A 72,089-nucleotide genomic window follows, 5' to 3' on the forward strand; every position below is an offset into this window, starting at 1 on the left:
TCAATGAGTGAATATACTTTTTTCTCAGCAGTACATGGATCCTTCTCTAAAACAGACCATATGTTATGCCATATGCCAAAGTCTGACAAATCACATACAAAAACATATTAAAAAGATGCCATAGAACAACTCTTAGCAAATACAAAAAAATAGAGGTACTACCTTGCATTCTATCAGATCATAATGGAATGAAATTAGAAATAAATGATAAAATAAAAAACAGAAACTACTCCAACACCTGAAGACTAAATAATATGCTTTTGAATGATGCATGGATAGTAGAAGACATCAGGGAGGAGATAAAAAATTTTTAGAGGTAAATGAGAACAACCATACAACATATAGAAATCTGTGGGACACTATGAAAGCAGTACTAAGAGGAAAATTCATTGCATTGAACTCATTAAATAAAAGAATAAAAAGTCAACAAATAAAATAACCTAACATTACATCTCAAAGCCCTAGAAAAAGAACAGCTCAAGACCAAGGTAGGAGAAGACAGGAAATAAAATCAGAGCTGAAATCAGTGAAATTGAAACAAAAGAAATAATTGCAAAAATTGACAAAACAAAAAGTTGATTCTCTGAAAAAATAAACAAAATTGATAAACCTTTAGCGACACTAACAAAGAGGAAAGAAAATTCAAAATTACTCAAATTCTTGATGAAAAAGTTAATATCACAACAGACACTATTGAAATACAAAACATAATTCGAAGCTATTTTGAAAATCTGTACTCCAACAAATTAGAAAATCTCCAAGACACTGACAAATTTCTAGAGACATATGATCCACCCACATTGAATCAGGAGGACATACATAATTTTAACAGATCAATTTCAAGCAATGAAATAGAAGAAGCCATCATAGCCTATCAACCAAGAAAAGCCCGGGACCAGAAGGATTCTCAGCTGATTTCTACAAGACCTTCAATGAAGAACCAATACCAATACTCCTCAAAGTATTACATGAAATAGAAAAGGAGTGAACCCTTCCAAACTCATTCTATGAAGCTCATATCACCCTGATACCCAAACCAGACAGACTCATCATGGAAAGAAAACTTCAGAAATATCCCTGATGAACATAGATGCAAAAATTCTTAACAAAAGTCTGGCAAATCACATACAGAAACATATTTAAAAGATACTGCACCATGATCAAGTGGGGTTCGCCCCAGGGATGCAAGGTTTATTCAACATGAGGAAATCAATAAATGTAATTCACCACATCAGTAGACAAAGTGAAGAATCATATGATTATTTCAATAGATGCAGAAAATACCTTTGATAAAATACAGCACACCTTTATGCTCAAAACACTAGAAAAAATAGGGATAGTAGAAACATACCTCAACATTGTAAAGGCTATCTATGCTAAGCCCAAGGTCAGCATCATTCTAAATGGAGAAAAACTGAAAGCATTCCCTCTAAAAACTGGAACAAGCATGGATATCGTCTTTTACCACTTCTACTCAACATCATCCTTAAAACTCTAGTCAGAGCAATTAGACCAAAGAAATTAAAGGGATATGATTAGGTAAAGAAGAACTCAAACTACCATTATTTGCCAATGACAAGATTCTATATTTAGAGGACCCCAAAAATTCCACCAAAAAACTTCTAGAAATAATAAATGAATTCAGCAAAGTAGCAGGATATAAAATTAACACTCATAAATGTAATGCATTTCTATTCCTAAGTAATGAATCCTCTTAAAGAGAAATTAGAAAAATGACCTCATTCACAATAGCCTCAAAAAAAAAAAAAAAAACTTGGGAATCAATCTAACAAGAGGTGAAAGACTTCTACAATGAAAACTACAGAACACTAAAGAAATATATTAAAGAAAACCTTAGAAGATGGAAAGATCTCCCATGTTCTTGGATAGGCAAAATTACTATTAACAAAATGGCCCATACTACCTACCAAAAGTGCTATACAGATTCAGTGCAATTCCAATTAAAATCCCAATGACATACCTCATAGAAATAGTGAAAACAATCATTAAATTCATTTGGAAAAATAAGAGACCAGAATAGCCAAAGCAATCCTTATCAGGAAGAGTGAAGCATGAGGTATCACAATATCAGAACTTAAACTATACTACAGAGCCATAGTAACAAAAAACAGCATGATATTGTCACCAAAATAGGCAGGTAGACCAATGATACAGAATAAAAGACACAGAGACAAACCCACATATAATACAGTTATCCCATACTAGATAAAGGTGCCAAAACAGACAATGGAGTAAAGATAGCCCCTTCAACAAATGGTGCTGGGAAAACTGGAAATCCATATGGAGCAAAATGAAATTAAAACCCTCACTCTCACCCTGCACAAAACTCAACTCAAAATGGATCAAGGACATAGGAATTAGACCCGAGACCCAGCACCAAATAGAAGAAAAAGTAGGCCCACATCTTTATCATGAAGGCTTAGGACTGGACTTCCTTAACAAGAAGTGCAAGAAATAAAAGCAAGAATCAATAAATGGGATGGATTCAAACTCAAAAGCTTTTTCTCAGCAAAGGAAACAATCAATGTGAAGAGAGAGGCCACAGAGTGGGAGAAAATCTTTACCACATGCGCTTCAGCTAGAGCACTAGCCTCCAGAATTTATAAATAACTCAAAAAACTTAACAACAAAAATACAAATAGCCCAGTCAATACATGGGCTAAGGAAATGAGCAGATGATTCACAAAAGAAGATCTTCAAGCAATCAAAAGATGTATGAAAAAATGTTCAATATCTCTAGTAATAAGAGAAATGCAAATCAAAACTACCCTAAGATTTCATCTCACTCCAGTCAGAGTGGCAATTACCAAGAATACAGCAACAATAGGTGTTGATGAGGATGTGGGGGAAAAGGTACACTCATACATTACTGATGGGATTGCAAATTGGTACAGCCACTCTGGAAAGCAATATGGAGATTCCTCAGAAAACTTGGAGGGAGTCAAGGGAAAACATCAAAATCAAAAATATTAAAAATTGCAAACATAAAGCAGGAAACTTTCTGTTCATGCCGTCCGATATGCCTTCGTTAAGTGTACTCTTTCCAGTTAGTGTGAGGAGCCCAGATGGATAGAAAAGAAGCCATGAACTGTAAGGGAGCAGAAACACAAGCCAGGCAGAAGGACCATTCAAATTCACCAGTCACTTTCTCAGGCAGCTCTAGATTCTCATGGAGTAGTTCAATTCCAGCAATGAAACAGCCTCCTGAGTGCAGTATACACAGACCTGCAAGGAGACGGAGAATACCCATGGCAATGGTGGGATACTAACAAAGGGCAAAGGAACTGGCACCTCCAAAGATAGATCCCAAGTAGCTCAATTCCGCTATTATGGTTTCTGGGATCAACAAATTTCTCCATAAACTGCCCACTTAGTGTGAAACTCGTGTATTTTGTCACCATATCAAATGACTCTGTCATTTCTGGTGGAGCATACCAAGTGTGGTTTTGGGTATAGTGATCCACCATCTCCATATTCCTTCTGTGCCATTATATCAGAAAAGTGCATCATTATAAGTCTTTCATCTGCCTCATCACTAGTTAAGTCTTCCCAGATGTTTTTTTTTCAAATCACTTGAATTTTCTTGAACCGGACTTCAGTATTAATACCAAAAGTCTGTGCCAATTGAGGCTGCCAGGTAGATGGTGTAATGAGGCTAAGCACACAAGCAAGTACAAATGCTGTTCTGGCATCAGGCTGCTCACCTATCCTCTTGCTCCACCAGCTTCACCCTCAGCTCACACCACATGATGCACTTTCCTGAAGAGCCCGCCCCTCCATAACTTGAGATGGGAACTTTTGATTCAGAAATGGTAGAAAGAAAACTGAACCAAGTTTTGGAGCATATGCAGGCAGGACTTAATTGTGGAATAAGTAGGGCTTCTGTTGAAGGATAACAGAACTGACAGATGAACCAGACAGCTTCCCTAACAAAGGGAGATGTAAGATTTTAATTGATGGGCTGGGCGGGCTGGGCCTGGTAAGTTCCCACTGACCCAGGGCATGACTCCAGACACTGTCATTTGTATGAGACTCAGCCACCAGGTGGTAACAGTAGAGTCCCCCAGGACCTGCTGTTGGTCCAGAACCTGGCACCAACATCCTGTGCAAATGTCCTGCCTTGTGGCTTGATCTGGGTCTTAGAATAGCACAGAGGACCTTGTGTGCTTGTGCTGCTACAGCTGGTGGAAAAGCCCAAGCATGGGGTGAAGAAAACACAGACCAGCTCCCGCCAGCAATCAGTAAGTCTCCAAGCAGAGCTGAGTGGAATCTGACCCACATGCTAAGGCAGCAGAGGGGACAGAGGTTAATATGAAGACAGAGATGGCAAGCCTTTTCATTCCAGTCCAGTCACGATCAGACATCTGCAGGCCCAGTGAAGTTGGTGTTTTCAACAAAAGTGGCCCTCAAGTCCCCAAAATGTCAGCTAGCAAACTTTATCATTATAACCCACATCAGAGGTGTCATCCAGAGTATAGTAGGGAACCAGTAATGTATGCACCCAGCTGTGTGACCTTCAATTAGTGATTTTTAAGTTGACTAAGAACAAGTTATTCCCCTATTAACAATTCCATCTTGTGCAAATATTTGGCTTCTCTTTTCATCAGAGGCTTGGTGACAGGTGTTGAAAAGGGCACAAGAGTAGAGAAAAATGTGCTGTGCTACATGGATGACAGTTCATTGCACACAGGAGTTCATGTCATTGTCCCAGCCTTTTGTCTCCCCAAGTTCTCAGAATCATCAAGTAAACTGATCATGCCTCATCCTTGAGTCCTTGTTCCGAGTGCCCTTGTCTCAATTCTTCAGAAAATACCCAGAGTGTGATAGAGAGGAGGGTGAAGGATGCTATCCTTTGACATGATTTCTCCCCACAAAGGTTCCTGCTCTCTACAAAGGTCCTCAGTGTGGAGATGTTGAGATGGTGGAACCTTTAAGAAGTGCGGCCTCATGGGAGGCAATCAGGTCATGGGCACCAGCCTTGAAAAAGATTAATGCAGGTCTCATGAAACTGGGTTGGTTCCTGTGAGGATGGGCTGTTGAAAGGGAATCCGGCATCTCTGTACTCCACTTGGCACTCACGCATAGGCTCCGAGTGCTATGATCTCATTCACCATGAGGCCCTAACCAGAGCCAAGCAGAAGCCAGCACCACGCTCTTGGACCTCCATAACTGTGAGCGAGACAAACCTCTTTTTAAAAAATTAAAGTTCCCAGGCTCAGGCATTTTGTTCTGGTAGCAGAAAAACTAAGACAAAGGATGAGTGCCAAACCAGCAAGCCCCTGCAGCCCCCCACTTTCCTTTCCTCTCCTGAGTCCTAATTTCCATGTTCCCAGATGCTTACCAATTCCATTCTGGCACACAGCTTGGGTATCATAGGGAAAGTGGACCAGATGCAGAACGAGCATGTGAGCAGCAGCAGTGAAGTCAGGGGACAGTGGAGGTCCCTCCCACCATGCCTTGAAAAACAGAACCTGGCCCTTCAATTTCTTCCTGTACTGCTGAGAGCTACAATTGCATTTACAGACAGTGACACCAGTGGCTGCAGAAACCTTAGCCACCTTGTTTGGTAGCACTTGCCATGAAGAAAGTCCCCTGGTAGGTACTCACACAGTCGTTGTAAACTACCATACACACCTGAATGGTCAGGTGTATCTCTGAACACTGGGAGCAATCTGACTTTGCACAGCAACGGGGCAGTGTGTGCTGAATAGATCCGTGACCCACCAACCTCAGGAAAGTAGAGATGCCTGTGGAAAAGGGACTGATTCCTCGGTGGCCCAAGTTACCTGATCTGCCATCTCCATGGAGACTTCCAGAGAGCTCACTGAGCTTTTGGAATTTTTGAGCTCCCCACAGAGGGTTCCTGAGTCCTGCCCCCACCCGCTCACCTCTCCTTAGAGCTCTGCATTCTACTCTAGTCTTTCACTAACCATGGGAGGAGATTTCCATGCCTCTGTGGAGAAGAGAAGCACCATTTATCTTCTTATGCCTGGAGTAGGGCCAACTGTGATGGCAGTTGTCTGTCTGCCCATAGTGAAGCCACAGGGCCCTCCCCAGCTGCAAGGGGGTGGGTGACAGCTCATCCCTAGCAGGGATGAGTGAACTCAGATGCCAACATGATCACAGACCCATAGAGAAGGGCAATTTCAGATCCTGGAAAAACATCTCACATGCACACAGAGTTGTGGACATGGGACTCCACAATGGAGCCCTTTATTTCTGAATTGTCACACTGCACTGACAAGGTCACTTGGGTCACAGGCACTTGGGTCATGGTGGAGTGTTGGAAGAACAGTGGGTCAGTGGGTGAAAGCCGAACTATACCCAGTGATGACTGTTTCATGGAGAAGAAACTCGGCCACAGAACAGAATCCCTCTGGTCCTGCTGTGCTGGATGAAGAAGAGGAAGGGGTGGTCTGCGCAGAAGCGTGGAGTGAACCTCAGGCACCGCATCATCAAGACGGCACCTGTGGCAGCCGCAGCCTCTGTGCCCTCCTCATTGACCTCCACAAAGGACTTGTGCACGACCTTGGACAGATACAAGTTTCCCTGGGATGACATTCCAGAAAAGTCTGCCCTGGCCTGCTCGAAGGCATCAGTCATGCCCAGACTGCAAAGGACTTCCTCCAAATCATAATTTTCCTCTAGTTTAAACCGAGGGAGGAAAACCTCCACCTCCTCTTCGTCCATCTTGTCCGGCCTCGTCCACTCTGTGTATTTCTCATAAGTAAGTTCCTTCTCCACCTAGAAGAGAGTTGACAATGTGAAGACCTAGCACATGCTGTCACACAGGGCCATGAGTGATAATGCAGATCCTCCACGTTGTGAGTGGCATCCTCACTTTGGCCGTAGGTGATGCTAGTGGTAACAAAGGGAACTCGGCAGAGCTCCCCAATAGCTCAGCAGGAGAGCTTGCCTAGCTGTGCACGGTCCTGGGTTCCACCCCAGCACACGCACAAATAAAATAAATAAAAAGTTAACTGGGAACAGGGAAAGCTGCCACACCACAAACCCAAATGCCCTCCTCTTGCCATCATGGCTCCATCATGGATCAGTGCTCCTTACCGTTTTCAAGTCAATGTGTTCATCAGGGAGCATGATGATCATATTCAGCTCCTCGCTGACATAGGGCAGGACCAGAATCTTGGTGAATATCTGCCCTATATAGGTCATTTTAAAAGTAGACTTCTTAAACATCATTTGCACAGGCTTCTCCTCATTCTGTAAGGAAATGGACAACTGTTAAATAGAAACATGACCCAGCTGGCACATTGGTCAAATCCCACAGAGGTGGCCCCTGTTGGTCCCAGGAATACTTTCTCGAGCCAGCTTCTAGGACACGCCATGAGGTTCCTCCTAAACCCAAAGTGTCCTCCAGAGGCCCTTGTGTTAAAGGTTTTATCTACAGTGTGGAGCTATTGGGAGGCGGTGGAACCTTTAAGAGGCAGGGCCTAGCAGAAGTTAGGTCATTGGGGCATGTCCTTCAAGGGGACTATGAGACCCCGCCCGCTCCTCTCTCCTTCATTTCCCTAATCAAGGTGAGTGGTCTTGCTTTATCACTTGCTCCCACCTTTGCCATGCACAACCCCCATGCCTAAGAGCAATGGGTGGGCCTCACCATGGATGGGAAACTCTTAAAACAGTGAGCCCAATCTGTTCCCTTTATAAGTGGATTATCTGAATATTTCATACATGGACAATGCTGACTAACAAACCTCCAAACACTGAGGTGTCCAGGCTCATCCCCAACACCTTTCCTGGTAATCTCATCCAGTCTCATGACTGTGAGCATAATTCCCAAATTTACATTTCTAGCCTGAACCTCCCCCTATACTCTAGGCTCATGTATTATACTGGTTGCTTGACACCACACTTAGACCAGAAAGAAGGTGCTAGTGTGACACATGACTGTGGGCTCCTTATATCCCTTTCCTTTTCCACCTACACCTCTGTCCATCCCAGTTGACAGTGATGTCATCCATCTAGATAAAAACAGGGCTGGGGATGTGGCTCAGTGGTTAAGCTCCCCTGATACCCAGTAACAAAAATAAATAAGAAAAGAAAAGAAAGAGAGAGAGACAGAGACAGAGAAGAGCAAGCCATGGTGTGTGTCCTTGACTCAAGTCTATCTCAAGAAAAGGAAGGAGGGAAGGAAGGAGGGAGGGAGGGAAGGAAGGAGGGAGGGAAGGAAGGGAGGGAGGGAGGAAGGTAGGGAGGGAGGGAGGGAAAGAGCCATGGTGTATGTCCTTGACTCCTGTCTATCTCTTGTACCCTGCATCTCACTCCTTAGCAAATTGCAGTGGCTCTACCTTTGAAATACAACCAAAACCTGATCTGTTGTTCTTTCTTCCACTGCCATCAACCTACCCTAGAGTACAGAGATGACCTCAGAGGGTCCAGTGAAACATAAGTCAGATCACACCTGTCTGGCTGAACCCCCTTCCGTGACACCTCTCTCCTAGGAGCAAGATCGGAAGTCCTCAGTACATCCTATAATCACAAGCGCTCGTCTCCCACTCCTTGCCCTCTTCACCTCACTCCCTTTGCTGGCTGCCACAGTCACAGGGGTCTCCATGGCAAATCAGGTTCCTTCTGTCTTTCCCCTGCCAGCTCATCCCTGGAATCTAGAGAGTGTATCCTTTGCCTGTTTCTGGTCTTTACTCAAATATCACCCTCTCAGTGAATGCTTCCTTGACAGATCTGTCCTGCCACTCTACCCCCAAACACAACTCCCTGTCTGCTTACTTTGTGTCTCTGCAACACTTACCACTGCCTAATAACTACTATTTCTTATTTAAGCTTCTGGTCTCTCCCTCAGGAAAATGTAAGCTTCATGAGGCAGCCATGCTCATCTAGTCAATACCTGGCACATAGTAGGCACTCAACTAACATCTGCTGAATAAATGAATAAACAACCTGATGAGCAGAAATACCAAAGGGCCAAGAAAGATTAACACATCTTCTCAGGAGAAGCTGCATTTATCACCAGTGCACCCTTAGATTGTGAGAAAAAGAGGACAGTGACCACATCCTATTCAACAATTCCACTCAGTTTGGGACGACTCTGTAGTTTGACACCAGCAGCCACTATGAATTTTCTTAATGCAATGTGACAGACACAACTGAGGGACATCATACTTCTCTGGCACACTGCACCATTCTGTATCAAATGGAGTAAACCAAAGACATATCTGCTGTCACTTTCTGTCTCCACCTTGTCGGGTTTGCCTGAACTAGGTCTCAGCCACAACAGTTTCCTGTCCTTGGCTCCTTAGTCGTGTCCTTGGCTCCTTAGTCGTGTCCTTGGCCAGAAATTGGCACACTTTTTCCATAACTGGCCAGAAAGTAAGTATTTTGGGGTTCATGATACACATAGTTCCTATTCCAACTACTCAGTTCTGTGTTGGGGCATATATAAATAATAAGTATGTGTTGTACCAACAAAACTTTATCTGAAAAATAGACATGGGCTGACTTTGGTCCACAGGCCTTAGGGTGCTGACCACCCCCCGTTATTCAATTTCTCTGTATTCCAATCTAGGACCCAAAGCCTCCAATCTTATAATAGAAAAGAATCCAATCTTAGTAATTTAATGACTCACTAAATATATAATTATGTTAGTAATCTTCATTTCATTTAGAAATGAGGAATTAAAATCCAAATCCTTATCAACTCTGTGCCCCTGGAGACACCCTCCCACACACACTATGGGCTGGTACAGTCAACCCCTGCTGCAGCTCCATCCTCTCTCTCTCTGCTGCAGAAAGCAAGGTGAAATCTTCACTGTCCTGTATCTAGCAGAAGCCACAGGACAGCGGCTCTGCTTTCCCTCTGAATACAATGGTAGAACCTCCAATGAAGGCTTTTTGCTCTCCATCTTCAGTCCTTCATGCTCCTTCCTGCCTGGACTGTGGAGGCAATCACCTGAGCCCTCCTGTGAGCATGAGGAAGGAGCCACAGGCTGAGGGTGGCAGAGCAGGGAGAGCTGGTTCCCAAGAGCATCACCACAGTGCCACATCAGCCAGGGTTCTCCTCACCTCCAGACCTCCTGGGTGCTGAGGTGAGCTGTGAACTGAACTACAGAAACCTGGGGTTTCTGTTGCTTGCAGCTGAATGAAGCCCTAACGTGTATCTTGTTAAAGATGAATTTCCATGAGAGACAAATCATATTTTTAGGAGATAAAAGGACAGTTCATTTCAGACAACACAAAATGTGTGTCTTGAGAAACTGAAGGTTCAGATCCGAGTGCGCCTGGAAGATCTCACTTAGGGTCAGTGATCAAGGACACACTGGAATGAGTCCATTCTGTCTGCTTTGGAGTATATGTGGAGAAAAAAAAAAACAATAAACAAAACCTCTACAATTAAAGACTTAAAAAAAATAATAAACTGGATTCTGTGAGAGAAATACCAGGCCATCAGCAAACAACACCTTCTAAGCTGGAGATGGTTAAACTCAAGAGCCTAATTCTGTGTATGCACCCCTTTGCTTGTTTTTTAATGAAAATATGTACTGGTATTATCTTCATGACCAAAAGAAGATGAAGATCAGTGATTGGTTCACATTTCCTGAGCACCAGCTACAAGCCAATCACCTGTAAGACAGCCATCTGCCCTGGGATGGTTTTTCAAGGAGGTGAGAAATCTTTCAACCACTGCAGTGTCTTGGTGAGACCAGCAGGGGGTGTGGTGACAGCTTAGAGAAGGGCTTCCAGAGGGGAGACCACTGTTAAGAAAGGAGTGTGTAGGTACTGAAGAGAATGGGGGAGGATCCAGGTCCACAAGGACCCTCATACACCAAATTTGGAATTTGAATTTTCTCTCAAAGTTCTAAGAAGCCAAGAAAGATCTAAAGTAAGCCCAAGATCTATACCATCAGATTTGCCTTGTAGATTAACAACACACCAGAGAAAGTATGGCAGGTGACAGTAGAGGGGGCCCCGACCTGAACCCTTGGTGACATACAAAGGAAGAGAAGCAAGGCTTGGGGAACTCCTTGCTGCAGGGCTACCCTACTCCATGTAAGGCTCCATGTTGTGGCCTTCATGATCTAGAAACCCACATAAACACAGGCACTATGTCCAGGAACCTCCTTTGTTACTGTGCAACATTCACCTTGCTGACTTTAAATGGTCTCTCCTCAGTGAGCTTTTTGTCAAACTGTTGATCCCAGTTCCCTTTGAAGTAGATGGCATTCACGAGAACCAGATTAGTGTTTGCACTCAATGAACCTGCAGACAGCAACTCTGGAATTTTATCTGAAAGGAAGAATTAAAGAGCCAGTTAGCCAAGAGTTTGCTGATGGGTACATCAGGGATGATACGGAAAAGGGGCCGCCTCCTCGAATGGTCAAGTACAGAGATAAAGAATCTCACTATGTCCTTAATATTAAAAGGGGATATTTGTCCTCAAAACAAAGCAACAGCCCTGGCACTTGGGAAAAAAAAAAAAAAAAAAAACACTTTGAAGTTCTGGCAAGAAAAATACCATCATTTCAATAAAATATAAACTGAACAAGTAGATTTTAGTAAGTAAATTCATACCACATGAGATAGAAAGAAATGATTGGTGCCCATAACTTAAGAAAAGTACTTAAAGTGATTATAAATTTAAACTTAAGTGTTTGAGGAGCTAAATGTTTACCCATTAATGTTTAAACATTACACTATATACAAACACACATATATGTGCATGTATGTATTGAAGCATCATACAGTTTTATTATTTTTGGTACAATATTTTGAACACATTTTTGTACAATATGTACAATTTTGTTATTATCAGCTAAAATATTTAAATTTTTAAAAACAGTGGTTACAAGATGTTCTTTACAAATGTACAACAGTTTATCTGGACATGGCGGTACATGCCTGTAATCCCATTGGCTTGGGAGGCTGAGGCAGGAGGATTATAAATTCAAAGCCAGCCTCAGAAACTTAGGCCCTAAACAACTTAGTGAAACCCTGTCTCTAAATAAAATATTTTTTTAAAGTGCTGGGAATGTGGCTCAGGGTTTTAAGCAACCCTGGGATCAATCCCTGGTACAAAAAAAAATTTTTTTTTTTAGAAAGGACATTATACATTAAAAAACACAGGTAAATGAGGATACCGCCAAGCAACTTGCAATAATGAATGAAAAATGTGGAGCATGAGAGCTCAGACTAGAGAGGATACAGCTGAGACCTGTCATGTGAATTTTTCTTTTGGTAAAAAGAAAGAACAGCCAACAACAAAAAAGTGTGGATTGTTCCGGAAGAGGTATGCTGACTATTGGAAAACATCATGGATACACTGGTAAGAGCAGGGAGAAGCTAGAGAAAATGTCATTCATTGACAGTATTTTAGAATCAGATTTTTAAAGTCTACAATTATTTAGAGAACAAAAAAAAATCATTCTTGTTTATATTTGACAATCTTGTGAAGGAACTGACAATAAGACTGATTTAAATACTATTAAAAACAATAATTGGCTAGGACTGAAGCTCAGTGGGACAGCATATGTTCAGCATGCACATGGTCCTGGGTTGTATCCCCACCACTGCAAACAAACAAATAAAAAACAAAGGAACAACAACAACATCATCAACAGCAACAAATAAAAACTATGTTTTTACCTTCTGTCTTTTTAGCTACCCAGGTGTTTATGTGTTTTCTGGACTCTTCTGCAGCATTCACAAAGTCAAGCTGTTCCATCTCTGCTTGGTAGAATTTGTGGCAGGAATCTTTAAAAGACTAAGGCAGAGCAATGTAATTCATTGATTCCAAAAATAATGAACACCAACAGCCTACTTCTTTAATGTACCAAAGCAGAAAATCAAAAATGTGCTAATTTAAAGATGTAATTTACAAATAAATATGTAGAATGAATCTAAAATCCAACTTCTCAGTTTTTGAGCATCTTTAATATACCGAGTATCAAATAAACTTTTATGAATGGCTGGATCTTCATAGGAGTTTCTGAGCCTCAACAAGGTTAACTGGGAGGACACTGAGATGCAGTAACTGGAGAGAGGGTTAACCCACCAAGAGCCACTCCTCTGCACTCTGGAAGAAGAGATTCTGATCACAGAAAATAGAAATGGGGAAAGAAAACATTCTGCACCACCCTGCCACCACAACTTCCTGTGATAGTAGAAAAATCAGCATCATCCAAAGTAGTGTTACAGGTGACCACAGAACACCTGAGATCAGGACCATGCAGCTGGAGAACTGAATATTCTGTTTTATTTTATTTTAATTAATTACACTGGAATGTAAATCACTATATGTGTCTAGAGATTAACAATGCTGAACGTCTCAGTTTTGGGTAGTGAGCAACTCTGAAAAACCTCCAGGGCTGTGCGTGTGGCTCAGTGGTAAAGCATTTGACCAGCAAGGGCAAAGCCCACAGTTCAGTCCCCACACTACAAAAAAAGAAAGCAGAAAAAAAATTCAAAGTATTTTGCTAATATATCCTATGAACATATAATGATATTGATGAACACCTACATTTTACCATATTAAAGCAGAAAATCTATGGAACATAAGTGGGCTGAAAAAACTCATTGACAATGCATTATGAAATTATTTCTTCATCTTTCTTTTGAACAGCTTATGGCTCCATATTTAATTCCCCTTTATAAGTCAAGATTTCACATTTCTCCTTCAGTATAGCACACACATAGTCATTAGGAACACAAGTTCTTTGATTAATTAGCTGAGTAGCCTTAAGAAGGCTAACTAGTCTCTCCTAGACTCCTCTGTAGCATTCAGAAAGTCAAATGTAAATGAGACAGCAGGGGCTCTAGCTCGAGTTACTCTGAGGCCCAGCTGAATTATGTTCATTTTGACTACTTTATCTAATATTACTGAATTCTCAACATACTGCAGGCACTGCAAAAGGAGAACTTCCATTTCATTCTCACAGCGTTCTTGCTTTTCTCTTTTGAAAATTTTGAAATCTTTCAATCTAAGAAAGTAGTCTGAAAGCAAACTGGTCACTCAAATATTGATAACTTGCCCCACCTGTGGGCGATTTTTACAACTTTTAAACACATTTGGAAATAACTATCTGCTATTCAAGTTACTATTCAACAATGACTAATCAAACTAAAGGAATAAGAAATTATACATCGTGGTTGGTACTGAATTGTTGGAATGTTAAGTTAATGGGAAATAATTGACAAATATTTCTAATCTCCTTATTTTATATATCAATGTCAATTTTTAAATATCAGTTTTTTCCTAAAATATCTACCAAAAAAAAAAACGACCTTGAAAGAAAATTAAATCAGCCAACCATGTGAGTGTGTTGGAATTTTTGTTCAAGTAGAAGACTTAAAAAGGGTGATGATATCTATAAAGTAGCTAGGACTAATAAAATAAGTAAAACAGGTTATAAAATCATACTGTGATGGGCTGGGGCTGTAGATCAGTGGTAGAGTGATTGCCTCACACATGTAAGGCACTGGGTTTAATTCTCAGCATCACATGAAAATAAATGAATAAACAAAGATTGTGTTCATCTACAACTAAAACAAATTATACAAAATCATAACTGTGATGTTCTTACTGATATTTGAGACCATGCTTAATTGTGTGCATTTTACATCACTTCCTTTTAAAAGTTAATGTAGTCTAAAACAGGTTTGAAAAATGAGGGCAAAAAATTACAGAAAAGACTGAAATCCCACACACATAAAGAACTCTTATCAGTCAATAAGAAGAAGGAATATACCCCTACAGAAAAATGTTCAGAGAATATCTAAATAAACAACTTCCAAAAAGCATGTACAGGTTGACTATCCCAAAATGTACAGAACCAGAAATATTTTAGATTTGGAAATTTTCAGATTTTGTTTTTGCAGATTAGGGATTCTCAGATTGTACATGCTCGAAAAGCTTAAGTTCAATCTCATAAGTAATCAAGGTTCCAAGGGACAAACATGCAGCGGTGATCATGGTAGATGGAAACCAGCATTCTGCTAATATCCCTGGAGGGAATATAGAGAGCACTTTGGAAAGAAATTGAGTAATATATATTAAAATTTCAAAGCTCTACTTCCTTCCTCCTCCTACAAATCCATGTGGGAGCGACACATGACAAATCCACGTGGGAGCGGGAGCTACACACGCTCACATGCTCTGCTCGCGTGCCTGCTCACACACACACACGTGCACAAAAGTCACATTTGATAACACTGTAACCGCCCAGAGGGGTATGATCTAATACCAATCCATGAGCAAATGGCTTTCTATGTTACAATGTGTCCAACTTAGAATTATCAGATGATGGTTCCTAATAGTGAAGCAGGGCTGGGGATGCACTCAGTGGTAGAGCTCATGCTTATATCTGAGGTCTTGGGTTCAATCCCCAGTGCCAAATGGTGATGATGATGATGGCGATGATAACAACACTGAAGTAGAGCCACATACACTGAGATTCAAAGAACAAAAGAAATATATTGCAAAACAATATGTACTGGATAGAGGTATAATGCAGGGGAAATCACCACAAAACAAAATTTCTACATATCAAATCTACAAAAGCTTTTATTCTGGGAGGGATGACGGGTTGTGAGAAAAAGGGTGGTGAGGGCTCCTGCTATGCTGGCTTTATTTGCATTCTGCACAAGAATATACTCAGCTGTGACTTGAGTAGTTTTCTGTTTTTTTTTTTTAATGAAAGAGTGTAAACAAATACATAAGGAATCAAAAACCTGAGCAAATTCACAGCCCACACTTTCGAGTTCCCCTCCTCCCCACCCCCTTGCTTCATGAAAAACGAGTGTGACTTACTGAGAGGAAATCATAAGACTTTTCTCCAAAGAGCCTGTTGGCCGTTCTAAGCAAGTACTGTGTGCCAGTCTTGTTCACTTCAGTGAGAAGAGACTGGAAGCCCTGGTGGACATCTCCACCTCCACTGCTGCTGCTTTTGTTTAAAGAAAGTACCTGAAATCAGAAACAGAACAAAAACACACCGTTTCAGTAGGCCCTGACTGCAGGAAACAAGCAAACATAAACTTAACCTAAGAACTGGGCAGATCCTTACCACCATCCAACAAAATACAGAAAGTATCTCCAGTGTCCCTCCCAGGATCCCTCTCTGCACATTGTCATTATTGGTCTGAGTATAATCTGCTCTCCAAAAACCCAAGCTCTGTATCTGTAACCTAGCTAAAAATAGGGCAACCAGCCCAAACTCCCATTTCTGCCAATATGGGCTGCACCTGAAAATTATAAGGTGCAGTTTCTCCCCACCCTTAGGTCTGGGATGGCTCCGACCAACAGAATTCAGCAGAAGCACTGCTGTCCAGGCTGAACCTTAAAAAGTGTAGAAGCTGTCACATTTACTCTCTTGTATTCTGCAGCCATGATGGAAGGAAGTCCAAGCTATCCCCTTGAAGGAGGTCCTACCACACAGTTGCCTGGAAGAGAAGCAAGACACCACCCAACACCCAGTACCAAGATGCTAGATGTAAGAGAAGCCTCCTTGGCCCTTTCAATCCAGCTTCCCATTGCAACAGTCACATAAATGACCCCAGCTGGCATCACAGGGAGCATAACTCCTGTGAGGCCACTGACTCTGAGAAATGCTCCCCCTTTATTATTTCCAATCACTACATTTGGGGATGGTTTGTTTTGCAGCCATAGATAACACATGCACCAATGCAGAAATGTTCCACCATAACAAAAATATAAAACAAGGTGGTGCTGGCTTTGGACATGGGGAGTTTAGCAGAGGCTGGAGAAAAGGAATGAAATTACAAATGCAGAATGCAGAAAGAGGGGCCGGTGATATGGTAGGCACTGGCAGGAGAAGTGAAGATGGTCACCTGTAGCTACAGGTAAGATAAGAATTCTCACATTTGCCTAAGGTATCCAGGAAGTGTGTGTCTTCTTTTCACTGCCTAAGTTAGAGTATGGGAAGAGAGAGATGAGCTAAAGAAAGAACTGCTCAATTTTCAAGCAGAATTTGAAGGAACTATTTTGAATCCAGGTCTGGATGGGTAGAATATAAAAATGTTTCTTATCTCCTCCCTCACCAGTTGACAAAATAATTCTCAACATAAAAAATAACCTCAAGGTAAAGCTCAAATCCGCGGCCTCAGGAGCAAGGTCAAGATCCACTTTGTTCAAACCTTGGGACAATAAAAGCAGCATCTCAAAGACCCTCTAGACCAAGGGGCTTCTAAGCAGCTCAAGCACATTGCCCCATAGCACTCTTACTTCCAACCCATCACACTGTCCCGACTCACACGGGCTTGTGTGTGTGACTTTGTCCAGTGCATCAGGCTGTAACTTGAGACACAGAAATCCTACAATGGTTCTAAAGGAGTTGTAAAATATTGGAACTAAAGGTGAGACAGTTCAAAGCGAAGGGGAGCCATTGGGATCCTGACTGTCTTTTGGCAGGAGGAGGAATAGGAGAGCAACAAACGCGGCCCATTTCTTATGCAATAGGAAGGGAGCTGCCAAGAGCTAAGCCCAGAACGCACAGGGAAGTGCCATGGCTTGACATGTGGAGGACTAGGAATGAGTCCCAGGAAACCCAGGTGGAGCCAATCAAGTAATGTTCCTACCCCAAGAGCAGAGGAGACTGGCACACACACCTGGCTGGGTTTGGAAACTGCTCCAGTTCAGGGACTGCAGTGTGCTCACACCAGGGTGCTCAGCAGGGGTAGCATGTGCTTCCTGTCCACTCTCCATCCACAGCCCAGTGATACCCTCAGATATCCATCAAGAGCAATCCCTTTGGCATCTGAAGTGTGGAGAATCAGCTCAACTGACAATTAACAGCATTTACTATTGCTCCCAAAGGACACCAGGTACCTGAGCCATCTGGACTGCTGTGCTTCCTTTTGCCCCCATGAAGACCATGGCCAGGGCCGAGGAGATGCTGATGGGTGAGAAAAACACATTTTTGGAACTGTCTTCACCCAGCATTTTCAGAAGGTTTAAGGCAAAGGTGCCACTTCCTTCCAACACAGGATCCATGATGGTGAGCCTGGAAAGATGGGTTTAAGTCAGTGTCACAGGAACACAGGCCCACAGGTCACCTGCATTCTCACTCATGTTAATCCTGTAATGTATAAAGCTGCTCTCCCGCCCATCAGGTACAGCTATTTTCCCCGCTTCCCAACCACTAAATCTGTGAACATCCTATTGGTTCATCAGTCAGCTTGCAAGTATCCTTCTCCCATATTGGTCCCGTTAGCCCGGCGGAATTCAACTGTTTTACTGTAGCTTCCCCGCCATCTTTTCCCATTCTTCTGTCTGTCCTCCTCACTTTTCTCTATCCTCCTGGCTTTTCACTCTCTCTAGCGCGCGCCCTTTCTTTTCCTCTCATTTTCTCTCTTACCCTGCAGGGAGACACTCTGTTTGCTTAATAAACTCCCTTATGTGATTTCCCGTGTCCGGCGTGGTTTTGTGGGATTTCCTTACATCTGGTGCCGTGACTTGGGATGGGTCCTTCCACTGTCGTGAGTGGAACCCCATCCAAGCCCCAGTGCCCCCGGACGTGGCTCCACCTTCCATTCTGCCCAGTCGCTCTGCTCTGCATTTATCACCGGACTTCAGGTTGGTGAGTACGCTAGTTCCCCTAGGCCGATTTATACCCTCGAGGCTGCTGAGGGATGGGGGCATAGTCGGTCTTAACTTCTGGGTGGATTCCTGATTTTATGGTGGAGATCTCTCTCAGGGTTGAGGCTCATCTCGCACTCGCACTCGCAAACCCTGATATCAGGTCCTCAACTCTTCTCGGCTTTTGCTGGCCCACATGGATGTTTGTGTGACGACACCACATATGTGCCACCTTCTCGTCTCCAGTCGACTACTCTGTGGCCTCGGGACACCGGGGCACAGACTCAGCTGTATCAGTCCCCACCATGGAATCTGGGTCCTCCAATCTGGCAGATTCCACCCTGGGAACCCTTCGCCCGACCCCCGGTACTTAAAGCCATCAAAATCCATTTGTGTAATGGCACACAGTTTCCGTGAGCAAGCGGGTAGATGGAAAGGGATTCCTTATTTTCAAGTCTTCTTTCTAGCTTCTTAGCTTTTCCTGCAGGCTCAAGCGCCTCCAGACCCTGCTTCTCCACCTTCCCCTGCTTCCCTATGTAATATAAGCAGCCCCATTCGCCAAGTAGTGGGAGGTAATTGTTTAACAATTTTCTGCGTCCAAACCTAAATTAATTACTAACCAGTAAGAGTTAAAAGGACCTAAGCATCAAGCTTCTGCTAGAACATTTTAGCCCCTTTCAGATTCAGATCTCAGTCAAGGCTTACATTGAAATGTAAATGGAGGAAGGTGCTGTGGGAAACCAGTCTGAAGCCCAAGGAAAAAAGTGTCCATTTTAAATTTCTGCTGGGCTACAACTCAGAATACTTTTCTCCCTTTCACCTTTTCTTTCCTTCTCATTTTCTCATGCTTTAATTAATAACCATTATCATTTTTCTTCTAGGACTTTTGTTTTTCTTAAATGCTATATTTTTGAGCTCACAATTTTGATCCTACATACCTAGGTTAATGATTTTTGATCAGTTCTTTTTATCCAACTCTAGAGTTATTTTTGAACATCCGTTACATTGCAATGGAGATAAATATTACAAGGCTTTTGCTTTTGTGTTAAATATAAGCACGCATAAAAATTAAAAATTTTAAAATGGATTCAAATATTTTTAATTCACGTTATTTAAAAAGGTTCAATTTAAATTGGGTAAACTAATAAAAATAAAATGTCTTTAAAATTAATTCACAAGTCTCTAGGTGGTCAAACTAATAAAATGTTGATGTTTATAAAATGTCTAACATCAATTTTTCTAGGACTTTTCTTTAACAGGAAAGAGACGGCAAATACTGTTGGTACAATTTCTGATATCTTGGTTTTTCTACAAAAAGATGAGTGAATTAGAGTTGACATGTATGGGATTACTCAAATGTGTTTGTTAGAGACATCTGATTAATTTACAAAGTTATTCCATGGAGTAACATACTTAAAAACATTATTCTTTGTATATTAAGTGTGTTCATATTTTCCAGGTATACAAGCCTTTAAAGCAGAAAATTTATCAAGCTGCTGTTCTCCAAATTAAACTTGTCTGTAATGGTAAACCTATCATTTAATGTTCTATTATAGGACCTGTCATCAATAGGGTACATGTAAAATGACATTTAAGAAAGAGTGTAATGTGCAGTAGCAAAAATGGAACAACAGTGACTGAAATTGGGGTCTCTGATGACCTCATGACTGTGGCATGCTAGGTGCCTGGGAGTGCGCCTATGCAGGGGCACGAGATGCCTAACTGCTGTGGTAGTACATTGATCTCAGGCACACAGCTCTTGGGCAGGAAGGAATTCTTTTGCTAGATAACCAGTGTTTCATCAGCTCCCTTCTCTGATTCCTGCCCACCTTACAGTAACTTTGGAACCTAACATTGCACATATGTAAAGACTGCTGACATAACTCTTTAGATCCATGTTTCCATCAGAGAACAGAGCTCCATCTGATCTCAGTTTAATCTTCAAAATCTGTGTTTATAACCCTTTATTTTCTAATACTCCTTTCCCCTCACTGAAAAGCCCCACGTTATCTGAGATAAGGCTCTGCCTCACAACCCTGCTACACATTACAATGGCTCCAAAGTAAGCCTGACTTTAACTCATTTAAAGTTGTGTTCAAAAGTTTGATGTTTGTTGTAAAGATTACTGTGATCTCAAATGGGAACTCAGCCAAAATTCAAGATAGCTATTGCACAAACTGAATGTTTTACTGTTGGTGATTCCATTTTGTATTTTCCTTGTAAACTCTAATTGTTGCCTGATCAATATTTTGCAGAAGTATTGCTTCAAGAGCAAACATCATAAATTAACTTGGAATAGTAAGCCATCACCTATAGGGCAGATAATGTAGACCCCACTTAGATAAAAGGGGGTAAATAACTGTAAAGTTATAGACATTGAAGTTAAAGCCCAGTACTCTTACTTTATGACTGGTGAGACTGACTTGCTTGATGGTTAAGATCAAACTTAGAGATTGAGATTAAATACAGAGGTCAAGAAAAGTCCATATTTGGGTCTTGCCCTCAAAGTCAGCCTGAACCCAGGGAACAAGAGGACTTCTCCAAGGAGCTTTGCAACTCTGGGTCACACAACCTCCTGACCAAGGAGATTGATGAGGCCACTAGAGGAAAAGTCACTCAGTGCACCTGCTGCAGAGGAGGGTCATGGAAAAAGGGAGACATTCCTGATGCTTTCCAGGAAAGCCACCTCATGGAGGAGACCCTGCCTAACCAATGCCACTGGTAGAGCTAAGAAGCTGCTCTTAAGTTCTCTATGAATGACCCCTGTGGGAACTCAGCTGACTCTTTAACAGACAGGAACAGGTCACTTTGACCAGCTTGATCTTAAACACCTAGCAAAACAGTTAAAACCAAACTATAGCCATTCTTGGGCATTTAAAAGAAATAATACTTAAGTGTAACTTAAGATGTACACTTGTGTTAGCCCACTAGAATAAAGACTAAAAGCTACAAAAGTGAGATTCTTAGGCAAATGTGCCTGATAACTATCAAGAGAAACTGCCAGAGTCAGAAGTTTTTAGTCAGTTTAAGGCCTACAAACACAGGTAGGCTTAATCTAGGTTTGCTAGTATCTCTACTAAATGTTGTGTTTACATTCCTGATAACCTAGACAATGTTAAAGTTCCCAAATAAAGGCCTTGTCCTCTCCAGCATTTGCTAGGCCTTGTTATGGGAACAACTTCTCAGTTCTTCCACCCCCTGGTGAGGAATTACTGACTTCTGTCATCTTTATGATATGCATTGGCATGTTCCAGATTCTGCAACATTTATATTGTATCAATCTCATTTCAGTACTCACATTGTTTTGTTCTTCTCTCATAAAAGCACCTATCCCCAGATGCCTTTACAACCTGCTCTTCCCAACCGGACTTCTACCATGAACTCAATTGACCCGATTTCTAAAAAGGGAACTCCAAACTGCTTGCCCCATGCTGTCCTCTTCCAGCTCGAAGAAGCCAGATCGGTCATCACCCCTTTTCCCTACAGCAGTGAAGGAGTTCCTAGAATTAGAGGGGTAAATGAAGGCAGAATTGGGGACAGGGAGTTAGTGTAGAAATAGGGGATCAGTCAAATCAAGGAAATGAAGTCCATGAAACCATCTGCCTTTGGAAGTCTGGAAGGAGAATGGACTTTTTACATCTTACCTGCAAAACCAACCCCAGTCACTTAGGCAGGATGGAGAGAGAATGCTTCAGAAAGAACTGGAGAGCAAAAGATTTTCTTATAAAAAAAGAAATGGGGGAATGTAATGTATAAAGCTGCTCTCCCGTCCATCAGGTACAACTATTTTCCCCGCCTCCCAACCACTTGTCAATCTGTGAACATCCTAGCTAGCTACTGGTTCATCAGTCAGCTTGCAAGTATCCTTCTCCCATATTGGTCCCCTGTTAGCCCGGTGGAATTCAACTGTTTTACTGTAGCTTCCCCGCCATCTTTTGCATTCTTCTGTCTGTCCTACACACTTTTCTCTATCCTCCTGGCTTTCCACTCTCTCTAGCACGCACCCTTTCTTTTCCTTTCTATTTTCCTCTCATTTTCTCTCTTACCCTGCAGGGAGACACTCTGTTTGCTTAATAAACTCCCTTATGTGATTTCCCGTGTCCGGCGTGGTTTCATGGGATTTCCTTACAAATTCCACTGCTACTGTGGTTCAGTAAGCAAACGGGACACACACACACAACTCTGAGGGTCTCTTTTGGTGTCTCAAGATCATTTTATGTACTAATATTAAATGAAAAAGAACAGTAAAATTTGATAATACGATCCTGTCTTGTGAAGACCTGTATCTGCACACTCCTCGGTGTGCATGGGAAAGTGTGGGAGGGGCACACGCACCACATCACTGCAGTCGCTTGCTGGAGTGGGTAAGGGAAGGGGTTCCTGACTTTGGCTTCCATGTCTGTGCTTTGGTGTGTTGAAAGAGCTTATTGTGTCATTTAATTTGAAAATCATTTCAAATTATAAATTCACTTGCAAAGTTACAAATACAAGACAGACGTGTTTATAATGCGGCAGAATTCCCCATTTTAGGGTAACCTGAAGCCTGAAAATAAACATGGGAAGTCACATGAGACCCTTCTCTCCTCTGAATCAAATACCCACCCATCACCCCCAACAGATGAGGGTGCTCACACAGGGGTGCTCAGCAGGACACCATTTAATCCCCAGTTCTCCTAGGAAACCTATGCATGTGACAAAGCCCAAATCTAAGGCCACGGTAAGGTCCTCTGCTGCCACAGGCAAGGGCACTAGGCTCATGTGCTCACAGCACCTCCTCATCTGTGGTCAGGGTGCTTGTCCATGTCCACCTCCAGAGTCAGAGCTCAGGGGGGTCCGGAGCCCTGCTGGGAGGGTGCTTGGCTGTGCCCTGGCAGCCCTGGCAAGGTCAAGGGCAGGATCACAGTTGGCCAGTCAGAGGTGGGTGGGGTGGAGGTGTCTTCAGGCCAGCTGGAATCACAGAAGCACAAAAGGTCAGAGCACAGCAGGACTTCAGTGATCCCTCTTCACAACTTCCCATTGTCAACAGGGATCTTCAAGTTCACTAAAGAGAAATGATTGCAGCTGAGTAGATGGACTAACTCTCTCAAATGCACTTGGAGAAGTCATGAACTTCTGGAAGAGCCTGCAAGGAATCAGGCTAGAGGACAAAAGGAAGGAAAGGGCTCAGTCAGCCAGGACGTCTGCACATGCAGCGGAGCAGGCCAGAGGCAGATGTCAGTGGGCGCAGGACTTGTCTGTTCCTGCACGGGTCACAGGTGTCTGCCAAACTCATTTCCCAGCTGGAGAATGCTAGCATTCTAAGACATTCCCAGTGATTCCCCTGAGCAGTGGGTGGAAACCCACAGAACAAGGAAAGGGGGAAAAGAGTGTTTCAGAGTACACAGGAGTGGGAGGTGCACCTAACTAAAGGACTGTGACGAGAACACAAAGCAGCCCTTTACAAGTATAGCTGTTGTCCACTCGACAAGGTCCCCAGACACATCCAGGTCCTAATCCCTGGAAGCTGTGAAAGTTCCCTCATATGGCAAAAGAGACTGTGCAGCTGTGACTAAGAATCCTCTGATTGAGAGATTATCATGGACCATTTGAGTGGCCCCCAAATGTAATCACAAGTAGTTTATAAAAGGGGTGTCAACCTGAATAAAAAAGAAAAGAAACTCAGAGAGGCTCTCTAGAACAAAAGATTTTCATTGAGATTAGTAAAGGTTGCAAACCAGGGTGGGCGGACTATGAAAATCAAAGACACTGGGAGTGAGGGTGGAGAGGATGAGACCACAGAGGAACTTGTAATGACAAATAAGAGCCTAAGCAGCCAGGCGCAGTGGCACATGCCTGTAATCCCAGTGGCTTGGGAGACTGAGATAGGAGGATCACAAGTTCAAATTCAGCCTCAACAACATAGCAAGATCCTGTCTCAAAATGAAAAATTAAACAGAGTGTGGATGTGACACAGGGGTAAAGTGCCCCTAGACTCAATTCATGGTACCAAAAAAAAAAAAAAAAGTCCAATCAAATTTTACTTTATGCCCATGCTTACTTTAAAGTAATGGTTTCCTGGGATGGAATTAATCTCAGGGAACCATTTCTTGTCTACAGAAACAAGGGAGCTGGGCTTACTGGTTCATGGTCATGCTTGAACACTGGGTGCTCACACTTTTTATAACCAAGCACATTTGATTGCTTAGTGGTTCTCTGGGCTTCAATTTCATTTTCAGTGAGATTTACAATGCCTTGGCCAAACACCAAACCAGTTTCTTGTAATCTTGTGTTTCTTTAAAGGAAATTGTTGTTTGGGTTTTTCTCTTGAGTTGCAAAGACTATAGTTCTATTACATACCTTGGCTCTTACAACTTTTGGTTTAACTTCTTATACCTTTAGGTTGGTTTATAGAACAATGATGACTGTTTATTCACCTGGGAACCAGTAATAACTAAACTTTTTATAAAGAAATCCTAGATGGAATGCAATTATTACTGAATTCTGTTACTTTTTAAGCTGATTAATGGACTCAGGGCTTTTTATAAATAATATATTTCAATGTACTGATGTTTGCTTCTTGGTGCTCAAATCGTCCTAACTTGGCTAGTGGAGTGCTCTTCAAATTGGCTACATTATCCTTAGCTGTTGTTCTGAAACTCCCTTGCTTTATGGCAACAACAGGGCCTTATGGGCCCATGTTGAATTTTTCTAGTCCAACAATGTGGTATTGAGATTGGAAAGAACTAAAGAAAGGTAGAAAGGAGACAGAAGGAGGGGCAAGGAGACTAATTTTAATCTAAGTCTTATGCCTTATGCCGATGTTCTGCATATGTTTGTTCCCAGGTCTGTCACTCCCCAAGTCAACCAGTTTAATTTCACTCCCAAACTTCTGAGCAATATGTCAATCTTACAGCTGATTAACATTGATCCATTTATGAAAATTACCTTGTGCACTGTTGATTGTTTTATGTAATAAACAGATTAAGCAAAGAGAGAGCCATATTTTAAGAAACTTATAACGTAGGTACTTGCCAATGTTATTTACTGGTCACTTAACAGAGACCACATCAGTCTAAGAATCCTGAGAACTTCCAGACCATCATGAATCATGTGATCATCAGATTGAACTTGCCTTCACATACCTCGCCATGTTCATCACTCACCAAATTTCCTTTAAAAGAGCCTGAGAACCCCCAAAGCATCTGTCTCTCTCAAAATGACTCACATTCCCCCCGAATGTCTATTCCTTGCTTTCCTAAATAAATCTCTGCCTCAGACATGTTCTTCAATACATTTCTGCACATTTATCAAGAACCCCACTCATCTAAGTTCAGGTCTATCTCTCCAGAAACTCCTCAAACCTTTTCCAGTGACAGTATAACCTATCTCCTGGTTTCTTTAATGAAGGAATTGTAAAGTATAAAATATGAATACTTGAGATGAGTATTGGTGCTGTTAGAAAATATAGTTGCTGCTTTGGGCACACCAGTGACAAGCTGGGATAGATATTTCCCTTTAAGCCCCTCATGTATCATGCTACAAATTAGATCACCACTGAAAGTTTTTATGAACCTGAGGCTTCTAAAACATGAATGCACTAAGTGGCTTTTATCTGGACTCAACAGTACTGTTTTTTCATTATACCTATGTGTCACACCAACCAGTGTTTATCAGCCACATTTCTGACATGACTCCATAATGGGTCCATTGCTCTGTGTATTGCCCAGTCCCTGGGCACACATATCTGTTTGCTAATAGTATCCACTGTTTTGGACCCCACCGTCTTCCTGTGTCATGGTTGACTCCCTTATTTTGATGGAGTAAATGGTTCAATAGCTTTCTAAGACAAAAGACAGTTGTTTTAGTTTCTTGCATGTCTGAAAATGTCTTTATTCTACCACTCCATGCCAATGACAGGTTGGCAGGTCTATAATGAGCTGCACAGGATTTTATCTCCAAAGTTTTGAGGTACCACTTCATTGCTTTTCTACCTCTGGCTGTGCTGTTGAGAAATCTTACGATATTCTGACCCCAGCTCCATCTACCCCACAACACCCCTACTCTTTGAAAACTTATGAAATATTATCCTCACCCCTGATATTCAGAAATGTCCCATTGATGTGTCCTTCTCTGGGCCAGTTCATTCCTTTTGCTAGACACTCGGAGGACCCTAGCAACCTAGCAATTTAAAAAATTTTCCCTTCTACTCAGGATTTCCTGCAGAATCTCTGTTCTTTGATTTTGTACCTCCTATTTGTCAGGCACTGAAACTCTTGGAATGACCTCATCTGGGACTTTCCAACTTTCTGCACATCACAGCACACACAAAGAGTGATCCTACTACTGGTGTCCAGTTGAGAACTCCAGCCACCAGGCTGTCCCCTCCAGGTGCTCCGAGTTGGAAAGATCAACACCTTGACACATCTGTTTACCTGTCCCAGCACAATGCCACAGCACACAGTGAAAAGTTCGACTCAGACCTTCTTACTTCTCTTACATTTTTTTGTAACAATTACATTTTGTCCCATTTTCTGGAGAAAGGTCATGACCGTATCTTCCAATCTTTCTACTGATTTTCTTTTGCTGTCAGCTATCACATTGTTCTAATTTCCAAGGAGTCTTTGTTGTTCTCTGATGTCCCTGGTTCCAGTTCCTCAAAGAACATCAACTATAGTTCTCTTGAGCTCTCCTCTGCACCCTGCCTTGTCTTTCTCTGGCTTTTTGTTAGTGTGGTTTTGGTTGTGGTTGTGGTTAGTATTTGTTTTACTTTATGCAGGTTTCTCTTTCACACTTAGGACTCTCAAAAGTGCCTGCCACACCCTGGGTGTCAGTCCATATTTGGAGAAAAACACAAAACACTGCTGGAAATTCTGTTTACATGAGAGGGAATTGTCAGCTGGGGACTTCTCTGCTGATATGATCGAGGAGTCACAGTAGCACAGTAGTCTGCTGACGCACTGGCAAGTGGAAAAAGACCCGGTCTGGCTGCTGGAGGTGACATTTACATAGATGGAGTGGGGGCTGGGGGTGCTTGTGCTGGACACCTACTCCCCTCATTTCAGCCCAGTGCTTTTCCCAACACTATTTATTTGTAAAAGGAATACTATTTTCAAAGCAGGGTCTGGGGGACCCTGAGTTGGAGCATCATTTCTTTCAGGGGTGAGAACTGACCTCCTATCAGGGGGCTGCCAGGGAAGAGGGGGCTGCCTGGTTGCCAGAGCAGAGGGGATGGCAGCTGGGGTTCAAAGCACTCCATGCACAGACTTTCTACCAAGGGCCCCAGTGCCACCCTGCACTTCGGCCTCCCTCTCCAGGTACTCGAAGTTTGACATTGTCAGCTCCTGGGCTGCTCCTCCCTCCTCCCTGACACTGACTCCTTCCTCTAGCCACTTTCCTGCTCCAAAACTCTGCTGGCTTCTCTTGCCCACTGTTCAACTCCTCTGTCATTGTCTTTGACCTTGGTTTAAGTGATTGAAAGTGCTCTTTGACTGTTGGGTTAGCAGGGTTTTATGAGCACAAGGACATATGGCTACAAATATACAAACTATGTGAGAACAATAGAACAATATGTGAATGTAAAGCCATATTTCTACAGTTATTACTTAGTCCCTTTTAATTGTAAAATATGTGTCCAAGCATTAAGTCCCATGTATTAAAATCTTTATTTGTTCTGAAACATGAATTTGAAAATAACCTAGCATTATTATAGAATCATAAAACAATTTTCATTTTCACTTTGTAATGACATATAAATCCTTAACAATTATATAAGGATTAGAGAGTTCTAATCCTAAAAACAGAAAATAATCCAAATTCAAAGTTTATCAATCACTGAGATATTCCAAATAACAAAGAAAATTGTAAACAATTTAGTGAGTTTTTTTTAATTGAGATTTTTCTCTTATCTATTCATGTGCCACTAACAAGGATACATATTTCACAGATCTCATTGCCTACTTTTATAGCTGCAGGAAATAGATGTGGACATTTCTTACACACACACACACACACACACATAAAATTCATTATACATTTCAAAATTACTCACTGCTTTGAAAATAGTATTCCTTTTACAAATAAAAATTTTAATCACTGACACACACAAAAAAAACAGAGATTAAGGTGTTCTTAATGGGCTATTTTACACATATTTAAACATTTACTAAGTCTACCTTAGGGTCATTTCTTCCCTTGAATTATCACCAGTAACTTTGAGCAGTTCATGTTCACAACTGAATCTATTCAACTGATAAAGTCTAAAAAAGTTTTAAGGTGCCATTCTTTGTGTTCTTGACTTCTTCCACTAAGGATGTATTCATTTCCTACAAAATGTAACCATGTAAAGTTGGTCTAAACCGAAACTTGTCTCTTTCTTGTGCAGTTGTACATGTGTCTGGGTATGTGTGGTTGTGTGTAACTTCTCTGAGTAGCAATTGCCTAATAGGTAATAATTATTCATTATTTTCTCTCTTCTGAAGTGTTTTTGGCCCAATCCCTAGTCCAGGAAGCTTAGAAATGTGTGTGGCATTCCATGTGATCCTGCTACTTTGCTGAATTCATATATTAGTTTTAGAAGATTTTTGGTGGAATTTGTAGATCTTCCAAATATAGAATCATATCATAAGCAAATAGTGATAGTTTGAGTTCTTCTTTTCCTATTCATATACCTTTAATTTCTTTCTTCTAACTGCTCTGGCTAGAGTTTCAAGGACAATGTTGAATAAAAGTGGTGAAAAAGGGCATTCAATGTCTTGTTCCAGTTTTTAGAAGGAATGCTTTCAATTTTTTTCCATTTAGAATTATGTTGGCCTTGGGTTTAGCATATACAGCTTTTATGATGTTGAAGTATGTTTCTACTATCCCTATTTTTTCTAGTGTTTCGAACATGAAGGGGTGCTGTATTTTGTCAAATGCTTTTTCTCCATCTATTGAGTTGATCATATGGTTTTTGTTTTTAAGTCTATTGATATGATGAATTATGTTTATTGATTTACATATGCTGAACCAACCTGCATCCTGGGGATGAACCCCAGTTGATCAAGGAGCACAATTTTTAATACGTTTTTGTATGCGCCAACTCTGTGTTTTTGCGGAACCAAGTGCACCCCCTTTCTCTGTCAAGGCACCAAATCATAAGGGACGCAATTACACAGGGGTAGTCATGAAACGCTGGCACACACCCAATATATGCTGATAACAGCAGTCATTCAGGGTATCACAGTGCACGTTACTGAGGCTCAGCACTGCAATGCCCCACCCACAGGCCCTGAATCCAAAGGTTACTTAATTCATCTGAATTCATCCCAGCAATCATAACCCAAGAAGGAAGCAGGCAGCCAGGGGCCTGTTCTCACATCAGTACAACCGCACCCCACCCAAGCAACAAGGTGCCTAACCAGACCCAGCTTCCCCCTGGCATCTGAGTATTCCTGAGCCCATGTGAATGTTAATTTTCCATAAAGTCTGTCAAAACTGAGCTTAATGGGAAAGGGGAGAAGGAACTAATTTAAATGCTAAATTCAGCAAACACACAAACCCCAAACATAAGTAAAACTTTCCCCATATCCTCTTATCCTTGACAAGACCAAATCTTATAACATTTTGCCTGCATTAAGTTTGATTCTAAAAAACAGAACCTTAAGTTTTCAACCTATCCTCCAGATTATCTTTGCAGGCCTGGAAGACCTCAAAAACACACGCCCTGCTGCGTGTTAGAACAAACGTCTAAGCACAGCCCAAGCCAGCACGAGTGGGGAGACCACGGCTCCAGCAGAGAAAAGACGCTGGGGCAGCCGGTCCCGCCGCCCTTGGCAACCAGGGCCTCTCTTGCCTCCAGCCCTCAGGGTTCCCAACGCCCAGCTCCCTGCTTCACGACCCCTCCGCCTCCCGATCGCCAGGAGGGAGCGGTCACCACTGGCTGAGGCCGGACAGGGTCACCTGTGGCCTCGCGACGGTGGCCGCGGGACGGGCGGGTCACCTGCGGTCCGGGATCCGGGAGCTGCCACTGGGCCGGCTCCGCGCCGCCCCCATCCCGCTGCAAGGGCCTCTCCCTTGGTGGCTGAGCCTGCGCGACGCGGTTCCGCGCGGTCTCCCGCGTCAAGAGCCGGCCCCAAGGCCACACAAACTCACCGGGTGGCGTCACCGTCCGCGGCTGCCGCCGGGATCCAGAAGGCAATCGGAGCCGGGACGCTGCCCCCGTGCCCGGCGCCGCCCCACTTCTCTGGGCGCAGGGTCCCAGCGTCCCAGCCCCGCGTGTCCCCAGCCACCACTCCCAGCCCCAGGCGCTGTTCCCGAGTTGGAGCGGATAACCGACCCCCGCGTGCCACAGAGGTTCCCACCAGACACGGACCCTAGTCTCCCGGCGCCGCGACCCGGAGCGAGCAGAGCCCAAGCATGAAGACGCCGGGGCCTCCGGGTCTCAAATAGCGGCGGGGCGGGGAAGCGGGCGGAGTCTCGGGAAGAGAGCCAGCGAGCCGCTGGGCCAGCAGCGGCCTCCCGGGGAGGCGGGGAGAGGGAAGGAAGCGGGGCTCCCCGAGGGCCCCAGGTGTGCACCAGGTAGCCACTGCACTTTGACCCCAGTCCCGCTGGCAGTCTGCCCCATCTGCGGCCTCCACCTCTGCTGCAGGGCCGTGCGTCCTTTCTGGTCGCGGGGTATGGACTTCATCCTCCGGGAAACTGAAATGGTGGATCAAACCATGGCCTGTTCCTCGGGGAGTTTTCCAGCAGGGGGCGTCAGTGCGCGGCCTGTTTACTGTATATACTGTGACTGATTATGACCACGTGACCAGAGAAGTGCCCGCTCTTAATGGGCATACATGAGAGCAGAACAGAAATTTTAAATGAGAAGGAAAGAAAAGTTTTAATATTGGGGCTGGAGGTAGAGCTCAGAGGTAGATCGCTTGCTAGCATGCAGGAGGCCCCTGGTTCCATCCCCAGCTTGGAGAAAATAAATAAGCAAAGCTCCGGTGCTCCTTGCCTGTATTCAAAGATGCCAGTACTAAGAATGAGACCCCAAGGTACTGACAAATAATGACAATGAAAACACTGACTGCCACTTGCAACACGGTAGAAAGAGCTCAAGAGACTGGAAGTGGGGAGAATGCTAACCAGGTTTAAAATACAACTTTGGAAACCTCAAACTATTTTCTGCCTCCTCCATTCCTTACTCTAAGCCAGGGTTTTTCAACACTGACAATATCGATATTAGAGCCAGATAATTCTTGGGTGTGGAGGGCTGCCCTGGCATTATAGAATATTTAATAGCATTCCTAACCCCTGTATCCAACAGATGTCATAGCAAACCAGTCTCCTTCCCGTTGTGGCTTTTATTTTTGGAATAATGAAACATTAAGGAATGTTCGAAGATTCCTCACCTGTAGCCTCTTCAGTCCTTTTCATCCCAAATTTGCATCAGGTTTATCCTTCCAGCTTATCTTTCCCAAAAAATGAAAAAATGTATGTATGCAATGTTTGTGCATATATTAGAATTTTATATCCATCTAATTCTGCCTTTCTATTATCTATCAATAACTGTTCATGTGCTTTGAAAGTCCTTCTAATTTGGGAAGAAATCTCTCCTATTCTGTTTCCTGACTGCACAGTATTCCTTCCTGTGCCTTTTGGATTGCTTCCAAATTTATGTCACTAGAAATAATGCCACCGTAAGTAACATAGTGCCACTCTCCTCAGACTTTAGCACACATGCAGATCATCTGGAGATGTTGTCAAAATGCAGGTACTAATTCAGTAGATCCTGAGATTGGGCATCTCTAAGAAGTTCATCTGTGGCTAATCCTGCTGGTCCACAGACCAAATTCTGAATGGCAAAAATTTAGTGTCAATATTATTTTGTATCTATGGAGAAATATCCACTAATCCAGATTTTCAGATTCCTGAAAAGGGATTACCAGGTCAAAAGATGGATGCACATGTTTTAGTTGTCAAATTCCCCTTCATAGCTGGGCATGATAGTGAACACCTGTAATCCCAGCAGCTGAGGAGGCTGAGGCAGGAGGATTCCAAGTTCAAAGCCAGCCTCGGCAATTAAGCAAGGCCCTGTCTCAAAATTTTTTAAAAAGGCTGATGTTTTAGTGAGCTTTTTCACTGCTGTGACTAAAGGACCCCACCAGAACAATTATAGAGGAGGAAGAGTTTATTTGAGGGTTCATGGTTTCAGAGGTCTCAAGCCATAGAAGACTGGCTCCATTCTTCAAGGCTGGAGGCGAGGCCGAGCACCATAGCAGTGTGTGAGGCAGGGAAACAGCTCACATGGTGGTCAAGAAGCACAGAGAGGTCTCCACTTGCCAGATACAAATATATAACCCAAAGCCATGCCCCGATTCTCACCTCCTCTAGGCACACCCTACCACTTCAGTTCCCACTTGGTTAATACCTATCAGGGGATGAAATCACTAATTGGGTTAAGACTCTCACAATCCAATCATTTCTCCTCAGAACCTTCTTACTTTGTCTCCCGTGAGCTTTTAGAGGACACCTCACATCTGAACCATAATAGGTAGGGATGTGGTTCAGTTGTAAAGCACCCCAGGTTCAATCCCTGATTCCAAAACCAAAATTCATAGAGATTGTATCATTTTGTTCTTGACAAAGCTTCTCTACTTGTCCAAATCTTAATCAGGCTTCTGAACCTTCTCCTACCTTGTCAAATTCAGTTTTTTAACCAGAGTCCTGCTAAATCAGTTTAACCAGAAATCTCCAACTTCCAAGTCTGATCAGTCTTGATCTGAACATTTTCCTCATTTCCTATCTTCAACAAGAATCCTGTTAGGTCAGTTCATCCAAAATCCCCCTTACCCTGATTTTTCTTCCTAGGAATTTTCCATTCACTAATCTCCACTACTATTTTTTTTTTTTTTTACTTGTTGATGGATCTTTATTTTATTCATTTATTTATAGTGGTGCTGAGAATCAAACCCAGTGCCTCACACATGGCTAGGCAAGCACTCTACCACTGAGCAATGACCCCAGACCAAACCAAACCCAGCCCAACACACTACTCTTGACTATAAATTCCCACTTGCACATGTCATAATCAAAATTGAGCCCAATCTCTCTTATCCCACTGCACAACTCCATTGCACTCATCTCTAAAACCTTTTGGAATAATGTCTTTCTTTCTATGCTTTGCAAATATCATTGAATAATTAATTTTCTCCAGTAGTCTCTCTCTAGCTGTATTCCCAGTCTTACTAACAGAGTTACTGTCAAAATTTTTATTTTTGCCAGTTTGATAGGAGAGAAATATTAAATTGGTGTAGTTCTAGTCAACATATTCTTTTTTATTTCCACAAACCCAGAGTGCTGGGGTCTCGAACCCGTGTCTCCAGGATGAGAGGCAGGCACCGTACCAGATGGGCTATATGGTCTGCACTAACATATTCTTTTTTATTTTGTGTCTTAATCTGTTTTTTTATTGTTGTTGTTTTTGTTTTTGTTTTTGTTTTTGGTGCTGAGGATTGAATTTAAGAGTCTTTCACATGCTAAGCAGGGACTATAGCACTAAGCCCCCCCCCCCCAGCCCTAACATTTTGTTGTTAGCAGTGAGAGTGGGCCACATGTGGTGGCACATGCCTATAATCCCAGTGACTGGAGGAGCTGAGGCAGGAGGATCACAAGTTTGAGGCCAACCTCAGCAATTTAGAGAGATCCTGTCTCAAAATTTTAAAAAAGGGGTGGGGACAGCTGAGGATGTTGCTCAGGGGTAAATCACCCCTGGGTTCAATCCTCTACAATGAAAAAAAAAAAAAAAACAAAAACAGAGAGATTAAACATTTTACATCTTTTCATGTATTTAAAAGACATCACCTCATTTCTGATTCTCTTTCCCTGTGCATTATTCCTGGCTTATGTTCACTTTTAATAATTGTTCTTTCTCTTTTTTGGTACCAGGGATTGAAACTGGGGTGCTTAATAACTGAGCCACATCCCCAGCCCATTTTGTTGTTGTTGGTTTTGGTTTTGTGTTTCTTTGAGACAGAGTCTCATTAAGTTGCTTAGGGCCTTGCTGAGTTGCTGAGGCTGGTTTGAACTGGGAATCCTCTTGCCTCAGCCCCCGCAGCATCCAAGATTACAGGCCTGTGCCACTGCACCAGGCTCTTCTTGGTTCTTAGTATCTCTTTATGTAAAGCATAATTAGTACTTTGTGATTCCTGAATCACACCCCCTCAACCCTATCCCTCTCCTCATCTGTTTTCTACCATTGCTTCTGGTGACTTTGGCATACAATTTTTCACCAAGTCAAATTCAGTGACTTTCCTTCTTTGTTTCTAGAGTTGAGTCACTGTGGGAAGTCTCTGCCTAGATTACCTGTTTTATCAATTTTTCCCCAATATTTGTGTGGTTTCACTTCTTATATTTGGATTGCTGTTCATGTAGAGTTTATTCTGGCTTATCAGAAATGCAGGTCTGACTTTAACTCATTTCTAAATGACTTTCCAGTTTCCCCAGTTCTGTTTATTAAAGAAGATTGTATTTTCACTATTGAGTGACATGCCACCTTCTTACCATGCTAAATTGCTACATGTACTTGAGCCTGTTTCTGGACTGTTATATTTGGTCACACTCTTAATTTCAGAAGTGTAATGATGTGACTTAGTGGCTCATGGCTAGTCCCCTGCATTGCTCTTCTGTTTCAGGTTTTCCTGGCTACCTTTCCTGCTTTTCTCCTCACACAAACTTGAGAGCCAACCTGCTTAGCTCTAGTGTAAAACATTTAATAAATGAAAGAAAGAGACTGGGCTCGGTGGTACACAACTGTAATCCCAGCAAATTGAAAGGCTGAGGCAGGAGGATGAGGAGTTCAAAGCCAGCCTCAGCAATTTAGGCCCTAAACAACAAGACCCTGTCTCTAAATAAAATATTAAAAATAGGGACTTTATACAACCTTATACATATACATTGACTTTATACATTATTTTGTTGTGAATTAACATTTGTAGCTTTTCTAAGCAAGGCATTCTGGGTATATTTGACCAAATAATTTTGGGGGGTGGGGAAACAGTGTCTATACTGAGCATGCATGGTATAACAAATATATACCCAATATTTACTTTGTATTGGTTATTAAAAGTAATCTTGAGATGATATAAATATTTGGGAGGATGTATAGATTCCATTTTATATAAGGAACTCTAGCACATGGAGATTTTGATGTCTGCTCGAGGTCTCTGTGATATTCATGAAGGACTAGTTGTAGGACTAGTTCTAATTTGAAGGATTGATTCTAATTATTTAAATTGCAGAAATGTTTCCAAATCACATAGGTTAATGACATGAAGCTCTGCAGCCCTCTAAAAACACTTTTTTTTAACACAAAGTTGTTTAGCACATCTTTCTCACTTTTTGTAACACAATCCTAACAGGCTTATAATGAAAAACAGAACCAAAATCAAAAGTAACCAGGTTTTTAATCATATATGATAGGAGTACACAATTGGAGACTATTCTGGTGAGTAAGTGGTTCTGGTGTTCATGTGACAAAGGCCTGGGGCTTGGGTTGTCTATAACCCAACATGAAAAGCAGTTTGATGTGGCACCACTGAAATGCTTAGAGGGCCTTTCTTCCTCTCCTTTTAGTCATTTACTACAGGGAATAGGAGAGGGTGCTGGAAGCTTCTCTTTTTTTGTTGTTTTTCTGTTTTGTTTTGTTTTATTTGCTTTTTTTTTTTTTTTTTTCCCATCCTAGGGATTGAACCCAGGACCTCCTGTATGTGAAGCACATGCTGTCCCCTGAGCTGCACCCCCACAATCAACATCATGGTGATCTTTAATATGACTCTTGGCAACCATTTTCCAGATAAAAGCTAAACGTTCCCACTCATGATAAAGAGTAAAGGCTAACATTTGCTATCTCAGAACTTTTCTGTCCTTTTCCCCTCTTTCCCCTCTTCCTCATTTAATGAAGAATTGAACAATCAATAAATGTATTCCTCTCCCTGGGTGGGGTCCAGAAAGAGGAAGGAAAGATAAACAGGAACAAATCCCTGAGCCCTGAGGATCATCTGCATGGTAGATTTCCTCAAGACTTTTGTGTCTCTATCTTCACCCATGGGTGTTCCCAGGTGGGTGTCCCGGCAGCTGAGTTTGGAGGGCTTCTAAGCCATTTCAGTGCCAGGCAGTCACTGGAGGAAGGGGGTGCCACCATCAGAGGACAATAAGCAATGGAATGTAAGGATGCCCAGTCATTTGCAGAAAATCGCTCACCTGTGACTCAGTGGTACCCAGTGATACTTTGGTGTCTAATACTAAGGAAATTCACTGCACACCTAAGGCTGTCAACAGAAAGACTTGATTCCAAGAAAACTCTTTCTCTAACTCCAGCTTTAATTGGTCCCGAATGGTAACAATGAGGGGCAACAGATCGCACTCCTTAACAACTTGACATTTTCTTTTCCCAAACATCCCTGGTTGGGGGTTGGTTCAGTTTGGTTTTGAAAGGACTTCAATATTCCATGCAGAGTAAAAGTAAGCAAAGCCTTCTTGGCAGCTAGAGAGCAAACTGAATTTACAATCAGTAAACTGGAAATAAAGATTTATCAGGAATCTTTGTCCATGAGTATTAACACAGCTTGTTTTACTTCTGCATTTGGGATTGTTTCAAGTAAATATTTTGTTTTGCTGTGCTGTGTTCTGTTTATTTTTATTTTATATTATTAAACTCAGGGCCCTGAGGCATGCTGAATATGTGCTATACTGGGCTATACCCCCAGCCCCTGCTATGTTGTGTATTTCTAAGCATATGTTAGATTGTTAAATACAATACATTGACAAAGACACACTGGAAAAGAATGTTGCCACCCATATTTAGCTTACTGAATTCAAGGTGGACTTGGCATCAGACCATAAGACTGGAACTCGCACATGACCAGATCAAAGAATAGAAACTAGTCAGGATCGGGGCATGCACATGTAGTCCCAGCTCCTCAGGAGCTGAGGTTGTATGACCACTGGATCCCAGGATTTGAGACCTACCTGGGCAACGCAGCAAGACCTCGCCTCAAAAAAAAAAAAAAAGGGAGAGAAATAAAAAAAAATGTTTGTCTATAACAGCAATTATTATAAAAAAATAAAGGGCTTGGGATGTGGCTCAATGGTTAAGTGCCCATGAGTTCAATACCTGGTACCAAAAAAAAAAAAAAAAAACAAAGGCACAATTATTACCAATTTGACCCCAAATGCCAAATGGGGTGCTTTTTCCCTACTGAAAACACAGAACTAATAAATAAGTCCCAGATCCAAATGAACAGCAAGGAAAGGCTTATTCTTGGTCAAAGAATAGGAGAAATAGAGACAAGACTTTACAAATTAGTTTCTTGACTCATTGGGTATGCAACAGTCCTAGATATAGGATAAAATAAACGAGACAAGAATATTCCTCTCCTTTATTAGTCTATCCCTCCCCCATTCTGTAAATTTGGGCACCACCTTTTTTGCTCATTTTATGGTTCTTTCTGGTTGTCATCACAGCAATTTTCGACCTTCATGGCACTGGAGAGTGTCATTTACCACGCAGATGGAATTATAATGAATTTGGAGGTTATCAGCTGGTCACTCTGGCAGCCACCCTAGATCCAACCCATTCTGGCCAGCCCCCCTGTGGGGGACTTCGGTTCTTCAAGCTTCCTGTCCTCAAAGATGAGCAAGATTAGGGTGGGATGGAGATTCAGCCCGGATGTGCAGGCATCAACCCCTCGACACATACACCACCTGCCCCGCCTCCTCCCCACTTACTGTTCAGTCCTCACCTTGAGGGGTTCTGAAGGGCAAAGGTCTATCCTCTGCAACATGATCAAGCTGAATATGGGTATTGGTAAGGGACCCATTAGACCAGTGAAGTATTTCCTAGCTAAATCTTAATCAGGTTTGGTTATCACCTGGTGGTAGGCCTGCCTAACCCTTCCTGGGAGACTATGGTTGTTACTGTGCAGCCTCCAATCTTTTACTTCTGAATGTGGCCAGTTAAGAATGCATGGCCCAAAGCCTTGGAGGAGCAGGATAACTGTTAGGGGCCCCAAAAGGGGTGCGAACTGGGTAATGTTTGGTAGGGCCAAATAGATACTTAAACAGACTATAACTCTTTAGACTTAGCTTCCCTAAGTAATCAAAAACCTAACAAACCCAGTGGAAAGCACAAGAAATTTTCCTGATAAAATACAAAATGTTTGGTCTTCAAGCCAATTCCTTATAAATTTTACTAAGGGCAGATCAATGTTTCAAGAAAACACACACCTGTAATCCCAGTGGTTCAGGAGGCTCAGGCAGGAGGGTCACGGGTTCAATGCCAGCCTCAGCAACTTAGCAAGGCCCTATCTCAAAAGAAAAAATAAGATTGGGGATGTGTCTCAGTGGTTAAGTGCATGTCAGGTGAATCCCTGGTACCAAAATAAAAACAAATTAAAAAAATATAGAAATCTAGATTCTGATTTTACATCCAGTGGATTAAATTTTTATTTCGAAAACCCTGCAAATAATTTCTCTTAATTACAGCCAGCATAATACATGTACATTTCCTTTTAGAACATTTGTCCGTCACAAACTTGCAACCTGCTTAGACAATCTGCAACTTATTTAAACTTTTAGCTTTTGAGTTTTGGTCTATCTTTCTTCCCATTTTGAAACAATCCAGTCATTTTACTTTAGGACAAACATCATATTTTACCATACAAAGTCCTTCCTCATTCAAAAACACTCTCTAAAAGATACGTCCTCTTCCTTATAACTTTTTTTTGTATATTTTTCCCTTTTTGTTTCAAATAAGAGAAAAGGTTTCTTCTGCCTTCTCTCTTAAATTTAAATTTACATTTTCAAATAATCTATATAAATTTTTAAAATTTAGACAAATTATTCCTTAATGAGATAAAATACTACGCTTTGCAATATTCTCATCAAAACTCAGCTTAAAGTCTTTCTTCCTTTTTCTTTCTTTCTGTAGAAAATTGCACATGTTAGAACATGTTAATTAGATGATTAACTCTTAGAAACCTTTTTTTTTTTTTTTTTTCATTTGTTTGTCTTGGTACCTGGGATTGAACCCAGGGATACTCAACCACTGAGCCACACATCCCCAGCCCTTTTCTATATTTTATTTAGAGATAGGGTCTCACTGAGTTGCTCAGTACCTTGCTAAATTTCTAAGGCTACCTTTGAACTGGGAATCCTCCTGCCTCAGCCTCCTGACCTGCTGGGATCACAGGTGGGCGCCTCTTCCCCTGAAGAAACTTTATTTTTAAGTAAAGATCCAGGGAAAAGCAATGGTAAGTTGTTTTCCTTTTTACCAACAGTTTATAAAAAATGCATTTAATTAATAGAATCTTGTTTTAACTTTAGGAATCCAAGACTACTTTAATTTATATTTAGCAATTGATTTGTCAATTGATTTGTATTATAATATATAAATGACTGTGATGTTTTATCTCCATCTGTATAAACCTTTATCCCCTTTTAACTTATAAAATGAGAGTTGAATACAAATTATAATCATGACACACTGAAACATGCCAAGATTATCTGTTTATGTGACTGTTGTTTGGATCTGGAAAGTCCCCCAAAGGCTCACACGTTGAAGGCTTGGTCCCCAATGCAGCCATGTCCAAAGGTCAGATTTTGGGGAAGTGTTTTGTTCATAGTGGTTCTGACCTTATCAGTAGATTTATCCATTTGATGGATTAATGACATGAATGAATTACGGGGAGGAGGTAGAAACTATAGGCAGGTGGGGCATGGTTGGAAGAAACAGCTCACTGGGGATGTGCCGTTGGGGACTACTTCCTATTCCTGGTTTCTTCCCACTCTCACTCTCTCTTTCCTGGCTGCCCATGAGCTGCACACCTTTCCTCTGCCATAACTTCTACCATGATGTTTCTGTCTTGGAGCAAGCCAACCATGGACTGATACCTCTGAAACCATACACCAAAATAAATCCTTCTTCCTCTAAGTTTCTGTGTTGGATACTTTGGTCATAGCAATAAAATACTAACTAATGCAATAACTAAACATTATCCTTTATTTGCAAGACTCATGTAAACTTTAAGCCAAAGTTTTCACATGAAACAGCTCATATAGAAACTTGGTTTTATAAAAACCTTTCTTATCTGATCTTCATTTTCTTCAGTCTCTAATAAGGTAAGGAGTTAATTCTTTAATTACATTTTGCAGGTGGGCCGAGATTAAGAAACAAAACCCAAAACCTTCAAGCAAAACAAATACTTCCTATCTTAGTATAAACAGAAAGCAGAAGAGATAAAAATAGATAGACAACAAGCCAAAAGCTTGTATATGTTAAGCTTACAACTGCAGTTTAGGAATCACCTTAAACTTGGAGTGGTGGCCCACACATGTAACCCAGCAACTCATGAGGCAGAAGCAGGAAGATCACAAGTTAGAGCTCAGCTTGGGCAACTATCTCAAAATAAAAAATAAAAATGGCTAAGAATGTAGCTCAGTGGTAAAGCACTCCTGGTTTCAATCCCCAATACCACACACACACACACACACACACACACACACACACACACACATTATTTTAAAGGGCTCACAAGACATGTTTTAGGCATGCTGGTCAAATAAGAATATTTACTTTAGAGCACATAACACAAAGAGGAATTTATCCTAAAAGAGTGCCATAAGATATGAAGGTGAACTCATTAAAAATAATTCTGGAAAAATTTGTGGCAAAAATGAAGCATCAGGCTGGGGATGTAGCTCAGTTGGTAGAGTGCTTGCCTCACAAGCACAAGGCCATGGGTTCAATTCCCAGTACCACAAAAAAAGAAAAAAAGAAAAAAGAAAAAAAAAATGAAGCATCTGGGGATATCCTAGCCTAAAGAATTCCAGGGGCAGTTTACCTCGGTGAATATTGGATTGGGATGTGTTCAATGTTATCTCCAGAACTCATTTTGTGAGAGGGCTCTCTGGTGACTAGAGCAAGAGTCAGTGAAATAAAAGGAATGTCATTGCAGCCATCAAATTAATCTCTTCGCCCCTATCAAGATCACAGAACCAAACTAATAGGAAAAAAATACATAAAACAACTACATTAAGCCAGAATGCACTTCTAGATCATGTCAGGGCCAGACAAGATATCCCAATATCCCAAAGAGTATGATAGCCCATGAAGTAGGGTATGGCCTGGAAAATCAAAGAGAACTTCAGTTGAAAGACCCAAAAAAGAAATTTTTCTGCCAAAGTACTTAAGGTGGACTCTGATCCCACAGATGCCCACTCAGACATCCTTCTGTCTGCCTTAATTTTATCAGAAAAGGATTAAGACAAAGAGACCTAGAAACTGAGAACCAGCTGCCCAGAGTGTGAGGGAAAAAACAACAGGAGAGAATGTGTTTAGAGGACCATGGCCAAGGGCAAGAGGGAGCCAGTGTTGAATTCAGAAGAGTGCATGGGAAGAGAGGCTCTGAACAAAGTCAATGAACATGAACTACCATTTACCAGAGTTCTGCAATTAAGCAAAAAAACAGTAGATAAAGGTGAACAGGGTCTCCCCAGCTGGTTCCCCTGAGGGAAGGAAGATTCTTAATGAAAGGGACAAATATTAGATATGGAAAATGAGAAGATCCAACACAGTAAGGTCTGAGAAAAGGAATGAAAAAGAAAGTCATATATTGATAGCTTTCTCAATGTATTCCCAATGACAGAACAGTCCCTAGAAAAGAATCCAAAGCATTGATTTTTCCCCAAATAAATCCTTTCTCAGTGACAACACAATGGGACCCTGAAGGGAAAGAGATAAACACTGAACACTGACCCAAGACCCTCCATTCATATTCAAGTAAATATTGCCCAGTAAAAACAAATTTTTAAATTCTCACAAACTGGTTTCCTGAGAGCCCAACTGATATGCTTACTAGACCACCCCTCAAAAATAACCTATGTAAACCCAGTCCCTTTCTTTTTTCAGTGGTTCTTTTCCCACCAGGAAAGTGGGTCCACTGGTGCCCTTTTATACCTGCATCCCCTTCCAGAACAAACAGCTGAGATGATTCCTGAGGTTTGCTTCCTGCCCAGTCTTTTTGTGCTGACAAAGACAGGGCTTGGGGAGCAAAAGGAGACAGTAGAGTCAGTAAGGAGGGAGGGATGATTTTATTGGTTTGGAACCAGCTGCAGAGAAGAGTAAAAGGAAAAGACAGAGCCCAGAGAGAAGTGTGTTAGGTATCTAGTCAGCCATGATGGGTGAGCAGGTCAGGGACACTGAAGGGAGACTGAAAACCACAGGAGCCTTATCTGACAGACAGGCACCTGGAAGATGGGAATCTGGTACGCCATAAGCATAGTGGGGAATGCCCGAAATCCCAGGGGCTCAGGAGGCTGAGGCAGGAGGATCGCAGATTGAATGCCAGTCCTAGCAACTCAGCAAGGCCCTAAGCAATAAAAATAAGAATAAAAACAAAGAAAGAAAGAATAAAAAATATTTACTTATTTACTTTTTATTTTTCCGGCTGTCACCTGGCAATGCTATTGGTGACTTAGGGAATTTGCCCCAGGACTAGGCTAGCAACCTGTACAACTTGATAAACTCATTTATTTCAGAGATCTCTCCATCTCAAATTTTTGGTTGAACAATATTCATCCCTTTAAGTCATATGATTCAGGATATTCACAAAACTATACAACTGTCACCAATGTCTCACTCCCCAACATTTATATCACTTTGAAAATAAATGTGGTATTCATTTACAATTATTCTCCATTCACTCCTCCCTCTCCCCCAAGCCCTGGTAACCACTAATCCATTTTCTTTCTCTATGTATTTGCCTACTAAGAGCATTTCATGTAAAGAGTCATACAATGAGATCTTTTGTTACTGCCTTCTTTGACTAACCTGACTTTCAAGGTTCATCCTTGCTGGTTCAAGGTACAAGCATTTATCTCTTTTTGTGTTGGAAAAATATTCATAATAATATTGAATGCATACATGTTCGTTTTTAAATTTCATCAGTTGGTAGGCACTTGGGTTGTTTCCATCATCTGTCTGTTAAGAATGGTGCTTCTATGAACATTCATGTACAATTTTTGTATCGACATGTTTTCTTGGATTTACCTTGAATATAGATCTAGATGTGCAATTTCTTGTTCATATGATAACTCTATATTTAACCTTTGGTGGGACTACCAACTAATTTGCAAGCTACTGCATAATTTTAAATGCCCGCTAGCAATATATGAGAGTTTCAGTTTCTCCATGTCTGTTGTCTGATTGTTGCTCTTCTAGTGGGCATGATGTGGTATTTCACTACAGTTTTGAGTTGTACTTCCCTGATGAGTCAGGATGTCGAGCTTCTTCTCATGTGATTATTGGCCTATTATCAATCATTCTCTAAGAAATGCCCATGCAAGTGCTTTTGCTTTAGTTTTAAGTAGGATTAGTAATTATTTCACTGCTGAGTTTTTTAACACCAAATTTTTAACTATATGAATTCTGTCTACTTCATCTCTCTGGGGAGTTCTAAATTTTCCCAGGGTTAAAATACTTATTCACTGTGTAACATGTCAGGTGACTGCACCATCTCTGTGTGACACAGACTGATGGACTCATCTTCCCCCAACTCATGCACTTGGGATGCCTCTTCCTAGCATCTGTGTCTTTATCCCTACCACCTTTATGTGTTAAGAGAACTGATTTTTCCTGTTTCCCATTTAATCCCCCTTAATTGAACTTGATATAACTAGATAATCGAGAGATTAACTGCAGACTTTCTCAGATTGCACAGTTCTACAGACTGAAAACACCCTCCTTTTGGGTTTGAACCTCATTTGCTTCTTTTTCAGAGAGTGACATGTTCCAACGTTGGCCCCCAAGATTAATGATGGCCTGATGTTTGAGCCATTTAGATGCCTATTCACCAGCTGTACTGAGTACCAACTTCTGTGTCTAATAACACAATACCACAGACTGTGTTTGTTATGAAGAAAAGGGTTTAATTTGTCTTACAGTTCTCATCAGGGTTCAAGGGTTCTTATCTGGTTATGACCCACTTGCTGACAAAGTCCCAGTGCAATGCAAAATATCAGAGAAATAACCCCACATACATATGATCAAAAGATTTTTGGGCAAGGTGAATTGCAATTCAGAGGAGAAAGAATGATCCTTTTATCATATGCAAGAATGCAAATATGAAATATATATAATACAAAATCTAATAATATTTATTATATGTGACAATAAAAATACAATGCATAAACAAAAATATCTGATAATTGGAATTCAGTACCGTTATAAAAGAAGGAACCTGAAACACCAATGCATGCCTCCCTTTGGAGCACCGCACTCCTTCTCCCTCCAGGTGTGTATCCTGCTCTATTGTTGGCTTTCTTTGAATAAATCTCCTTGCTTTCCTAAATAATTCTCTACTTGTTTGTCTTCTGATGCAGCCTGAAATTTCCTTCTGTAATATAAGTCAAGAGCCTGCCTGAGCAGTCTGCCTTCTGGGGACATCTTCAGGGCTCATCCTGTGACAGTTGCATGATTTCTGACAGTATGTAAGTGGAGTGATGCAAGTAGGGTTGCAAAAAGGGATTGCAAAAGAGGAATGTTTTGAGTGTAATGAATACGCTCATTATCTTGGTAGTGGTGGTGGTTTTACTGGAAAATACAATGTCAAAATTCATCAAATTGTGCATTTAAAGATGTGAAGTTTATCATCTCGATTATACCTTAATACAATGGTAAAACATGTTTTAAAAATTAGAGCAGAAAATGAAATTAAAAACTTTCAATTACAAGCTTTGCCTTTCTCTGGATTTGTTTTTTGCCAAATCCACTTTGGAAAATGTGTCCCCTGAAATGAATGTGGTCTGAGGGAGAACATGGTCTAACTTGGTAAGTTTTTAGTAAGAACTTTTTTATAAATGGTTTGTTTAACAGGTTGTGAACTGTGAGTTCAAAAGAAGAGCCAGAATCAGACACTGTTCAGCTCAGTCATAAAAAAAAAATTAGCCAGGCAGTCATTAATAATGTAAATGGTAGTGTAGGTGGGAGTGAAAGTCAGTACAACATTTTGGCGATCAGCTTGGAAGAAAATTCCAAATGTGCCCAACTTTTATGTCAATAGCTCCATTTTCAGGGATATTTCTTTAAAAATACGAAGGATATGAGAAAATATTTAGGATATTCATAATCGTCTAGTACATAGTACAAATAACTTGTAATCATTCAAGTTGTCTACAGGAATCTTAAATAGATGATGGAAAGTAAGTAGGAAGAGAGAGGAGAGCAGGAGGATCCCCAGGGAGACCTAGGAAGCCTGTTTCTCCCTTTTGTCCTTCCTGCTGCCTGCACCACAGACCTCAGACTTGTCCCAACAATTTGTTAAAGTAAGATGTGTTGCTATGAAGTTCTAGGCAGGCAGAGGCAGGCCTCACCCAAGGATATCAAAAAAGGCATATCAGAAACTGGCACTAAAGTGGCATCCAGATAAAATTCCTGAGAATAAGGAAGATGCAGAGAGAAAATTCAAACAAGTGACTGAGGCATATGAGGAATTTACCAAATGCTAAAAACCAGGACATCAATGACAAATATGGCAAAGAAAGTGTAAGGGATGGAGGAGGTGGTGGAAGTCATTTTCACAGTGCATTTGAGTTTGACTTCACATTCCAGAACCCGGCTGATAACTTCAGTCAGTATTTTGGTGGAAGGGACCCATTTTCATTACATTCATCTGAAAACCATTTAAGGATTTTTTTGAGAACCAAAAGGTTGCCCTGGAAAGCAGAAGCCATGTTGTGGCTGTTTTTTCTCTGCTTTCAGGGGATTAACATCATTTGGATGTGGATTTTCTGGATATGATACAGGCTTTACTTCACTTGGCTTACTAGAATGGGAATGCCTCAATTCATTCACTTCCGTGTCATTCAGAGGCATGGGTTGGGTGGCCTCAATTCTTATCAACTTCTGCAAAACTAATAAATGACATAAAAATCACCACAAAGTAGAATTGTCAAGAATGAGGAAGAAAGAGAAATTGGAGAAGATGGCCAAAGTTCCTAATGATCAATGATAAAGGAGAAGCTGCCAAGCTTGGATAACAAGTAGTTCAACCCATGCACTTAACAGAAATGTGAAACTATCACAAGCACCATATGAGGACTAACAGGAATTCTTTTTGGAAGATGTTGTTACAGGGCACTGGCCTGCTGGGAAGCTGAGGCAGTCTCAGAAATGCCCTCTTCAAACCCTGACTCTTATAGTCATGCCAGAAAGATTTCAGAGATGTCACTCAGAGTAACAGGTATGAGTTCATTAAAAGGAACAGGAAAAGGGAAAAGGAGACACTCTCTCTTGTAAAGGGGAGGTCCTCTCAGGAAGGAAAAGGATGGCATTCCTCTCCTGCCCTATTTTATTGGGGGTTCCCAGGAAAGTTTACAGAAAGTTCCACCCAGGTCCAGCTCTTGACCTTTTACTGAAAACAGGATGACATCAGACTTTCAAGTCCCCACACCATGACAACTCTAGGTCACTTTGTCCCAGATTTTATGACTAGGGAAAAATCATCCTTATCTCCCTGAGTTCTGGAATCTGGATCACAAATGCTTCCTTCAGGGAAACTTTATTGGCATTTCTGGCCTATATTTCTCCTGCAGATAACAGATAGTTTGCTGAGGAATGTAACATATTCTGTCAACTTAGGCCAGGCAGGACTGAAGGCAGATTGCTTTTTTGGGGGGGGAGGGATCAAACCCAGGGCCTTGTGCTTACAAGGCAAGCACTCTACCGACTGAGCTATCTCCCCAGCCCCGGCAGATTACTTTTTAAAAACTAAAGCAGTTAGTGGTTGGCACAGTGGACCCAGATAGTAGAATTATTCCCTTAACCTCAAGTTCCCAAGCTCACACTCTCTGTTTCCTATCAATTTCAAATGAACCTGACTCTTAGTGTTAAAGTAGTTCATCGAAGCCCCCACTGCCCCAGGAGTCCCGAGAAGCTTCCGAGTCTGCCCACATTAATGCGCATAGCCTGGGAGGCATGGTATGTAGGTGTGGTCAGAGCCACTCAGAGGTACCCCCAATTTTCCAGATGAGCAAAGACTTCTTAGCTTTACACTTCGCATAAGGCTCAGTACAGATATTCACAAACTAACTGCTGCACCAATTTGAACCTGTAACATTTAAATTAAGGCAAGGCATTCAGAAGGGAGAAGGACTCATGAACAGCAACCACACCTCTGCGTAGAGAAGAGAACCCACCATTGCATTTGCGCAATGGAGAAAAGGAAAGGTGGCCAGTACCAAATCTTGTTCTGCTCTGCTTCCCCTGGGCATTCTGGCCACTGTGATAACTCAGCTGCCCCATGCTTTCCTCATTGTTTCTGCAAAGCACTTTGCAATGATGTGGGACACAGGCACACTTTTCGCAGTCCACGTTGCAGAATAGTCAGCCTTGGTTTCCTCAAAAGTGCCAGTCATTCCTGAACTTCAAAGACAGTCTTTACGCTATCAAGGAAAAAGTGAACTTAGTCATCTTTTCTGGATTTTCCCAGGCTCTGAAATTCTCATATGTTAGTGCTTTTTCTACCTGGAAAAAGAGTCAAATCTTAGAATCCAGACATCACCACCACATCCCCTGCCACATGCACCTATTACCCACCCCCGGGTTCCCGTACAAGTGAATGGTGAGGCCTGATGCAGTCTATAGATGTTTTTCTTCTCATAAACACACCAAGATTCTCCCCAAATTCTTGTGCCCCTCTCCCCCTGCAATCTTATGGGAAAGAGTAACACAGCAGTGAAAATGCCTGATAGCAGCATAGATTTTTAAAAGAACTACTTGCCCCAAACTTGTTTCAGATGTTTATCTTTCAATTTCAAAAAATTAAAAACCCATTGGTTATATTCACGTAACGTATATACACATGTACACACAATGTTCAGTGATGTAAGTGGGAGAACTAGTTTGGAGAGGAGACAGAAAGGTGACAGATCAAAACTCTGCCTGTTGAAGAGGGAGAATTCAGCAGTCCTCTGCACAGGAATGGAGGCGTGCTTCTGGGGAGGGAACAGAAGAAATGGGAGCGTGTTTAGGTCATTGCTTCAGGTATCCCTGGTGTTTGCCCCACACACACCAGGCGGCTGTCTGCCGTGGAGTTGTCTTCAAGTGTTCTGAGACCTATATTCATGCCATCGTCCCTCCCCTCATCACCTGGCCTTCACACATACATTGCAGTGACAGCTTCCCAGACAGGGGCTCTATCCCCAGCCTCTCCTAATTCTCTTAAGTAACGATGGCAGATCTCATACTTGGCTTGTGGCAAAAGACTTTTGAAACCATAGGAGAAACCAGGTAAATCAGGCAGCCCCTACTTCAGCGTCCTGTGTGGTGGGATGCTGGAGCTTCCTCTTCTTAGTGGCCAGAGTTGATTCGTAAACTCTCAGGAGTTGGATGAGCCAATGGTAAAACTTTTAGCAGTCTAAGGTCAGCCAAGGTGGGAGCATTTTCGCCATAGAAATCCGTCATCATTATCAATCAGGGCTTCCCCTTCACCCACAGAGCAGGTTGGCCAGCACCTCCCACCTCACAAGCTTCCTCTCACCCTAAACAGTCTTCCTTTTCCATTGAGAAAGAGGTCTTTCTCTTCCTGGCCAAGGGGAATATCTCACATGTACTCTAGACCCTTGCTACTCAAGCTGTGGTCCTTGGACCAGCAGCATCCGCACTGTGTGGAAACTTGTTAGAAATTTGAGAACTCCGGCTACACCCCAGACTTTTTGCTAAACATCATTTGAAATAATGTCTTTTTGGAATGGAACATTTTTTTTTAGTTGTAGATGGACATAATACCTTTATTTTATTTACTTATTTTTATGTGATGCTGAGGATTGAACCCAGTGCCTCACACTTGCTAGGCAAGTGCTCTACCACTGAGTCACAACTGGAACTTTTTTATTTGTTCTAATTAGTTACACATGAGAGTAGGATGCACTTTGACACATCGTACAAAAATGGGCCATAACTTCTCATTCTTCTGCTTGTACATGACGTAGAGTTACACTGGTCATGTAATCATATATGTACATAGGGTAATAATATCTGATTCATTCTACTATCCTTCCTACCCCCATAATCCCTCCCCTCCCTTCACTCCCCTCTGTCTAATCCAAAGTACTTCTCTTCTTCCCTAGCCCTGACCCATTGTGAATTAGCATCCACATTTCAGAGAAAACATTTGGACTTTGGTTCTTTGGGATTGGCTTATTTTGCTTAGAATATTCTCCAGCTCCATCCATTTACCCACAAATACCATAATTTCATTCTTCTTTAAGGCTAAGTAATATTCCATTGTGTATCTATACCACATTTTCTTTATTCATTCAACTGTTGAAGGGCATTTAGGTTGGTTCCATAGTTTGGCTATTGTGAGTTGAGCTCCTATAAACATTGATGTGGCTGTGTCACTGTATAACACTGATTTTAAGTCCTTTGGGTATAGGCCAAGGAGTGGGATAGCTGGGTCAAATGATGGTTCCATTCCAAGTTTCCTGAGGAATCTCCATACTGCTTTCCAGAGTGGCTGCACCATTTGCAACCCCACCAGCAATGTCTGAGTGTACCTTTTCCCCCACATCCTCACCAACATTTTTTTTTTCACTTCCAAAAATTACTTATTGAAGATCTAGGTTTTACTAGGCCGTTCGACACAAACTATGAATAAGTCAGACATGTTCCTGCCTTTGTGGAGCTTCAGGTCTTCTACTGGGAAAGATGAGACACAAAGGTAAACTAATGAACTTATTACAAATCATGATAAAATTTAGGAAGGAAGCCTACCATGACCGGGGTAGAGAATATCAGGGGGGCACATCTGTTATATGGGGTAGTTCTTCATCCCTAAGGAAATGATAGATGAGCTGAGACCTGTGGAGCAAAGAGCCAGTCACTTACAAAGCAGGAGGACCAGGGCTCTGGGGAGAAGGGACGGTGCATGCAGAGGCCAAGAGCCTGGAAACCAGAGAAGACCAGTGGGGCTGGAGGGTAATGAGCCAGGGAGGGTAACCTCAGAGGAAGGACTTAAATGGCACTCAACTCCTCTAACCAGCTGTGTTAGCTGCGAGGGGTACCATAACAAAATACCAGACTCTGTGACTTCGACAAAAGAAATGTATATTTCCCAGTTGTAGAGCCTGGAAGTCCAAGATCAAGGTGTCAGCAGGGTCAGTCTCCTGAGGCCTGTCTCCTTGACTTGCAGAGGGCTGCTTCTCTCAGCATTTTCAGGTGGACTTTCCCCATGACTGAACATCCTTGATGTCTCTCTGCAGGTCCTAATTTCTTCTTCTGACAAGTGCACCAGTCATATAGGATTTAGGTCCCACTCGGGACCCCTTTGAGCTGGGTGTCGTGGCACATGCCTGAAATTCCAGCAAGGTGGAAGGCTGAAGCAGGAGGATTATAAGTTCAAAGCCAGTCTCCGCAACTTGGCAAGATCCTGTCTCAAAATTTAAAAAATAAAATAGGAAAAAAAAGACTCTTTTTATCTTAATTACTTTTTTAAAGGTCTAAATAATCACATTCTGAGGTTCTATGAGCTAAGGATTGAACATGAATTTTGGGAGGACATAATTCAGTTGATAACAATGGCCTAAAATATTTCAGATTTACTCTTTTTTTCTAGCCTTTTTTGAATATTTTATTTGTTTTAATTAGTTACACATGACAGTAGAATGAATTTTGACGCATCATACATGAATGGACCATAACTTCTCATTCTTCTGCTTGTACATAATATAGGATCACACCTGTCAGGTAATCATATATACACATATGGTAATAACATCTGATTAATTCTACTGTCCTAACTTACCCCCATACCCCTCCATGCCCTTCATTCCCCTGTCTAATCCAAAGTACCTCTGTTCTTTCCTAGCACAACCTCCACCCTTATTGTGAATTAGCATCCACATATTAGAGAAACATTCAGTCTTTGGATTTTGGGGATTGGCTTATTTCACTTAGTATGATGTTCTCCAGCTCCTTCCACTCCACAAATGCCATAATTTCATTCTTCTTTAAGGCTGAGTAGTATTCCATTGTGTATATATACCACATTTTCTTTATCCATCCATCTGTTTAAGGGTACCTAGGTTGGCTCTATAGTTCAGCTATTGTGAATTGAGCTGCTTATAAGCATTGATGTGACTGCAGAATGCTGATTTTAAATCTTTTAGGTAAAAACCAAGGAGTGGGACACCTGGGTCAAATGATGGTCCCATTCCAAGTTTTCCAAGGAATATCCATATTGCTTTCCATAACGGTTGCACCAATTGCAGTCCCACCAGAAATGTATGAGTGTACCTTTTGCCCCACATCCTTGTCAACATTTATTGTTGCTTATACTCTTGATAATTCCCATTCTGACTGGAGTGAGATGAAATCTTAGAGTAGTTCTGATTTGCATTTCTCTAATTACTCAGCAATGATGAACAGTTTTTCATGTGTTTGTTGATTGGTTGCATTTCTTCTTCTGTGAAGTGTTGGTTCAGTTCCTTAGCCCATTTACTGATTGGGTTATTTGGATTTTCTGGTGTAGTTTTTTGAGTTCTTTACATATCCTGAAGGTTAATGTGGGCTGGGCCTGTGGCTCAGTGGTTAAGTGCACCTGAGGTCAATCCCTGGTACCAAAACAAAAACAAACAAACAAGAAACATAGAAACCTAGATTCTGGTTTTATATCCAGTGGATTAAGTTTTTATTTTTGAAAACTCTGCAAATAATTTCTCTTCAAATAGCCAGTATAATTACATGTACATTTCCTTTTAGGAAAGGGCTGAGAATGTAGCTCAGTGGTAAAGCACTCCTGGGTTCAATCCCCAGTACCACACACAAACACACACACACACACACACACAATTTTAAAGGGCTTACAAAACATGTTTTAACTTAGGCATGCTGGTCAAATAAGAATATCTACTTAAGTGCACATAATACAAAAGGGAATTTATCATTAAAAGTGCCATAAGATATGAAGATGAACTCAAGAAGAGGTAATTCTGGAAAAATTTCTGCCAAAAATGAAGCAGTTAGGGCAGTCTAAGAATTCCAGGGGCAGTTTACCTTGGTGAATATTGAATTGGGATGTGTTCAATGTTATCTCCAGAACTCATTTTGTGAGAGGGCTCTCTGGTGACTAGAGCAAGAGTCAGCGAAATAAAAGGAACGTTATTGCAGTCATCAAATTAATCTCTTCACCCCTATCAAGATCACAGAACCAAACTAATGGGAAAAATTACATAAAACAACTACATTAAGCCAGAATGCACTTCTAGATCATGTCAGGGCCAGACAGGATATCCCAATATCCCAAAGAGCATGATAGCCCATGAAGTAGGGTATGGCCTGGAAAATCAAAGAGAATTTCAGTTGAAAGACCCAAAAAAGAAATTTTTCTGCCAAAGTACTTAAGGTGGACTCTGATCCCACAGATGCCCACTCAGACATCCTTCTGTCTGCCTTAATTTTATCAGAAAAGGATTAAGACAAAGAGACCTAGAACCTGAGAACCAGCTACCCGAGTGTGAGGGCTAAAACAACAGGAGAGAATGTTCTTAGAAGACCATGGTCAAGGGCAAGAGGGAGCCAGTGTTGGACTCAGAAGAGTGCACAGGAAGAGAGGCTCCAAAGAAAGTACGTGTATGTAAGCCAGTATCTACTAGAATGCTACCAATGTTGCAATTAAGATAAAGGTGAACAGGGTCTCCCCAGCTGGTTGCCCTGAGGGAAGGAAGATCATCAACCAAAGGGACAAAGACAGTGCTTGAGGAGCAAAAGGAGAGAGTAAAGAGGGAGGAATGCTTTTACAAGTTTAGGAACCAGTTGCAGAGAAGAGTGAAAGGAAAAGACGTAACCCAGAGGCTAGGGTGTTAGGTAGTCAGTCAGCCATGAAGGGATAGCAGGGAAGGGACATTGACGGGGAGCCTTATCTGACAGGAAGGCACCTGGAAGATGGGGGCCTGGTAGTCACAGGCATGGTGGCTCATGCCTGCAGTCCCAGTGACTCAGGAGGCCGAGACAGGGGGATTGCAGATTCAAGGACACACTCAGCAACTTGGGAAGTTAGTGAGGCCCTGAGCAACTTGGGAAGACCCTATCTCAAAAATAAAAAATAAAAAGAGCTCAGAATGTGGCTCAGTGATTTAGAGTCCCTGAGTTCAAACCCCACGATCTCCTCTCTCCCAACCATAATTAATTACATCCCCTTAAAGAAAAACTTGCTTCAAAATCATGTCACACCCCACAGTTTACCTGGACACTCCCTTTTCACCCAAATAATGTCACAACCATCCCAACCACTTTTTGTGACCAAGACAACCTATGCCCTCACCAAAAAAAAAAAAAAAAAAAAAAAAGTTTGCTGAGAGCTGTTCAAAGGATAATAAACAGATTAAAGGAGCATGAGAAATTGAGGCAATAACAATGGGATCCAGAAACTCTTAAATAGCCCTTTTCTGAGAGGCCCCACTCTCTCCCTTGAGAGTGTCTCCTTCTTCCTTTTCCTGTTACTTCAATAAACTCGCTCCTCCAACTCTGAGCAGGATGTCTGAAATCTTTCTGGTGTGATCATATGAACAGGTGAGAGAAATGGCTGTCTCAGCTCCGCAGCAGGTGTTTGCCCTGTGATCAATAGCGCCAGCAGCTGGTGCAGAGGAAGAGGAGCATTTGAACTGAAGGAGGCTGGTTGGTATTGTAGCTCAGAGAAGGTCACTTTTTATTCCCATGTCAATAGTCACCCAGGGACAGTCGATGGGATAGACACCAAACTGAATGGGATGCAAGCATGGGAAGAGACATATAGGGTGACAGCACCTTAGAATACCCAAGAAACAGCTGCGAAGAATGAGAGCCAGACTGCCAACCACAGCTGGAGGTGGGCTGGAAAGAGGATTGTGTTTTAAGGACACAACAGAGTTGAGCATGTCATCTGTCTTATCAAGTGACAATCAGAAATAGCTAGTAGAATACTAGGAAATGAGGAAACAGTCTGATTTAAAGGAAAACTTAAATGACAAATAATTGCTTTATCAAGAATATAAGCAAAGCAATCTTATTTCCATCCTGACAAGTTTTTATTATTATATTTCTATTTTTTTTATTTTTACAGATAGTATGCTTAGGCAAGTGCTATACCTCTGAGTTACATCCCAAACCCCCCTCACTTTTAAATTATTTTATATCACCTTTAATCCAATGGCTTAATCACCTTTTCCCACACCTCAAATCACCTTGCTTCTTTATCCCACAAATGCCCCTAAACCTATCCTCAGGGAGGCATATTTGAGGCTTGATCTTCTGGTCCACGCTCAGCCACTTTGGGAAAAAACTCTCTCTTTTGCAAAACTCATTTTGCCAGTGATTAGGCATTTTGTGCTACAGACAAAACAGATCTGGTTCAATAGCAGACTTCTTCTATTTCTTTTTCCATAACAAAAGAAGCTCATCTTCTTACCTGGTATAGAATTACTGGGTGATTCATTTCAAAATGCAAATGGAGACCCAGGTTAGCCAGTGCCACTGTGTTGGGACAGGACATGGCAGCTTTGCCCTATAGTCCTAGGCCACTGCTGAAGAGAACTGGGAAAATTTGCTAAGGAGCTCAAGAACCCTGCTTTTAAATGCCATGTACAAACAGAGAAACAACATGTATCCCATTTGTTTACAATTAAAAAAAAAAAAAAAAAAAGCCAAGTTAGAGAGATCAGACCTAACATGAGCTGGGAATGGTGGCAGATACCTGTAATCTCAGCCACTCGGGAAGCTGAGGCAGGAGGATTGCAAGTTCAAAGTCAGCCTCAGCAATTTCATGTGGTCCTAAAGCAAATTAGCAAGACCCCCCTTGTTATGGGGTGCAAATTAAGAACAGACCAATCACCACTGAGAAGTCCAAATTTGAGAGTCTTTATTAAGCTGGCCAGCTGACTGTCTCACACAATGCCCCAAAAAAATGGCTATTGGGAGAACGGTCCCATCCACAGTGTTGTAGGGGTTTTTATACCAAAAATCACATCAATCATAAGTGTCTGTTGCTATGATCTAAAATTACAAACTAACATCATGAGATCATCGACAGAGGGGGAAGTGGGTCAAACTGACCCTTACCTAGGTACAAACTAAAGAATGGTTGCTAACATCCACACAATTACCGTTTACATGGTACATTGGTTACTACCAATGTACCATAGGAGTTGCCATTGTATATTATTAAACATGTCACGCTAAGTAACTGATGATGGGTACAGAGGCAGGGTGTTCCCATGAGAGAAGCTTATCTCCTACATAACATGAAGTCTCAGAGTAAAATGGAGTCTGTTTAGTCATTTCCCTTAGAGTCTGGCCTATAACATTCTCATGGAGTCAGATTTGTCAGCCCATCACACCCTCTTAAAATTATAAATAAAAAGGGCTGGGGGTATAGCTGAGTGCTAAAGTGTCCCTGGGGTCAATTCCCAGTATGAAAAGAGAGAAAGAGTAAAGAAAAAACAAACAAACAGAAAGAAACCTAGTTTGTTTGACCAGAATAGTCCTAACCAGTGCCCTGGGACAATCAAATTCCTAAAACTAAAAATAATGGAAACAAAAGCTGTTGAGAATAGGTTCAAGGATTATGAGGCTAATTTCAGTTATCCTGTGGCTGGAGCCATGGAGCATCAAGCCCCTCCAGTCCCTGCTGCTCTGGCACTGAGGGTACTCGGGGAGACAGGGGCTAAAACTGAGACTTGCATTAAAGTGAGGTGGCCTTGGTCAGGGTGGCCCAGAAGGGTGCCTCCTTGATTACAGGAAAGTGCTACCTGTGCTTCCCCAGCCCTGGATTGGAGGGACCAGAATGTGTGACTTCAGCTGAGTGCTACAGGGGAAATGGGATTCCAGAGAGAAGTTACGGTGCTCCAGAAAGGCCAGGGGAAGCTACGGGGTGAGTCCGAGGGCTGAGTAAGAGATGAGTCACCGGGCGCGGGCCTGGGAGGGCTCACTTCGCCGGGAGTTGCCCGGCCAGACCCAGAGAACATGACTTGGACCCACTGAAAGACGCGGACACCTCCCAACGGGTCTAACCCTTGCAGGAACACTGGTCAGTCCCTTCCCCGCGCCTGTCCAGGGTGCAGGAGCTGGGGCGAGACCCCAGGGGCCTTGGGCCGCCGCCCACTCCAGAAGGGCGTCTGCTCCTCCGCTGTGTCCTGGCACCAGCTGCGCGCCCCGGCCCAGCCTGCAGGAGCCCGGCCCTCCGCGCCCCACCCCGGCAGCTAGAGTGCGCTCGGGGCGCTCCTCCGAGGCCGCGTCCAGTGGTCACCTCCGGTGGGAAGCAATTCCGAATCCCAGCTCGTCACGCTTGGAGGAGCCTGGGAGAACCCGGCTGGGGACCAAGACGGACAGGAGCTGGGGATTTGGGGATCACAGGGCTAAGGCCCCGGTGGTGGGGCAAGGGGATGGAGACCAGGACGGGGTGAGGGGTGTACCAGGCTGGGGCCCAAGGGGTAGAATCGAGGCCAGTGAGTGTGGCCAGAGGCACAAGAGGAACCAAGCTATGACCCAGGGGGACGACCGAAGCTCTTGGGGTTGAGACTCGGGAAGGCGGCTGGGGACCCGGTCGGGGAAAGCTTCCGGGGCGCCAGGAGCTGTGGGGAGACGGCCTGAGAGAAGGATCGCTTGGGATGAATCATCTGGGGCGCAGAGGCATAGAAGAGGGTCAGGTGACACACTTAGTACACCCTATGGCGGCCCGTCTGCTAGTTTCTGCCCGGCGTCCAATTCCTTCACAGCATTAGCCGCCGGGCAGTTTTCGGTGTCCTCTGGAAGGTGATTTCCAGGACCAGGGGCCAAGGTTGCCGGCGTCCCCCGCATTGCAGCAGCGCTGGAGGCGCCGAGCATCCGCGAGGCTGGGAGGAAGGTCAAGTTCAGGAAGCTGGAAAACCCCTGGAAAAGCAGGGCCTGGCGCTCAGGGTGAGAAGCCGCCTGTGTGCAGCACCCTCCTCGCAAGCCCGGGGCCAAGGTCAGCGTGGGGTGCTGGCATTTACTGTGCCTGTTGTCCCGCAGGAAAAGAAACTTCACATCGCATCTGACCTGCTGGTCCACCTTCATACCATTGCCAAGGACCCCTGACTTTGCTAAGGCAGCTCGGGTAAACCAGTCGGATCCCCAAGATTCGGCGCTGTGTTTAATCTGTGCTTCGGGAGTCCAAAAGGCAGGCTCTCAATTGTCACTCCAATTTTTTATTAGATAATTGAGATCTTCCCTCCACCTTAGACCATTTTACAGCAGTTTCCAAAATAACACGAGATATAAATATTCAAACTTCAACAGGAAAGTTTCCAGTGTCATTTGCAAATCTTTAAAATACTGTATGCATACTGAAGTTTTGCTGGTCCATCACTTTAGTATACTGTTCTCAAAGTGTGCCAAATAAATATGGTGGTTTTGCTATTCATTTTGGTTGGAGAAGCAGATCTCGCATTCCAGAGCTGATATTCCTGTCTGGCTGCTGAGGTCCCTAACTAAGCACCCTGGGTGATTACACTACCTGAGGGCTCCAGTGCTGTGTTCTGCAGGCTGGAACTGGCCCAGGGCTTTCCTGGCACTCTCTCCATCTTTTATAGCAGTGTTTTGTGAATGTTTGGATCAGTAGTACAGTTCAGTTGATCCCAGCTTTCCCTTTAAAACAAACCAACCAATCTTTTTCTTTTTCTTTTTTCTTTTTGAGCACTCTTAGATTCACAGCAAAATTGAGAAGGTAGAGATTTCCCATATCACTTTTGTCCCTCCCCCATTGTCCACATCCCCCTCCCAGAGTGGCATATTTGTTAAAGTGGATGAGCCTTCATTGGCACATCGCTGTCAAAGTTCCTAGCTACTGCTGAGAAAGAGAGAGCCTATAGAGTGGGAGAAGATTTTTACCACATGCACTTCAGATAGAGCACTAATCTCCAGAATTTATAAAGAACTCAAAAAACTTTACACCAAGAATACAAATAACCCAATCAATAAATGGGCTAAGTATGGAGAGTTGTTCATATCTAGCAGAATCAGATTTGGTTGAGCCATGGGATGCAGAGGCCTGACTCCCAGGAACTGGCAGCCATGATAGACTGTGCCAGATAGCCTGGGAAATAAGTGACCCTGTGTGAGAGTGGCTTACTGTCTGATTGATAAGATAGTTCCCTAACCAAATGGCTTCCCTAACTCCACCCCATCCTGTTCATCACCTGAAGAAGCCCCACCTGGTCTTGGCCCCCTTTACCTGTGTTACTGTAAAATAAAGGAGAGATGGCCTACTCCATCTTGTTAGAGGCCAGATCTGGTATGGCTGGATCTGTCACATCCCCTTCCATTTGAAAAGAGTATTGGCTCTTGTGTATTTATTGATTAGATAAGTTTACTGGTAATTAATTTATTTATTGCCAGGTATGCCGTCCTCCAGCAGCTAACCCTTCCCTCATCCACGTGGGAGGTGGCTGAAACCCCCACAGCTAAGGAATTGAGCAGACTCTTCACTGAAGATTTACAAGCAATCAACAGATACATGAAAAAATGTCCAACATCTCTAGTAATAAGAGAAATGCAAATCAAAACTATCCTAATATTTCATCTCACTCCAATTAGACTGGCTATTATCAAGAATACAAGCAACAATAATGTTGAAGAGGATGTGGGGACAAAGGTACACTCATACATTGCTGGTTGGGTTGCAAATTGGTGCAGCCACTCTGGAAAGGAGTACGGAGATTCCTTAGAAAACTTAGAATGAAACCACCATTTGACCCAGCTATCCCACTCTCTGGCCTATACCAAAAGGACTTAAAATCAGCATATTATAGTGACACCGCCACATCAATGTTTATAGCAGCTCAATTTACAATAGCTGGATTGTGTAACCAACCTAGATGCCCTTCAATAGATGAATGGATAAAGAAACTGTGGTATATATACACAATGGAATATTATTCAGCCATAGAGAAGAATAAAATTATGGCATTTGCAGGTAAATGGATGGAGTTGGAGAATATCATGCTAAGTGAGATAAGCCAATTCCAAAACAACCGAAGGTGGAATGGTCTCTGATAAGTGGATGATGATTCATAACAGAGGTGGAGGATAAGGGAAGAATGAAAGAATGATGGATTGTATGGAGGGAAATGGGTGGGGAGGGGCGGGGGCAGGAAAGATAATGGAATGAGACAAACTTCATTACCCTATATACATGTATGACTACACAAATGGTGTGACTCTGCTCTGTGTAAAACCAGAGAAATGAAAGTTGTACCCCATTCTTGTACAATGAATTAAAAAAAAAAAAGTTCTTAGCCAGCCAACTCTCTGTGTTTTTAGTACTTGCTGGAAGGTTTTCCAGTCCACCAGAACTTCCCTTCTTGTTTTCCAGTGGGAACATTTTTGTATGTTTTTAAATGTTTTCTGATTCAAGGATTGTGGATGGCAAGGCTTCACATAGGCTCACTTACCATCTTGCAACAGAATGTTTCCACATGGTTCTTAATTCTGTAAATGTGAGTCTCTCCCCTTCCACGCCAATCTCAGCACAGAGAACTGTTCAATATACACTTTAAAAGTGTTGCAAACACAGTATGTGTACTTGTAACAAAGTCAAGAAATCCAGACTTACAGAAAGTAAAGAGTGAAATGCGCCTCTTCTTTCTCCCCCAGACACCTGTGTGTACCTTAAGATATGTATTTGTAGAAACATCTACATCTGTATAATATTTTTTACAAAAATAAAACCAGACTGTTTGTAAAGGAAGAGTTGGAAACAAAAACAAAAACAAACAAAAATTGACTCCAATAGGAACTGAGACCCCTTCTGACACAACCCTAAAATAGTTCTACTTTCACCTGACAACAAAGGAGTTTACAGAGCATAATTATTATCTACTGTGACCCTTAAAATCAAACATGAAGAAAATGGGAAATAAAAAAGAAAACGTATACACATAACAAAGGAACAAACAAAAAGATAGGGTATATACATTTGTACTAAAGGAGAAGAAAATGTAACAAACAAAATTCCCCCACTTAGCCTCTTGGTTTGACAAATTTTTAAATAAAAATATGTATGTACATAAACACATGTATTCATATATGTATATACTCCTATACATAAAACATAAATAAATATGCATACATACATATGCATATACATGTGCACAGCCTCAGGATGTCTGCAATTTATTTTGCAGTCATTTTTTTTACACCAGCTTCCCATTAGAATCTGTTTCCCTCACTTGTCTGTAAGTTCCAGAACTCCAGGAGAACGAGTGGCCAGGGTCTGCTTTTGATGGGTAGTGAGTCCTCCATGCCCCAAACAGTGACTGACACAGTAAATGACTGCCTGAATGGATCTTGCTGATCTGAAGCTTCCAGGATCATTTTTTAAAAATAGGTTTGTTAAACTTAATATAAAACATGTCAAAAATTTTGTAATTGTCACCCTCTGAGATAGTGCTGTGGTGATCGTCCTTCATTCCAGCTTCATTTCCATGGTCCTAATTCATTCATTACTTGCTTCTCTTTTGGTTTCACTATGAGACACAACTTTTAATTTGTTAGGACACAAATGCAAAGGACTTTTTCTAGTAATACTAAATGTGACATAATGATAGAAGCAAAATGCTTCTTAAAGATATTGTAAAATAATTGCCACAGTTTTCTATTTTTGGTGTCAAGGCATAGAACCATTCTTTAGTTCAATAATACAGGACCAAAATTTGAACCAGAAAATAGATTTTCTTGTACTAATGTATACATTGTTCAAGTCAGGTCCAGTCTTTCATTTAATTACAAAGATATGGAAAAAGAATCTAGAATAATGCACTCCATCAACAATTAGAATAATAGCTGATGAAATTGCAAAAAAGAAATTGTGTATTAGGGTTTTTAAAGAAATTACAAAAACAGTTTTGGGGAAGATCTTAGTATTACTCAGAATATTTTCCTAAAACCAACAGCATATGTAGTTACATAAAATAATTGAAATTTGCCTGGTGCAGTGGTGTACAACTGTAATCCCAGCAGCTTGGGAGACTGAGGCAGGAGGACTGCGCATTCATATTCAGCCTCAGCAACTTAAGGAGACCCTGACTCAAAAAAAAAAAAAAAAAAAAGGCTGGGGGGGGCGGACTTGAATGTGGCTCAGTGATTGAGCACCCCCCTGGGTTCAATCCCTGTTACTACTACTACTACTACTAACTATACTAGAAATTTATTCTTCTAGCTCATAATTGTTTTGGTACTGGGGATTGAACCAAGAGGTGCTTTACCACTGAGTTACATCCCCAGTCCTTTTTATTTTTTATTTTGAGAAAGGTCTCACTAAGTTGTTGAGGCTGGCCTTGAACTTGCAATCTTCCTACCTCTGCCTCTCAAATTGGTGGAATTAAAGGCATGCACCACCATGCCCAGTTAGTGCATAAGATTTTAAAAGCAGGGATCTTCATGTAATTAAAATTTTGCATATAACAGTTATTTTAATACAATTTTAATTTTGTAATATTTTTGGGTTCCTAGAAAAATTGGAAGAATAATTCAGGGAGTCCCCATATTCTCCCAACAGTTTCCCCTGATGGTCACATCTTATATTGCCATGATACATATGCCAAACCTAAGTCACCAACGTGGACTCATTGCAATTAACTGAACTTCTGACTTCATTTGGACATCACTAGTTTTACCAGGAATGACAGCATAAGTCTTTTAAAAGTCATCAGGAGAAAAGAGGGATTTAATCTTTCAGTGAAAACACAAATGATAATCTTGAGAAGCTTTGTGTTTATCAGAAACATATCACTTTTAACTATATATTATATAATATAGTGAGACATCAGGACTGAGTGAAGACTTTTCTTCACTAAGTGATGTATATAAGTGTGAGAAGTGACAATAATACAGGGACCTCAAGAATTATTAGGCACTCAACTGAATAGCATAGAATTTCTGAAATGTATAAAGATAAATCTAAAGTCATATTTAGAGAAAATTTGTTTATGTGATAAAGATAATATTTTTTCTTCCACCTGCGTTGATGTGCTAGGATCTCCAAAATACGTTATTTCAAGACTCACTTATTTTTTAAAAAATCAATATTTTTTTAAATGACATATTTGTTTCAAAGCACATTTTTTTTGCAGTGTGAGAGTGTTCTAGACCCAAATATTAACTGTTAATGACATCTGTAAATGATGTGCATCAATAATGTGATAACAGCTACAGGTCAGAAACCTGCACTCTTAGAATGTTAAAGAGCTTGAATCTACTATTTTACTGTATACACTTGGTCTTGTACTTACCATTCTCTTCAGTTTCACAAGTTTTGTTAAATAATCTGAAAGTCTTTTCTATACAATAGTAAGGCTGTAAGAATTTACATGTATTTAATATCTAACATATATGAAAATTAGACACCACACAAAGAAAGGTAGATTATGTATTTCATGAAAAACCAATGCTCAGTTTAAGCATGCAAATTGTTCAGAAACACATGATTAAAGTCATGTCAGTCTTAATAGAAATCTGGCTGACAAACAATTTAATTAATTGAAAGTTAATAACAAGACATATTTTTGTTATGGTTTAGATATGAAGTGTCCCACAAAGGCTCATGTGTGTGCTAGGATATTCAGAGGCAAAATGATTGAGTTATGAGAGTTGAAACTGTGAAAGAGTAGAGACCCCCTTATAAAAAGAAAAAGGTAGAGACCCTCTGATATAAAACAAATATATCTAGTTAAGATTGACCAAACCAAAATGGGTACAAATAAAATCACCGAGTTGTGCTGACTGTGGTAAATATAAGGACAATACTGGAAATAAAATAATGTGGCCATGAGTTAAGGACATTGGGACCATTTCTGTGAAGCAACCCATCCCTTCAGAGGCCCCAGAAGCTGCCAGTTTCAGCTACCCCTAGTCTGGCTCCCCATGCCTGGCTGGCCCTGCTAACCCGCCAGGTGCAGCCTGAGATAGATAAGTTAGAGCTAGCTGCTTGCACTCCTTGGGAAAAAAAAAGAGAAAAGGCCCCTATTGTAAACCTGCCAGGATTTTTTTATGGTTTTCACTTTAAAAATGAGCTTGCTGAAGTCACTCGCCACTACTGCCCCACTTGGAGTAGTGGTCCCGACATGTCAGTCTGTTTTCTTTTTCTCTCATTTCCCCAAATAAACTTTTTTCCTACTTTAGTTTCTGGTGGTCTCACTATATGTTGATAACCGAACCTCACAACAGTAACCTAATCTGTGGATTAATTCACTGATATGGATTAACTGGGTGGAAACTATAGGCTGATAGGGTGTGCACAGAGGAAGCAGGTCACAGCGGCAGGGCTTTGGGGTTTCTATCTTGTCCCTGGTGAGCAGAGCTCTCGTTCTGCTTCCTGCTTGCCATGTATTGAGCTGCTCCTCTCCACTACATCTTTCTCCACCATGATCTGCTTCACTCAGGGCCCAGAGCTGTGGAGTCAGCCAACAGTAGACTGAACCTCTGAGACTGTAATATATTATAAGCAGACTGGTTATAGACAAAGAGAATATTAAAAACAGCAAGAGAGATGTAACACTTGATATACCGGGGCTCCTAAATAATCCCATATGTTTTATGGCCAATTGACTTTTTACAAGGATACCAAACCCATTCAATAGAGAAAAGAAAAATCTTTCAATGTATCATGCTGGAACAACTGGATTTCCACACCCAAAAGAGAGGTTGGTCCCCTACTTCATACCCTATAAAAAGATAACTCAAAACCAATGACCAAAGTAAAAGGGTTAAAACCATAAAACTCTGAGAAGAAACTCTGAGTTTCTTGAAACTCATCACCTTGAGTTTGGTAATAGGTTCTTGGATATGAACAAAAAGTCCAAGTAGAACAACAACAAAAAATTGATAAATTAGATTTAGTTAAAATTGAAAATTTGTGTGTCAAAGGCTATTGACATAGTTTGAATTTTAAATGTTTCCCCCCAAAATTCATGTGTTAAAGGCTTGGTCCTCAGAACAGTGCTCCTGGGGAGTGGTGGAACCTTTAAGAGGTGGGACCTAATGGAGATCGTTCAGGTCACTGAGGGTGTGCCCTAGAAGGGATGGTGGGGCCCCAGTCTCTTCTTCCTTCTTCCTTCTTCACTGATCAGCCACAAGGTGAACAGTTTTGTTCTATCACATATTCCTGCCATTATGTGCTTGCTCACCCAAAACAATAGGTCAACTGATTATTAATTAAAACCTCTAAATCTATGAGTCAAAGTCAATCTTTCCTCTTTGTAAGTTGATTATATCCAGAATACATAAGGAACTCCTACAATTGAACAACAAATAGATAACAAACCCCATTCAACAATGAACCAGGAACTTGAAGAGACATTTCTCCAAAGAAGGAATATGAATAGTCAATAAACACAAGAAAAGATGCTCAATATCATTAGATATTAGGAAAATGTAAATCAAAAACACAATGAGACACTGAAGATGCAGCTTGGTGGGGAGTATGTGCTTGGCATGCATGAGGATTCAATCCCTAGCACCAAACAACAACAAAAATAAAACTTCAGTGAGATACCTCTTCTCTCACCTTTCAGGATGGCTTTATTTAGAAAAAAGGGAACCTGAAATTGTTGGTGAGGATGCAGAGAAATCATAACCCATGTACATTGCTGGTGGGAATGTAAAGTGGTGTAGTCACTCACTGTTCCTCAAAAAGCTATATGCAGTATTAACCATATGACCCAATAATTCCACTTGTTTACATACCCCAAAGAACCAAACACAGGGACCCACACAAATACTTGTATGAAAATTATCACTGAAGCACTATTCACAATACTCAAGTGTCCATCAACAGATGAATGGATAAACAAAATGTACACACTTTTTATATTACTCATCCAGAGAAAGGAATAAAGCTCCAGTATATGCTACAACATGGATGAAGCTTGACAACACAGTTTTCAAGGGAAATAAGGTAAATGAAAAGGACACATTATATGATTCAATTATATAAAATATATAGAATAAACAAATTGATTAAAAGTTACCAGGGGATGGGAGGAGGGGAGATTGGGAAGTTATTGTTAAATAGTGTGTTAGTTTTCCATCACAGTGACAAAATACCTGAGATAAATCAATTTGAAGAAGAAAATGTTTATTTTGGCTCCTGGTTGCAGAAGTTTCAGTCCATGGATGATTGAATTTCTTACTTTTGGGCCTGTGTCAAGGCAGCATATCATGGCAATGAACATGTGGTGTGGGGGGCCTAATCACATCACTGTGGTGGAGAAGCAGAGAGAGAGGAAGGGGATGGGATCAGGGTCCTAATATCCCCTTCAAGGGCACGCCCCCAATGATCTAACTTGCTTCACCTAGATTCAATCTCCTAAAGGTTCTACCACCTCCCAGTACATCATGGACTAGGGACTAAGCCTTCAAAATATGTGCCTTTGGAGGACAGTCAAGATCCCAACCATAACGAATGGAAGCACAGTTTTTGTTAGGTGTAATGGAAAGTTTTTGGAAATAAATGACCATAATGGTTGTACAACAGTATGCATGTAATTAAAGCTACTGAATGGCACACTTTAAAATGGTTTAAATGGCAAATAACATCAGATAGAGAAGAGAGAGAGAGAGAGAGAGAGAGAGAGAGACAGACAGAGAGAGAGACAGAGAGACAGAGAGAGACAGAGAGAGAGAGAGAGAGACAATGCTATTAGGACAAATCAATTTCCCAAAAGAAAGTGGATGCTGTTAGGAGGAGGGCAAGAAATACCATTAAATGAAATCCAAAAAGAACATCTCTTTAGGAAATAGCTTAGCTAATTTGCTTGACCTTCAGGTTGTTTCACTAAGTTCCATTTTATTCTGAAATAAAACATGGGGAGTTGAGAAGAGGAAATGTATAACTAACTGGCTTATCTGCCTCCTTACCTAAAATGCCTAATCCTATCTTTGCATTTCTTCAATTTAAAGATGAAATGAAAAGTGGAAATCTTCTAGTCCCTAGAGGTGATGCTTGTCCTTGATACTAACTCTATTTAATCTCATTTTGATAGCATGATCTCCTCCTCAAACTCAGAACACAAATAAGGTCACATTTCATATGTTTGCAGTAATTGCAACAATACCAGATTAGCAGGAAGTTCTTTTATTTCCCTTTTGAGAACTGTCCTAGAACCAACCACCCTTCAATTTACAACGTTCAAACGGCCCTAGGGAATGTAGACATTCCAGCTTCCAGTCCCAAGCAGAAAGCGGCTTGCTCAGTCCACATCTGTGATTTCTCCTGGCTACCATAAGGTGGTGGTGTTGCACCACAGTCATGCATGATCAAGGAGTAGGTACTAATGCTCCCTGCACTTGCTACTCTATTCCAAAATGAAGTCGGACTCTAGGATTTGGGCTCACAAGACAAGGCTGCCCGGTTTCTTGCTGTGGAGCACAGGGTTGTGACAGCAACTCAGGCCATATTCCTGCCTCTGAATACAAGGAATCAATAGCAGAAACAGAAAGGCTAACCCAACCCAGCACTGCACCTAGAGATGGTGAGGTGCCACTGTAGGTGAAGTGAAAAGAATTCTAAAACCCTAAACCTTAAATATAAGCAGGAAAGAGCCAAGAACCGACGTGGAGTACAATAAACGGCCAAGTTTCACTAGGAACATTACATATACAGGCAAAAACTTCCCTTCTGTTCTGTGGTTGAATAGGGCGAGGATACCAGAAAACAAGGCAAAGAGATTGGAGAGGGTCCTTGGGAGAGGTCATAATGGCAGGTGGGCTACCAAATAGGATGGCACCAGAAAAAGGTTGGAAAAAGAGACAATTCACCCAAACAGCTCACCAGCACTCTCCAAACTCCCTCCAATCCATCAACTAACCATAGACTCTTTCCACCTTCTTGAGGGTGTCTTCGGCCCTGACTTTAATTGTGTCCATTAAACTTCTTCTTTGGACCCATACGCCTTTAATCTAGTTTCGCCCAACACCTAGCAAAACTACCCCACACGAGCACAAGCAGTAGGTCGACACTGATAGCTCATTTCCATCACCGCAGATCCTTTTTATAGTCACAGCCACTTCCCAGCCACTTCCCTCCCTAACTCCTGGCAACCATTAATATGCTCTTCATTTCTATAATTCGTCCTTTCAAGAAATGGAATCATACAGTACGCAACCTCTTGGGATTGGCTTTTTTCCCACTTAGCGTAATTCCGTGGAGATTTGAGCCGGCTGTCGGTGTATCCACAGCTCATTCCTTTTCATTGCTAAGTAGCAGCTTACGGATCCCCCTTTGTTTTAACCTGGATACACACCAGGGATTCGAGAGGAGGCAGGAGGGTTCCAGGGTTCCTCCACCACTCAGTCCAACCCAGCGTCCCAGCCCAGCCTCCCACAGCGCGGAGCCAATCCGAGTCTCCCTATTATCAGGGTGGAGGGGCGGGGCGAGGGCGGGGCGTAAGCGAGTGGGCGGGAAGAGGGCGGGGCGCCCGCGCCAGAATGGGAGTGGGTCCCGGTGCTCCAGAGCGCAGACGCGGCTGTACAGCTGGCGGGGTGCGTGAGTGCGCGGCCCAGTGGCTAGAACCTGACGTGGAAGCGGAGTGTCCTTTCCCGGACGCACATGGGCGAGCCCTTCCGCTGCTTCCCCGGTCGCGCAGGCGGGAGAGTGAGTGCCCCACCGGCCGGGGACCTGGCGGGCTTGGGAGGGACTGCAGACCAGAGAGGTCTCTGGCTTTTAACTTGCCACCTAGATATGTGTCCCCGTGGTTCCTTGCACCCTGGATCCTGAACCGGTTTGAAAATATGATCACTTACCTCTCCCGGGGCGTCATCGCGTGCCAGGCACAGTTATGCTTCCCACGAATAATCTCGTTTAATAAGGTCGCAGCCCTGTGAAGTGGGTGCTGGCATTATCCACATATTACTAATAAGGGAGCAGGGAGCCCGAGATCACCGAGATCACCGTTCGTGAAGGGTGCTACCGTTTACCGAAGCGCCGCGGAGCCGCTGTAACCTTGTAATCTGGGGGGGGAAAATCTTCTTCCTAACCGTTAATCGCTGAAAATAACAGAACAGCTTCTGTAATCTTGAATCTCTGGAAATCTCAGCCAAAGGAAATACATGAAAAGGAACGTGTAAAAATCATGCAGACTTCTAATAGTGCTAGGTATAGTTCTGGGGTAGGGGGACGGGAGTAACCTAAGTCCCCAGAAATAGGAAAATGGGCACAAAAGGGCAGGCAGACAATGGTGTAGCTACACAATGAAATGTCTAGCTGTTCCAGTGACCAGTATGGGGCCCGACTGTGGAAAAAGGCATAACAGATAATAAAGAGAAAACTTCATAAAATAGCTTTTGGATGCTTTAAAATGGAATTACGTATATGTCAAAAATAACAACACATTTGTTGTGGTATGTATAGTTTAAAAGCACATGACTCTGCCTGTGGACTTGGTAAGAACATGGTTCCCAACAAAGGAGAGTTGTTCCTGCTGTGGATGGGGTGCCTGAGGGTGAAGAGCCTGTGTTGGAGACTTGTTTATGTTGAACAAGTCCCTCATTTGTGGGCCTCAGTTTCTTATTCTTTACCGCTAGAAGTGGATGATATCAAGTTGGGAACCGAAATTACTCAAGTGGCTATCAAATGAGCAAGATCATGTGATAGAAATATGTCACCTGGGCCAAGCAAGGCAATAAGGAGTGGTGAGGCCTGGGGTGCTGAAAAATGCGTAAGTGCCAGGAGGCATTCAAATGAAAACATTTGATCCAAATCAAGATGTCTCTGGTCCCTCACTTTGAGAATCTCAGGATGAGCATCCCTGAGTCTGCAGTGACACTGGAACTTTTCAATAGGTAAATCAGATCATACCATTCTCCTGCTTAAGATGTTCCCATGACTTTTTGGTAGTCTTAGGATAAAATCTTTGTCCCTACCCTACAAGGTCAGCTTTGTTTGGACTCCACTCAATTCTGACTGGATCCCCCACCGCCTCTAAAAAAAAATAAAAAAAAAAAACATCTAAAACTAAAAACCACAGTCCAGCCAAATAGCCTCTCTGGTTTCTCAAACCCTTTAGGAGAGTTCCCACTTCAACACTAACTTGCTATTCCCTCTGTCTGGACCCCATATCTTTGCATGGCAAACAGCATATCACCATTTACTCTCCCTGTTGAAGACCCCTTCTTGAGCTCCCTATCTAAAATAGCAAACATACCCCTGCCATTTTATATACTGTTACTTTATTTTCTTAGTGCTATCACTATTACTTATCATCATCCCTAGTACATATCTCTGTTTGGAATTCTGTGCCTTGTCTTCTTGTTTATTGTCTCTTCCCCACAAAAAGTAGCGTCCTATTCTCACCTCTTTTGTTCATCTCTGTAGCCTCGGCACCGAGTACAGTATCCAGCCAGAGGGTGGCTTCCACCTATTTGGCTGCTATGAATAATGCTGCTGTGAATGTGGGTGCACAAGTGGTTCTCACCCTGCTTTCATTTTTTTTGAATTTATACCCACAAGTGGAATTGCAGAATACATGGTAACTTCATTTTTAATTTTTTGAGGGACCTCTGTACCACTTTTCCATAGCAGATGCACTTTTTACATCCACACCAACAGTGAGTAGGGGTTCCAAACCCTTCCATTTCCCACCAACACTGTTGATTCTTGATTTTTTGATAGTAGCCATTTTAATGGGTGTGAAGTGATATCTCATTGTAATTTTGATTAGCAATTCCCAGTGACTAGTGACATCATGCATCTTTTCATTTACTTAGTTCTCATTTGCATATCTCATTTAGAGAAAGGTCTATTCTAGTTCTGTTTTTATTTTTAATAGGGTTGTTTTGTTTTTGTTGTTGAGTTTTATCTGAGCTTTTTTTCCCCCTCTGTCAGTGGGAGTGGGCAGTATCTTGGCTCTCTCAGCATGAAGCCAGTTTTTTGGGGCTAGAGGACACAGACCTCCTTTGTGCCTCTGAGGCCTTCTAGGGACAACTAACATTTTTCTTTTTTGGTGCTGGGGATTGAACCTAGAGCTTTGTACATGTTCCGTCCAGCGGAACATGTGCGGAGAAAGGAGACACCACTAATCTTTAGTTAGACGAGATTTATTGTGTCCTCCCTGTTTCTCTGTCTCCTTTGTTCTCTATCTTCCTTCTTCTTCTCTCTCCCTCTCTCCTACCCCAGGCTCCTAGCTTATCAGCCAATTATAGCAAAGCTTTCTCTCATGCAGGAGAGCATGCAGAGGAATGCCAGCATAACACTATATAAATCACGAGCTGTCCACGCACAGCATGATATTAGATAGCCAATCCTTGAGCTTGGCGTTAACACGTCGTAAGTCTCCAAGGAACTAGTAAGCAAGCAGCCTTTTTGGGTACTTCCTTATTTTGGTAGCCAGTGCCCTTTGGCTCACTGCCAGGCACCATCTTGTCCAAGACGGCCCTCGACAAGCTCCCCCTTTTTATTATTAAAAGAAAAGGACAGTGACTGTGTCTGTCTTAGGTGCCAGAGTCAGACTTTATCCGTACCCGTCATTGGGAGTCAAAGAGCTGTTGGTATGCTTTGAACCCTGTCTTAGGTTGGTATAAAGTCCACCCTGTGCTTACCCATCTTTGACTACCAGCCCTGTAATTGGGAGAGCCAAATCTGTGGATCAGAGCCTTGCTCCATGGCCATAAGGGCTTGCTGTTCCACTAAGGCTTGCTGTCTTTGATGACTCCTTAGAGACAACAGATATCTGAGCAGCAATAATAACAGCAAGAACAACAATCCCATCATAGCAAAACTTCCCATTCATTGTTTACCAAATTGTAACGCTGACTGTAAGAAACTAATGACTTCTGGCATACCCGGGACCTTGACCTGAGTACTATTTACCACAAATGTAGAATTCCTTAATAGGGTAGTCAAATTAGTAAACTCTTTAGTCCATGTCCCATTAAGCATGCTACCAAGCCGTTTGGACAGATTTGCAGCAGCAGTAATATTAGAATAGGGTATAGGGGTAACACATAATGCTTGGGCATGCACTAGACAGTCCGTCTGTGCGGTAACAGTCAACATGTCCACTTGTTCTTGTCGTAAGTCCACTCTTTGGTTTAGAATCAGGATTCCCGTGGTAAGATGTGTATTGATGTTTTCCTGGGCTGTCAATGCTTCGGCAGTGGCTCGTGACAGGTTGTTGAGCGCGTGAGCAGTAGGAATAGCAGTGCCTAGGGCAAGTCCAGCATCAGTGGCAGCAGCCCCAGCAGCCGCCACAGCAACAGCGATGGCTATAATAGCTGAGATACCAAAATCTCTTTTTGCTCTCACGGGTAGGAAGTTCCATTCACTATGATTTAAGATCACTGGGACTGGAATGAATTTAGGAATCCTGGCAATCACTGCCAGAGGAAATACTGAAGCATCCCAACAACTAGACATATAACACTCTTGGTTAGCGCAGTTAAGGACCTCAGTATCATTATCATTGTTATTAGTAATGTTAATATTAAACTTAGAACTGTTAGAATGAACACAAACAGAGACATGAC

At 42.1% G+C, this 72,089-nt stretch overlaps 2 protein-coding genes and 2 pseudogenes across 5 annotated transcripts in view; 2 read left to right on the forward strand and 2 right to left on the reverse strand.

Moving 5' to 3' along the window:
* Nucleotides 1-3,026: 3,026 nt before the first annotated feature.
* On the reverse strand, nucleotides 3,027-6,295 carry LOC124989443 (claudin domain-containing protein 1-like; annotated as a pseudogene).
* Serpinb6 (serpin family B member 6) lies at nucleotides 6,210-31,274 on the reverse strand. Of its 3 annotated transcripts, none has more exons than XM_047559368.1 (7): nucleotides 31,177-31,274; nucleotides 17,834-18,008; nucleotides 15,800-15,952; nucleotides 12,637-12,754; nucleotides 11,138-11,280; nucleotides 7,087-7,242; nucleotides 6,210-6,765 (listed from the first exon to the last, which is right to left on the reverse strand). In XM_047559368.1, exons 1-7 carry the CDS (start codon nucleotides 31,224-31,226, stop codon nucleotides 6,361-6,363), a joined length of 1,200 nt encoding a protein of 399 aa, XP_047415324.1. In that variant the 5' UTR covers nucleotides 31,227-31,274; the 3' UTR covers nucleotides 6,210-6,360. The 3 variants fall into 3 exon arrangements, with proteins under 3 accessions (XP_047415324.1, XP_047415325.1, XP_047415326.1); XM_047559369.1 differs by lacking the exon at nucleotides 31,177-31,274 and adding an exon at nucleotides 30,912-31,098; XM_047559370.1 differs by lacking the exon at nucleotides 31,177-31,274 and adding an exon at nucleotides 30,692-30,899.
* Nucleotides 31,275-45,909: 14,635 nt separating this feature from the next.
* LOC124989444 (dnaJ homolog subfamily B member 6-like) lies at nucleotides 45,910-46,580 on the forward strand (annotated as a pseudogene).
* Nucleotides 46,581-68,068: 21,488 nt separating this feature from the next.
* The window catches only part of Nqo2 (N-ribosyldihydronicotinamide:quinone reductase 2), a 21,038-nt gene continuing 17,017 nt past the window's right edge, over nucleotides 68,069-72,089 (forward strand). For both annotated transcript variants that reach the window (XM_047558603.1, XM_047558602.1), the window contains exon 1: nucleotides 68,069-68,220. The gene's annotated coding sequence lies outside the window, so the exon portion shown is untranslated. The remainder of the gene's footprint in view (nucleotides 68,221-72,089) is intronic.

This window comes from Sciurus carolinensis, chromosome 7 (genome assembly GCF_902686445.1).
Source record: "Sciurus carolinensis chromosome 7, mSciCar1.2, whole genome shotgun sequence".
NCBI lineage: Eukaryota > Metazoa > Chordata > Mammalia > Rodentia > Sciuridae > Sciurus > Sciurus carolinensis.

What these genes read in the sequence shown, in the direction of transcription:
- Serpinb6 (XM_047559368.1), bottom strand. Translation starts at nt 31,226, where the DNA reads ATGAAGTCCATACCCCGCGACCAGAAAGGACGCACGGCCCTGCAGCAG. An exon ending in CGCACGGCCCTGCAGCAGAG is followed by an intron (nt 18,009 to 31,176) that starts GTGGAGGCCGCA and finishes CCATCTTTCCAG; the next exon opens with GCTCACCATCATGGATCCTG. An exon ending in AACACATTGACTTGAAAACG is followed by an intron (nt 6,766 to 7,086) that starts GTAAGGAGCACT and finishes ACTCTCTTCTAG; the next exon opens with GTGGAGAAGGAACTTACTTA.